We start from the raw sequence: 72,089 nt of genomic DNA, 5'->3' as shown, positions 1-72,089 counted from the left end.
TTTCCAGAAAGAAATATCATGTTTTCTCAGGTTTCTGAAGCTTTCTTCCTAGAAAACTCGAATGTGTGGAGGATTTGACTCCAGGTGGAACCAATTAGCGTTTGGCAGCTAAAAACAAAAACTTACATGCTAAAATGCATTGAAAACCTTAATGTCCATAGAGAATGTCCAGAAAACACAAACACACAGAGAGGCTGTAGCAAGATCTGGGATTGAGATAGCCACAACACACCAGATAGTTTTGTTTTCATCCAGGAGTATCTGGACAAATTGTTTTAGTTTTGAAGTAAAATTTAACCAAAAATCACCGTGAAAGTGGTTTTGGAGAAAAGCACAATCTTCCTGTTCGGCAAATGCATCCAATGTCATGTTTACAGAAAGAAATATCATGTTTTCTCAGGTTTCTGAATCTTCCTTCCTAGAAAATTCGAATGTGTGGAGGATTTGACTCCAGGTGGAACCAATTAGCGTTTGGCAGCTAAAAACAAAACCTTACATGCTAAAATGCATTCAAAACCGTAAAGTCCATAGAGAATGTCCAGAAAACAAACAAACACAGAGGCTGTCGCCAGATCTGTGATTGAGACAGCCACAACACAACAGATTGTTTTGTTTACATCCAGGAGTATCTGGACAAATTGTTGTGGATTTTGGGTGAAATTTAACCACAAATCACCGTGAAAGTGGTTTTGGAGAAAAGCACAATCTTCCTGTTCGGCAAATGCATCCAATGTCATGTTTCCAGAAAGAAATATCATGTTTTCTCAGGTTTCTGAAGCTTTCTTCCTAGAAAACTCGAATGTGTGGAGGATTTGACTCCAGGTGGAACCAATTAGCGTTTACGAGCAGAAAACAAAAACTTACATGCTAAAATGCATTCAAAACCGTAAAGTCCATAGAGAATGTCCAGAAAACACAAACACACAGAGAGGCTGTAGCAAGATCTGGGATTGAGATACCCACAATACACCAGATAGTTTTGTTTTCATCCAGGAGTATCTGGACAAATTGTTTTAGTTTTGAAGTAAAATTTAACCGAAAAATCACCATGAAAGTGGTTTTGGAGAAAAGCACAATCTTCCTGTTCGGCAAATGCATCCAATGTCATGTTTCCAGAAAGAAATATCATGTTTTCTCAGGTTTCTGAAGCTTTCTTCCTAGAAAACTCGAATGTGTGGAGGATTTGACTCCAGGTGGAACCAATTAGCGTTTGCCAGCTCAAAACAAAAAGGGTCCAGCTAAAATGCATTGAAAACCTTAATGTCCATAGATAATGTCCAGAAAACACAAACACACACAGAGGCTGTAGCTAGATCTGGGATTGAGATACCCACAACACACCAGATAGTTTTGTTTACATCCAGGAGTATCTGGACAAATTGTTGTGGATTTTGCGTGAAATTTAACCAAAAATCACCGTGAAAGTGGTTTTGGAGAAAAGCACAATCTTAATGTTCGGCAAATGCATCCAATGTCATGTTTCCAGAAAGAAATATCATGTTTTCTCAGGTTTCTGAAACTTTCTTCCTAGAAAACTCGAATGTGTGGAGTATTTGACTCCAGGTGGAACCAATTACCTTTGCCAGCTCAAAACAAAAAGGGTCCAGCTAAAATGCATTCAAAACCTTAATGTCCATAGAGAATGTCCAGAAAACACAAACAAACACAGAGGCTGTAGCAAGATCTGGGATTGAGATAGCCACAACACACCACATAGTTTTGTTTTCATCCAGGAGTATCTGGACAAATTCTTGTAGTTTTGAAGTAAAATTTAACCAAAAAATCACCTTGAAAGTGGTTTTGGAGAAAAGCACAATCTTCCTGTTTGGCAAATGCATCCAATGTCATGTTTCCAGAAAGAAATATCATGTTTTCTCAGGTTTCTGAAGCTTTCTTCCTAGAAAACTCGAATGTGTGGAGGATTTGACTCCAGGTGGAACCAATTAGCGTTTGGCAGCTAAAAACAAAAACTTACATGCTAAAATGCATTCAAAACCGTAAAGTCCATAGAGAATGTCCAGAAAACAAACAAACACAGAGGCTGTCGCCAGATCTGTGATTGAGACAGCCACAACACAACAGATTGTTTTGTTTACATCCAGGAGTATCTGGACAAATTGTTGTGGATTTTGGGTGAAATTTAACCACAAATCACCGTGAAAGTGGTTTTGGAGAAAAGCACAATCTTCCTGTTCGGCAAATGCATCCAATGTCATGTTTCCAGAAAGAAATATCATGTTTTCTCAGGTTTCTGAAGCTTTCTTCCTAGAAAACTCGAATGTGTGGAGGATTTGACTCCAGGTGGAACCAATTAGCGTTTACGAGCAGAAAACAAAAACTTACATGCTAAAATGCATTCAAAACCGTAAAGTCCATAGAGAATGTCCAGAAAACACAAACACACAGAGAGGCTGTAGCAAGATCTGGGATTGAGATACCCACAATACACCAGATAGTTTTGTTTTCATCCAGGAGTATCTGGACAAATTGTTTTAGTTTTGAAGTAAAATTTAACCGAAAAATCACCATGAAAGTGGTTTTGGAGAAAAGCACAATCTTCCTGTTCGGCAAATGCATCCAATGTCATGTTTCCAGAAAGAAATATCATGTTTTCTCAGGTTTCTGAAGCTTTCTTCCTAGAAAACTCGAATGTGTGGAGGATTTGACTCCAGGTGGAACCAATTAGCGTTTGCCAGCTCAAAACAAAAAGGGTCCAGCTAAAATGCATTGAAAACCTTAATGTCCATAGATAATGTCCAGAAAACACAAACACACACAGAGGCTGTAGCTAGATCTGGGATTGAGATACCCACAACACACCAGATAGTTTTGTTTACATCCAGGAGTATCTGGACAAATTGTTGTGGATTTTGCGTGAAATTTAACCAAAAATCACCGTGAAAGTGGTTTTGGAGAAAAGCACAATCTTAATGTTCGGCAAATGCATCCAATGTCATGTTTCCAGAAAGAAATATCATGTTTTCTCAGGTTTCTGAAACTTTCTTCCTAGAAAACTCGAATGTGTGGAGTATTTGACTCCAGGTGGAACCAATTACCTTTGCCAGCTCAAAACAAAAAGGGTCCAGCTAAAATGCATTCAAAACCTTAATGTCCATAGAGAATGTCCAGAAAACACAAACAAACACAGAGGCTGTAGCAAGATCTGGGATTGAGATAGCCACAACACACCACATAGTTTTGTTTTCATCCAGGAGTATCTGGACAAATTCTTGTAGTTTTGAAGTAAAATTTAACCAAAAAATCACCTTGAAAGTGGTTTTGGAGAAAAGCACAATCTTCCTGTTTGGCAAATGCATCCAATGTCATGTTTCCAGAAAGAAATATCATGTTTTCTCAGGTTTCTGAAGCTTTCTTCCTAGAAAACTCGAATGTGTGGAGGATTTGACTCCAGGTGGAACCAATTAGCGTTTGGCAGCTAAAAACAAAAACTTACATGCTAAAATGCATTCAAAACCGTAAAGTCCATAGAGAATGTCCAGAAAACAAACAAACACAGAGGCTGTCGCCAGATCTGTGATTGAGACAGCCACAACACAACAGATTGTTTTGTTTACATCCAGGAGTATCTGGACAAATTCTTGTGGATTTTGGGTGAAATTTAACCAAAAATCACCGTGAAAGTGGTTTTGGAGAAAAGCACAATCTTCCTGTTCGGCAAATGCATCCAATGTCATGTTTCCAGAAAGAAATATCATGTTTTCTCAGGTTTCTGAATCTTTCTTCCTAGAAAACTCGAATGTGTGGAGGATTTGACTCCAGGTGGAACCAATTAGCGTTTGCGAGCAGAAAACAAAAACTTACATGCTAAAATGCATTCAAAACCGTAAAGTCCATAGAGAATGTCCAGAAAACACAAACACACAGAGAGGCTGTAGCAAGATCTGGGATTGAGATACCCACATCACACCAGATAGTTTTGTTTTCATCCAGGAGTATCTGGACAAATTGTTTTAGTTTTGAAGTAAAATTTAACCAAAAAATCACCTTGAAAGTGGTTTTGGAGAAAAGCACAATCTTCCTGTTCGGCAAATGCATCCAATGTCATGTTTCCAGAAAGAAATATCATGTTTTCTCAGGTTTCTGAAGCTTTCTTCCTAGAAAACTCGAATGTGTGGAGGATTTGACTCCAGGTGGAACCAATTAGCGTTTGGCAGCTAAAAACAAAAACTTACATGCTAAAATGCATTGAAAACCTTAATGTCCATAGAGAATGTCCAGAAAACACAAACACACAGAGAGGCTGTAGCAAGATCTGGGATTGAGATAGCCACAACACACCAGATAGTTTTGTTTTCATCCAGGAGTATCTGGACAAATTGTTTTAGTTTTGAAGTAAAATTTAACCAAAAATCACCGTGAAAGTGGTTTTGGAGAAAAGCACAATCTTCCTGTTTGGCAAATGCATCCAATGTCATGTTTACAGAAAGAAATATCATGTTTTCTCAGGTTTCTGAATCTTCCTTCCTAGAAAATTCGAATGTGTGGAGGATTTGACTCCAGGTGGAACCAATTAGCGTTTGGCAGCTAAAAACAAAAACTTACATGCTAAAATGCATTCAAAACCGTAAAGTCCATAGGGAATGTCCAGAAAACAAACAAACACAGAGGCTGTCGCCAGATCTGTGATTGAGACAGCCACAACACAACAGATTGTTTTGTTTACATCCAGGAGTATCTGGACAAATTGTTGTGGATTTTGGGTGAAATTTAACCACAAATCACCGTGAATGTGGTTTTGGAGAAAAGCACAATCTTCCTGTTCGGCAAATGCATCCAATGTCATGTTTCCAGAAAGAAATATCATGTTTTCTCAGGTTTCTGAAGCTTTCTTCCTAGAAAACTCGAATGTGTGGAGGATTTGACTCCAGGTGGAACCAATTAGCGTTTACGAGCAGAAAACAAAAACTTACATGCTAAAATGCATTCAAAACCGTAAAGTCCATAGAGAATGTCCAGAAAACACAAACACACAGAGAGGCTGTAGCAAGATCTGGGATTGAGATACCCACAATACACCAGATAGTTTTGTTTTCATCCAGGAGTATCTGGACAAATTGTTTTAGTTTTGAAGTAAAATTTAACCGAAAAATCACCATGAAAGTGGTTTTGGAGAAAAGCACAATCTTCCTGTTCGGCAAATGCATCCAATGTCATGTTTCCAGAAAGAAATATCATGTTTTCTCAGGTTTCTGAATCTTTCTTCCTAGAAAACTCGAATGTGTGGAGGATTTGACTCCAGGTGGAACCAATTAGCGTTTGCGAGCAGAAAACAAAAACTTACATGCTAAAATGCATTCAAAACCGTAAAGTCCATAGAGAATGTCCAGAAAACACAATCACACACAGAGGCTGTAGCAAGATCTGGGATTGAGATACCCACATCACACCAGATAGTTTTGTTTTCATCCAGGAGTATCTGGACAAATTGTTTTAGTTTTGAAGTAAAATTTAACCAAAAAATCACCTTGAAAGTGGTTTTGGAGAAAAGCACAATCTTCCTGTTCGGCAAATGCATCCAATGTCATGTTTCCAGAAAGAAATATCATGTTTTCTCAGGTTTCTGAAGCTTTCTTCCTAGAAAACTCGAATGTGTGGAGGATTTGACTCCAGGTGGAACCAATTAGCGTTTGCCAGCTCAAAACAAAAAGGGTCCAGCTAAAATGCATTGAAAACCTTAATGTCCATAGATAATGTCCAGAAAACACAAACACACACAGAGGCTGTAGCTAGATCTGGGATTGAGATACCCACAACACACCAGATAGTTTTGTTTACATCCAGGAGTATCTGGACAAATTGTTGTGGATTTTGCGTGAAATTTAACCAAAAATCACCGTGAAAGTGGTTTTGGAGAAAAGCATAATCTTAATGTTCGGCAAATGCATCCAATGTCATGTTTCCAGAAAGAAATATCATGTTTTCTCAGGTTTCTGAAACTTTCTTCCTAGAAAACTCGAATGTGTGGAGTATTTGACTCCAGGTGGAACCAATTACCTTTGCCAGCTCAAAACAAAAAGGGTCCAGCTAAAATGCATTCAAAATCTTAATGTCCATAGAGAATGTCCAGAAAACACAAACAAACACAGAGGCTGTAGCAAGATCTGGGATTGAGATAGCCACAACACACCACATAGTTTTGTTTTCATCCAGGAGTATCTGGACAAATTCTTGTAGTTTTGAAGTAAAATTTAACCAAAAAATCACCTTGAAAGTGGTTTTGGAGAAAAGCACAATCTTCCTGTTTGGCAAATGCATCCAATGTCATGTTTCCAGAAAGAAATATCATGTTTTCTCAGGTTTCTGAAGCTTTCTTCCTAGAAAACTCGAATGTGTGGAGGATTTGACTCCAGGTGGAACCAATTAGCGTTTGGCAGCTAAAAACAAAAACTTACATGCTAAAATGCATTCAAAACCGTAAAGTCCATAGAGAATGTCCAGAAAACAAACAAACACAGAGGCTGTCGCCAGATCTGTGATTGAGACAGCCACAACACAACAGATTGTTTTGTTTACATCCAGGAGTATCTGGACAAATTGTTGTGGATTTTGGGTGAAATTTAACCACAAATCACCGTGAAAGTGGTTTTGGAGAAAAGCACAATCTTCCTGTTCGGCAAATGCATCCAATGTCATGTTTCCAGAAAGAAATATCATGTTTTCTCAGGTTTCTGAAGCTTTCTTCCTAGAAAACTCGAATGTGTGGAGGATTTGACTCCAGGTGGAACCAATTAGCGTTTACGAGCAGAAAACAAAAACTTACATGCTAAAATGCATTCAAAACCGTAAAGTCCATAGAGAATGTCCAGAAAACACAAACACACACAGAGGCTGTAGCAAGATCTGGGATTGAGATACCCACAATACACCAGATAGTTTTGTTTTCATCCAGGAGTATCTGGACAAATTGTTTTAGTTTTGAAGTAAAATTTAACCGAAAAATCACCATGAAAGTGGTTTTGGAGAAAAGCACAATCTTCCTGTTCGGCAAATGCATCCAATGTCATGTTTACAGAAAGAAATATCATGTTTTCTCAGGTTTCTGAAGCTTTCTTCCTAGAAAACTCGAATGTGTGGAGGATTTGACTCCAGGTGGAACCAATTAGCGTTTGCCAGCTCAAAACAAAAAGGGTCCAGCTAAAATGCATTGAAAACCTTAATGTCCATAGATAATGTCCAGAAAACACAAACACACACAGAGGCTGTAGCTAGATCTGGGATTGAGATACCCACAACACACCAGATAGTTTTGTTTTCATCCAGGAGTATCTGGACAAATTGTTGTGGATTTTGCGTGAAATTTAACCAAAAATCACCGTGAAAGTGGTTTTGGAGAAAAGCACAATCTTCCTGTTCGGCAAATGCATCCAATGTCATGTTTCCAGAAAGAAATATCATGTTTTCTCAGGTTTCTGAAACTTTCTTCCTAGAAAACTCGAATGTGTGGAGTATTTGACTCCAGGTGGAACCAATTACCTTTGCCAGCTCAAAACAAAAAGGGTCCAGCTAAAATGCATTCAAAACCTTAATGTCCATAGAGAATGTCCAGAAAACACAAACAAACACAGAGGCTGTAGCAAGATCTGGGATTGAGATAGCCACAACACACCACATAGTTTTGTTTTCATCCAGGAGTATCTGGACAAATTCTTGTAGTTTTGAAGTAAAATTTAATCAAAAAATCACCTTGAAAGTGGTTTTGGAGAAAAGCACAATCTTCCTGTTAGGCAAATGCATCCAATGTCATGTTTACAGAAAGAAATATCATGTTTTCTCAGGTTTCTGAAGCTTTCTTCCTAGAAAACTCGAATGTGTGGAGGATTTGACTCCAGGTGGAACCAATTAGCGTTTGGCAGCTAAAAACAAAAACTTACATGCTAAAATGCATTGAAAACCTTAATGTCCATAGAGAATGTCCAGAAAACACAAACACACAGAGAGGCTGTAGCAAGATCTGGGATTGAGATAGCCACAACACACCAGATAGTTTTGTTTTCATCCAGGAGTATCTGGACAAATTGTTTTAGTTTTGAAGTAAAATTTAACCAAAAATCACCGTGAAAGTGGTTTTGGAGAAAAGCACAATCTTCCTGTTCGGCAAATGCATCCAATGTCATGTTTACAGAAAGAAATATCATGTTTTCTCAGGTTTCTGAATCTTCCTTCCTAGAAAATTCGAATGTGTGGAGGATTTGACTCCAGGTGGAACCAATTAGCGTTTGGCAGCTAAAAACAAAAACTTACATGCTAAAATGCATTCAAAACCGTAAAGTCCATAGAGAATGTCCAGAAAACAAACAAACACAGAGGCTGTCGCCAGATCTGTGATTGAGACAGCCACAACACAACAGATTGTTTTGTTTACATCCAGGAGTATCTGGACAAATTGTTGTGGATTTTGGGTGAAATTTAACCACAAATCACCGTGAAAGTGGTTTTGGAGAAAAGCACAATCTTCCTGTTCGGCAAATGCATCCAATGTCATGTTTACAGAAAGAAATATCATGTTTTCTCAGGTTTCTGAATCTTTCTTCCTAGAAAACTCGAATGTGTGGAGGATTTGACTCCAGGTGGAACCAATTAGCGTTTACGAGCAGAAAACAAAAACTTACATGCTAAAATGCATTCAAAACCGTAAAGTCCATAGAGAATGTCCAGAAAACACAAACACACAGAGAGGCTGTAGCAAGATCTGGGATTGAGATAGCCACAACACACCACATAGTTTTGTTTTCATCCAGGAGTATCTGGACAAATTCTTGTAGTTTTGAAGTAAAATTTAACAAAAAATCACCTTGAAAGTGGTTTTGGAGAAAAGCACAATCTTCCTGTTTGGCAAATGCATCCAATGTCATGTTTACAGAAAGAAATATCATGTTTTCTCAGGTTTCTGAAGCTTTCTTCCTAGAAAACTCGAATGTGTGGAGGATTTGACTCCAGGTGGAACCAATTAGCGTTTGGCAGCTAAAAACAAAAACTTACATGCTAAAATGCATTCAAAACCGTAAAGTCCATAGAGAATGTCCAGAAAACAAACAAACACAGAGGCTGTCGCCAGATCTGTGATTGAGACAGCCACAACACAACAGATTGTTTTGTTTACATCCAGGAGTATCTGGACAAATTGTTGTGGATTTTGGGTGAAATTTAACCACAAATCACCGTGAAAGTGGTTTTGGAGAAAAGCACAATCTTCCTGTTCGGCAAATGCATCCAATGTCATGTTTCCAGAAAGAAATATCATGTTTTCTCAGGTTTCTGAATCTTTCTTCCTAGAAAACTCGAATGTGTGGAGGATTTGACTCCAGGTGGAACCAATTAGCGTTTACGAGCAGAAAACAAAAACTTACATGCTAAAATGCATTCAAAACCGTAAAGTCCATAGAGAATGTCCAGAAAACAAAAACAAACACAGAGGCTGTAGCAAGATCTGGGATTGAGATAGCCACAACACACCACATAGTTTTGTTTTCATCCAGGAGTATCTGGACAAATTCTTGTAGTTTTGAAGTAAAATTTAACCAAAAAATCACCGTGAAAGTGGTTTTGGAGAAAAGCACAATCTTCCTGTTTGGTAAATGCATCCAATGTCATGTTTACAGAAAGAAATATCATGTTTTCTCAGGTTTCTGAAGCTTTCTTCCTAGAAAACTCGAATGTGTGGAGGATTTGACTCCAGGTGGAACCAATTAGTGTTTGGCAGCTAAAAAAAAAACTTACATTCTACAATGCATTCAAAACCTTAATGTCCATAGAGAATGTCCAGAAAACACAAACAAACACAGAGGCTGTAGCAAGATCTGGGATTGAGATACCTACAAATCACCAGATAGTTTTGTTTACATCCAGGAGTATCTGGACAAATTGTTGTGGATTTTGGGTGAAATTTAACCAAAAATCACCGTGAAAGTGGTTTTGGAGAAAAGCACAATCTTCCTGTTCGGCAAATGCATCCAATGTCATGTTTCCAGAAAGAAATATCATGTTTTCTCAGGTTTCTGAATCTTTATTCCTAGAAAACTCGAATGTGTGGAGGATTTGACTCCAGGTGGAACCAATTAGCTTTTGCCAGCTCAAAACAAAAACTTACATGCTAAAATGCATTCAAAACCGTAAAGTCCATAGAGAATGTCCAGAAAACACAAACACACACAGAGGCTGTAGCTAGATCTGGGATTGAGATAGCCACAACACACCAGATAGTTTTGTTGTCATCCAGGAGTATCTGGACAAATTGTTGTGGATTTTGGGTGAAATTTAACCAAATATCACCGTGAAAGTGGTTTTGGAGAAAAGCACAATCTTCCTGTTCGTCAAATGCATCCAATGTCATGTTTACAGAAAGAAATATCGTGTTTTCTCAGGTTTTTGAAGCTTTCTTCCGAGAAAACTCGAATGTGTGGAGGATTTGACTCCAGGTGGAACCAATTAGCTTTTGCCAGCTCAAAACAAAAAGGGTACAGCTAAAATGCATTGAAAACCTTAATGTCCATAGAGAATGTCCAGAAAACACAACAAAAACAGGGGCTGTAGCAAGATTTGGGATTGAGATAGCCACAACACACCAGATAGTTTTGTTTTCATCCAGGAGTATCTGGACAAATTGTTGTAGTTTTGAGGTAAAATTTAACCAAAAAATCACCTTGAAAGTGGTTTTGCAGAAAAGCACAATCTTCCTGTTTGGCAAATGCATCCAATGTCATGTTTACAGAAAGAAATATCATGTTTTCTCAGGTTTCTGAAACTTTCTTCCTAGAAAACACGAATGAGTACAGGATTTGATTCCAGGTGGAACCAATTAGCGTTTGCTTGCAGAAAACAAAAAGGGTCCTACTAAAATGCATTCAAAACCGTAAAGTCCATAGAGAATGTCCAGAAAACACAAACACACAGAGAGGCTGTAGCAAGATCTGGGATTGAGATAGCCACAACACACCAGATAGTTTTGTTTACATCCAGGTGTATCTGGACAAATTGTTGTGGACTTTGGGTGAAATTTAACCAAAAATCACCGTGAAAGTATTTTTGGAGAAAAGCACAATCTTCCTGTTCGGCAAATGCATCCAATGTCATGTTTCCAGAAAGAAATATCATGTTTTCTCAGGTTTCTGAATCTTCCTTCCTAGAAAACTCGAATGTGTGGAGTATTTGACTCCAGGTGGAACCAATTAGCGTTTGGCAGCTAAAAACAAAACCTTACATGCTAAAATGCATTCAAAACCGTAAAGTCCATAGAGAATGTCCAGAAAACACAAACACACACAGAGGCTGTAACTAGATCTGGGATTGAGATACCCACAACACACCAGATAGTTTTGTTTACATCCAGGAGTATCTGGACAAATTGTTGTAGTTTTGAAGTGAAATTTAACCAAAAAATCACCGTGAAAGTGGTTTTGGAGAAAAGCACAATCTTCCTGTTCGGCAAATGCATCCAATGTCATGTTTCCAGAAAGAAATATCATGTTTTCTCAGGTTTCTGAAGCTTTCTTCCTAGAAAACTCGAATGTGTGGAGGATTTGACTCCAGGTGGAACCAATTAGTGTTTGGCAGCTAAAAAAAAAACTTACATTCTACAATGCATTCAAAACCTTAATGTCCATAGAGAATGTCCAGAAAACACAAACAAACACAGAGGCTGTAGCAAGATCTGGGATTGAGATACCTACAAATCACCAGATAGTTTTGCTTACATCCAGGAGTATCTGGACAAATTGTTGTGGATTTTGGGTGAAATTTAACCAAAAATCACCGTGAAAGTGGTTTTGGAGAAAAGCACAATCTTCCTGTTCGGCAAATGCATCCAATGTCATGTTTCCAGAAAGAAATATCATGTTTTCTCAGGTTTCTTAATCTTTCTTCCTAGAAAACTCGAATGTGTGGAGGATTTGACTCCAGGTGGAACCAATTAGCTTTTGCCAGCTCAAAATAAAAAACGTGCATGCTACAATGCATTCAAAACCGTAAAGTCCATAGAGAATGTCCAGAAAACACAAACACACACAGAGGCTGTAGCAAGATCTGGGATTGAGATACCCACAATACACCAGATAGTTTTGTTTTCATCCAGGAGTATCTGGACAAATTGTTGTGGATTTTGGGTGAAATTTAACCAAAAATCACCGTGAAAGTGGTTTTGGAGAAAAGCACAATCTTCCTGTTCGGCAAATGCATTAAATGTCATGTTTACAGAAAGAAATATCGTGTTTTCTCAGGTTTCTGAAGCTTTCTTCCGAGAAAACTCGAATGTGTGGAGGATTTGACTCCAGGTGGAACCAATTAGCCTTTGCCAGCTCAAAACAAAAAGGGTACAGCTAAAATGCATTGAAAACCTTAATGTCCATAGAGAATGTCCAGAAAACACAAACAAACACAGGGGCTGTAGCAAGATCTGGGATTGAGATAGACACAACACACCAGATAGTTTTGTTTTCATCCAGGAGTATCTGGACAAATTGTTGTAGTTTTGAAGTAAAATTTAACCAAAAAATCACCTTGAAAGTGGTTTTGCAGAAAAGCACAATCTTCCTGTTTGGCAAATGCATCCAATGTCATGTTTACAGAAAGAAATATCATGTTTTCTCAGGTTTCTGAAACTTTCTTCCTAGAAAACTCGAATGTGTGGAGGATTTGACTCCAGGTGGAACCGATTAGCGTTTGGCATCTAAAAACAAAAACTTACATGCTAAGATGCATTCAAAACCGTAAAGTCCATAGAGAATGTCCAGAAAACACAAACAAACACAGAGGCTGTCGCCAGATCTGGGATTGAGACAGCCACAACACAACAGATTTTTTTTTTTACATCCAGGAGTATCTGGACAAATTGTTGTGGATTTTGGGTGAAATTTAACCAAAAATCACCGTGAAAGTATTTTTGGAGAAAAGCACAATCTTCCTGTTCGGCAAATGCATCCAATGTCATGTTTCAGAAAGAAATATCATGTTTTCTCAGGTTTCTGAATCTTTCTTCCTAGAAAACTCGAATGTGTGGAGGATTTGACTCCAGGTGGAACCAATTAGCATTTGCGAGCAGAAAACAAAAACTTACATGCTAAAATGCATTCAAAACCGTAAAGTCCATATAGAATGTCCAGAAAACACAAACAAACACAGAGGCTGTAGCAAGATCTGGGATTGGGATAGCGACAACACACCAGATAGTTTTGTTTTCATCCAGGAGTATCTGAACAAATTGTAGTGGATTTTGGGTGAAATTTAACCAAAAATCACCGTGAAAGTGGTTTTGGAGAAAAGCACAATCTTCCTGTTCGGCAAATGCATCCAATGTCATGTTTCCAGAAAGAAATATCATGTTTTCTCAGGTTTCTGAAGCTTTCTTCCTAGAAAACTCGAATGTGTGGAGGATTTGACTCCAGGTGGAACCAATTAGCTTTTGCCAGCTAAAAAGAAAACTTACATACAAAAATGCATTCAAAACCATAAAATCCATAGAGAATGTCCAGAAAACACAAACACACACAGAGGCTGTAGCAAGATCTGGGATTGAAATACCCACAAACACCAGATAGTTTTGCTGTCATTCAGGAGTATCTGGACAAATTGTTGTGGATTTCTGGTGAAATTTAACCAAAAATCACCGTGAAAGTGGTTTTGGAGAAAAGCACAATCTTCCTGTTCGGCAAATGCATCCAATGTCATGTTTCCAGAAAGAAATATCATGTTTTCTCAGGTTTCTGAATCTTTCTTCCTAGAAAACTCGAATGTGTGGAGGATTTGACTCCAGGTGGAAACAATTAGCTTTTGCCAGCTCAAAACAAAAAACGTACATGCTACAATGCATTCAAAACCGTAAAGTCCATAGAGAATGTCCAGAAAACACAAACACACACAGAGGCTGTAGCAAGATCTGGGATTGAGATACCCACAATACACCAGATAGTTTTGTTTTCATCCAGGAGTATCTGGACAAATTGTTGTGGATTTTGGGTGAAATTTAACCAAAAATCACCGTGAAAGTGGTTTTGGAGAAAAGCACAATCTTCCTGTTCGGCAAATGCATCCAATGTCATGTTTACAGAAAGAAATATCGTGTTTTCTCAGGTTTCTGAAGCTTTCTTCCGAGAAAACTCGAATGTGTGGAGGATTTGACTCCAGGTGGAACCAATTAGCCTTTGCCAGCTCAAAACAAAAAGGGTACAGCTAAAATGCATTGAAAACCTTAATGTCCATAGAGAATGTCCAGAAAACACAAACAAACACAGGGGCTGTAGCAAGATCTGGGATTGAGATAGCCACAACACACCAGATAGTTTTGTTTTCATCCAGGAGTATCTGGACAAATTGTTGTAGTTTTGAAGTAAAATTTAACCAAAAAATCACCTTGAAAGTGGTTTTGCAGAAAAGCACAATCTTCCTGTTTGGCAAATGCATCCAATGTCATGTTTACAGAAAGAAATATCATGTTTTCTCAGGTTTCTGAAACTTTCTTCCTAGAAAACTCGAATGTGTGGAGGATTTGACTCCAGGTGGAACCGATTAGCGTTTGGCAGCTAAAAACAAAAACTTACATGCTAAGATGCATTCAAAACCGTAAAGTCCATAGAGAATGTCCAGAAAACACAAACAAACACAGAGGCTGTCGCCAGATCTGGGATTGAGACAGCCACAACACAACAGATTTTTTTTTTTACATCCAGGAGTATCTGGACAAATTGTTGTGGACTTTGGGTGAAATTTAACCAAAAATCACCGTGAAAGTATTTTTGGAGAAAAGCACAATCTTCCTGTTCGGCAAATGCATCCAATGTCATGTTTCCAGAAAGAAATATCATGTTTTCTCAGGTTTCTGAAGCTTTCTTCCTAGAAAACTCGAATGTGTGGAGGATTTGACTCCAGGTGGAACCAATTAGCATTTGCGAGCAGAAAACAAAAACTTACATGCTAAAATGCATTCAAAACCGTAAAGTCCATATAGAATGTCCAGAAAACACAAACAAACACAGAGGCTGTAGCAAGATCTGGGATTGGGATAGCGACAACACACCAGATAGTTTTGTTTTCATCCAGGAGTATCTGAACAAATTGTAGTGGATTTTGGGTGAAATTTAACCAAAAATCACCGTGAAAGTGGTTTTGGAGAAAAGCACAATCTTCCTGTTCAGCAAATGCATCCAATGTCATGTTTCCAGAAAGAAATATCATGTTTTCTCAGGTTTCTGAAGCTTTCTTCCTAGAAAACTCGAATGTGTGGAGGATTTGACTCCAGGTGGAACCAATTAGCTTTTGCCAGCTAAAAAGAAAACTCACATGCAAAAATGCATTCAAAACCATAAAATCCATAGAGAATGTCCAGAAAACACAAACACACAGAGAGGCTGTAGCAAGATCTGGGATTGAAATACCCACAAACACCAGATAGTTTTGTTGTCATTCAGGAGTATCTGGACAAATTGTTGTGGATTTCTGGTGAAATTTAACCAAAAATCACCGTGAAAGTGGTTTTGGAGAAAAGCACAATCTTCCTGTTCGGCAAATGCATCCAATGTCATGTTTCCAGAAAGAAATGTCATGTTTTCTCAGGTTTCTGAATCTTTCTTCCTAGAAAACTCGAATGTGTGCAGGAGTTGACTCCAGGTGGAACCAATTAGCGTTTGGAAGCTAAAAACAAAAACTTACATGATAAAATGCATTCAAAACCGTAAGGTCCATAGAGAATGTCCAGAAAACACAAACACACACAGAGGCTGTAGCAAGATCTGGGATTGAGAAGGCCACAACACACCAGATAGTTTTGTTGTCATCCAGGAGTATCTGGACAAATTGTTGTAGTTTTGAATTAAAATTTAACCAAAAAATCACCTTGAAAGTGGTTTTGGAGAAAAGCACAATCTTCCTGTTTGGCAAATGCATCCAATGTCAATATTACAGAAAGAAATATCATGTTTTCTCAGGTTTCTGAAGCTTTCTTCCTAGAAAACTGGAATGTGTTGAGGATTTGATTCCAGGTGGAACCAATTAGCGTTTGGCAGCTAAAAACAAAAACTTACATGCTAAAATGCATTCAAAACCGTAAAGTCCATAGAGAATGTCCAGAAAACACAAACAAACACAGAGGCTGTAGCAAGATCTGGGATTGAGACAGCCACAACACAACAGATTGTTTTGTTTACATCCAGGAATATCTGGACAAATTGTTGTGGATTTTGGGTGAAATTTAACCAAAAATCACCTTGAAAGTGGTTTTGGAGAAAAGCAGAATCTTCCTGTTCGGCAAATGCATCCAATGTCATCTTTACAGAAAGAAATATCATGTTTTCTCAGGTTTCTGAAGCTTTCTTCCTGGAAAACTCGAAGGTGTGGTGGATTTGACTCCAGGTGGAACCAATTAGCGTTTGGCAGCTAAAAACAAAAACTTATATGCTAAAATGCATTCAAAACTGTAAAGTCCATAGAGAATGTCCAGAAAACACAAACATACACAGAGGCTGTAGCAAGATCTGGGATTGAGATAACAACAAATCACCAGATAGTTTTGTTTTCATCCAGGAGTATCTGGACAAATTGCTGTGGGTTTTGGGTGAAATTTAACCAAAAATCACTGTGAAAGTGGTTTTGGAGAAAAGCACAATCTTCCTGTTCGGCAAATGCATCCAATGTCATGCTTACAAATACAAATATCATGTTTTCTCAGGTTTCTGAAGCTTTCCTCCAAGAAAACTCGAATGTGTGGAGGATTTGACTCCAGGTGGAACCAATTAGCGTTTGCCAGCTAAAAACAAAAACTTACATGCAGAAATGCATTCAAAACCTTAAAGTCCATAGAGAATGTCCAGAAAACACAAACACACACAGAGGCTGTAGCAAGATCTGGGATTGAGATAGCCACAACACACCAGATAATTTTGTTTTCATCCAGGAGTATCTGGACAAATTGCTGTGGATTTTGGGTGAAATTTAACCAAAAATCACTGTGAAAGTGGTTTTGGAGAAAAGCACAATCTTCCTGTTCGGCAAATGCATCCAATGTCATGTTTACAGAAAGAAATATCGTGTTTTCTCAGGTTTCTGAAGCTTTCCTCCTAGAAAACTCGAATGAGTGGAGGATTTGACTCCAGGTGGAACCAGTTAGCATTTGCCAGCTGAAAACAAAAAACTTACATGCTAAAATGCATTCAAAACCGTAAAGTCCGTAGAGAATGTCCAGAAAACACAAACACACACAGAAGCTGTAGCAAGATCTGGGATTGAGATAGCCACAACACACCAGATAGTTTTGTTTTCATCCAGGAGTATTTGGACAAACTGTTGTGGATTTCGGGTGAAATTTAACCAAAAATCACCGTGAAAGTTGTTTTGGAGAAAAGCACAATCTTCCTGTTCGGCAAATGCATCCAAAGTGATGTTTACAGAAAGAAATATCATGTATTCTCAGGTTTCTGAAGCTTTCTTCCTAGAAAACTCGAATGTGTGGAGGATTTGACACCAGGTGGAACCAATTAGCGTTTGCCAGCTGAAAACAAAAAACTTACATGCTACAATGCATTCAAAACCGTAAAGTCCATAGAGATTGTCCAGAAAACACAAACACACACAGAGGCTGTAGCAAGATCTGGGATTGAGATAACAACAAATCACCAGATAGTTTTGTTTTCATCCAGGAGTATCTGGACAAATTGCTGTGGATTTTGGGTGAAATTTAACCAAAAATCACCGTGAAAGTGGTTTTGGAGAAAAGCACAATCTTCCTGTTCGGCAAATGCATCCAATGTCATGCTTACAAATACAAATATCATGTTTTCTCAGGTTTCTGAAGCTTTCCTCCTAGAAAACTCGAATGTGTGGACTATTTGACTCCAGGTGGAACCAATTAGCGTTTGCCAGCTAAAAACAAAAACTTCCATGGTGAAATGCATTCAAAACCTTAAAGTCCATAGAGAATGTCCAGAAAACCCAAACACACACAGAGGCTGTAGCAAGATCTGGGATTGAGATAGCTAAAAATCACCAGATAGTTTTGTTTTCATCCTGGAGTATCTGGACAAATTGCTGTGGATTTTGGGTGAAATTTAACCAAAAATCACTGTGAAAGTGGTTTTGGAGAAAAGCACAATCTTCCTGTTCGGCAAATGCATCCAATGTCATGTGTACAGAAAGAAATATCCTGTTTTCTCAGGTTTCTGAAGCTTTCTTCCTAGAAAACTCGAATGTGTGGAGGATTTGACTCCAGATGGAACCAATTAGCGTTTGCCAGCAGAAAACAAAAAACGTACATGCTACAATGCATTCAAAACCGTAAAGTCCATAGAGAATGTCCAGAAAACACAAACACACACAGAGGCTGTGGCAAGATCTGGGATTGAGATACCCACAACACACCAGATAGTTTTGTTTTCATCCAGGAGTGTCTGGACAAATTGCAGTGGATTTTGGGTGAAATTTAACGAAAAATCACCGTGAAAGTGGTTTTGGAGAAAAGCACAATCTTCCTGTTCGGCAAATGCATCCAATGTCATGTTTACAGAAAGAAATATCATGTTTTCTCAGGTTTCTGAAGCTTTCTTCCTAGAAAACTCGAATTTGTCGAGGATTTGACTCCAGGTGGAACCAATTAGCGTTTGCCAGCTGAAAGCAAAAACTTACATGCTAAAATGCTCTCAAAACCATAACGTCCATAGAGAATGTCCAGAAAACAGAAACACACACAGAGGCTGTAGCAAGATCTGGGATTGAGATAACTGAAAATCACCAGATAGTTTTGTTTTCATCCAGGAGTATCTGGAGAAATTGTTGTAGTTTTGAAGTGAAATGTAACCAAAAATCACCGTGAAAGTGGTTTTGGAGAAAAGCTCAATCTTTGTGTTCTGCAAGTGAATCCAATGTCATGCTTACAAATACAAATATCATGTTTTCTCAGGTTTCTGGAGTTTCTTCCTAGAAAACTCGAATGTGTGGTGGATTTGACCCCAGTTGGAACCAATGAGCGTTTGGCAGCTAAAAACAAAAATCTTACATGCTACAATGCATTCAAAACCGTAAAGTCCATAGAGAATGTCCAGAAAACACAAACACACACAGCGGCTGTAGCAAGATCTGGGATTGAGATAGCCACAACACACCAGATAGCTTTGTTTTCATCCAGGAGTATCTGAACAAACTGTTGTGGATTTTGTGTGAAATTTAATCAAAAATCACCGTGAAAGTGGTTTTGGAGAAAAGCACAATCTTCCTGTTTGGCAAATGCATCCAATGTCATGTTTACAGAAAGAAATATCATGTTTTCTCAGGTATCTGAAACTTTCTTCCTAGAAAACTCGAATGTGTGGAGGATTTGACTCCAGGTGGAACCAATTAGCGTTTGCCAGCTGAAAACAAAAAACTTACATGCTACAATGCATTCAAAACCGTAAAGTCCATAGAGAATGTCCAGAAAACACAAACACACACAGAGGCTGTGGCAAGATCTGGGATTGAGATAACCACAACACACCAGATAGTTTTGTTTTCATCCAGGAGTATCTGGACAAATTGTTGTGGAATTTGGGTGAAATTTAACCAAAAATCACCATGAAAGTGGTTTTGGAGAATAACACAATCTTCCTGTTCGGCAAATGCATCCAATTTCATGTTTACAGAAAGAAATATCATGTTTTCTCAGGTTTCTGAAGCTTTCCTCCTAGAAAACTTGAATGTGTGGAGGATTTGACTCCAGGTGGAACCAATTAGCGTTTGCCAGCTGAAAGCAAACACTTACATGCTAAAATGCTCTCAAAACCATAACGTCCATAGAGAATGTCCAGAAAACACAAACACACACAGAGGCTGTAGCAAGATCTGGGATTGAGATAGCTACAAATCACCAGATAGTTTGGTTTTCATCCAGGAGTATCTGGACAAATTGTTGTAGTTTTGAAGTGAAATTGAACCAAAAAATCACCGTGAAAGTGGTTTTGGAGAAAAGCACAATGTTGATGTTCTGCAAATGAATCCAATGTCATGTTTACAGAAAGAAATATCATGTTTTCTCAGGTTTCTGAAGCTTTCTTCCTAGAAAACTCGAATGTGTGGAGGATTTGACACCAGGTGGAACCAATTAGCGTTTGCCAGATAAAAACAAAAATCTTACATGCTAAAATGCATTCAAAACCGTAAAGTCCATAGAGAATGTCCAGAAAACACAAACACACACAGACGCTGTAGCAAGATCTGGGATTGAGATAGCCACAACACACCAGATAGGATTGTTTTCATCCAGGAGTATCTGGACAAACTGTTGTGGATTTTGGGTGAAATTTAACCAAAAATCACCGTGAAGGTGGTTTTGGAGAAAAGAACAATCTTCCTGTTTGGCAAATGCATCCAATGTCATGTTTACAGAAAGAAATATCATGTTTTCTCAGGTTTCTGAATCTTTCTTCCTAGAAAACTCGAATGTGTGGAGGATTTGACTCCAGGTGGAAGCAATTAGCGTTTGCCAGCTGAAAACAAAAAACTTACATGCTACAATGCATTCCATACCGTAAAGTCCATAGAGAATGTCCAGAAAACACAAACACACACAGAGGCTGTGGCAAGATCTGGGATTGAGATACCCACAACACACCAGATAGTTTTGTTTTCATCCAGGAGTATCTGGAGAAATTGTTGTAGTTTTGAAGTGAAATGTAACCAAAAATCACCGTGAAAGTGGTTTTGGAGAATAACACAATCTTCCTGTTCGGCAAATGCATCCAATTTCATGTTTACAGAAAGAAATATCATGTTTTCTCAGGTTTCTGAAGCTTTCCTCCTAGAAAACTTGAATGTGTGGAGGATTTGACTCCAGGTGGAACCAATTAGCGTTTGCCAGCTGAAAGCAAACACTTACATGCTAAAATGCTCTCAAAACCATAACGTCCATAGAGAATGTCCAGAAAACACAAACACACACAGAGGCTGTAGCAAGATCTGGGATTGAGATAGCTACAAATCACCAGATAGTTTTGTTTTCATCCAGGAGTATCTGGACAAATTGTTGTAGTTTTGAAGTGAAATTGAACCAAAAAATCACCGTGAAAGTGGTTTTGGAGAAAAGCACAATGTTGATGTTCTGCAAATGAATCCAATGTCATGTTTACAGAAAGAAATATCATGTTTTCTCAGGTTTCTGAAGCTTTCTTCCTAGAAAACTCGAATGTGTGGAGGATTTGACACCAGGTGGAACCAATTAGCGTTTGCCAGATAAAAACAAAAATCTTACATGCTAAAATGCATTCAAAACCGTAAAGTCCATAGAGAATGTCCAGAAAACACAAACACACACAGACGCTGTAGCAAGATCTGGGATTGAGATAGCCACAACACACCAGATAGGATTGTTTTCATCCAGGAGTATCTGGACAAACTGTTGTGGATTTTGGGTGAAATTTAACCAAAAATCACCGTGAAGGTGGTTTTGGAGAAAAGAACAATCTTCCTGTTTGGCAAATGCATCCAATGTCATGTTTACAGAAAGAAATATCATGTTTTCTCAGGTTTCTGAATCTTTCTTCCTAGAAAACTCGAATGTGTGGAGGATTTGACTCCAGGTGGAAGCAATTAGCGTTTGCCAGCTGAAAACAAAAAACTTACATACTACAATGCATTCAAAACCGTAAAGTCCATAGAGAATGTCCAGAAAACACAAACACACACAGAGGCTGTGGCAAGATCTGGGATTGAGATAACCACACCACACCAGACAGTTTTGTTTTCATCCAGGAGTATCTGGAGAAATTGCTGTGGATTTTGGGTGAAATTTAACCAAAAATCACCGTGAAAGTGGTTTTGGAGAAAAGCACAATCTTCCTGTTCGGCAAATGCATCCAAAGTCATGTTTACAGAAAGAAATATCATGTTTTCTCAGGTTTCTGAAGCTTTCTTCCTAGAAAACTCGAATGTGTGGAGGATTTGACTCCAGGTGGAACCAATTAGCGTTTGCCAGCTAAAAACAAAAACTTACATGCAGAAATGCATTCAAAACCTTAAAGTCCATAGAGAATGTCCAGAAAACCCAAACACACACAGAGGCTGTAGCAAGATCTGGGATTGAGATAGCCACAACACACCAGATAATTTTGTTTTCATCCAGGAGTATCTGGACAAATTGCTGTGGATTTTGGGTGAAATTTAACCAAAAATCACTGTGAAAGTGGTTTTGGAGAAAAGCACAATCTTCCTGTTCGGCAAATGCATCCAATGTCATGCTTACAAATACAAATATCATGTATTCTCAGGTTTCTGAAGCTTTCCTCCTAGATACTCGAATGAGTGGAGGATTTGACTCCAGGTGGAACCAGTTAGCATTTGCCAGCTGAAAACAAAAAACTTACATGCTAAAATGCATTCAAAACCGTAAAGTCCGTAGAGAATGTCCAGAAAACACAAACACACACAGAAGCTGTAGCAAGATCTGGGATTGAGATAGCCACAACACACCAGATAGTTTTGTTTTCATCCAGGAGTATTTGGACAAACTGTTGTGGATTTCGGGTGAAATTTAACCAAAAATCACCGTGAAAGTGGTTTTGGAGAAAAGCACAATCTTCCTGTTCGGCAAATGCATCCAATGTCATGTGTACAGAAAGAAATATCCTGTTTTCTCAGGTTTCTGAAGCTTTCTTCCTAGAAAACTCGAATGTGTGGAGGATTTGACTCCAGATGGAACCAATTAGCGTTTGCCAGCAGAAAACAAAAAACGTACATGCTACAATGCATTCAAAACCGTAAAGTCCATAGAGAATGTCCAGAAAACACAAACACACACAGAGGCTGTGGCAAGATCTGGGATTGAGATACCCACAACACACCAGATAGTTTTGTTTTCATCCAGGAGTATCTGGAGAAATTGTTGTAGTTTTGAAGTGAAATGTAACCAAAAATCACCGTGAAAGTGGTTTTGGAGAAAAGCACAATCTTTGTTTTCTGCAAGTGAATCCAATGTCATGCTTACAAATACAAATATCATGTTTTCTCAGGTTTCTGGAGTTTCTTCCTAGAAAACTCGAATGTGTGGTGGATTTGACCCCAGTTGGAACCAATGAGCGTTTGGCAGCTAAAAACAAAAATCTTACATGCTACAATGCATTCAAAACCGTAAAGTCCATAGAGAATGTCCAGAAAACACAAACACACACAGCGGCTGTAGCAAGATCTGGGATTGAGATAGCCACAACACACCAGATAGCTTTGTTTTCATCCAGGAGTATCTGAACAAACTGTTGTGGATTTTGTGTGAAATTTAATCAAAAATCACCGTGAAAGTGGTTTTGGAGAAAAGCACAATCTTCCTGTTTGGCAAATGCATCCAATGTCATGTTTACAGAAAGAAATATCATGTTTTCTCAGGTATCTGAAACTTTCTTCCTAGAAAACTCGAATGTGTGGAGGATTTGACTCCAGGTGGAACCAATTAGCGTTTGCCAGCTGAAAACAAAAAACTTACATGCTACAATGCATTCAAAACCGTAAAGTCCATAGAGAATGTCCAGAAAACACAAACACACACAGAGGTTGTGGCAAGATCTGGGATTGAGATAACCACAACACACCAGATAGTTTTGTTTTCATCCAGGAGTATCTGGACAAATTGTTGTGGATTTTGGGTGAAATTTAACCAAAAATCACCATGAAAGTGGTTTTGGAGAATAACACAATCTTCCTGTTCGGCAAATGCATCCAATGTCATGTTTACAGAAAGAAATATCATGTTTTCTCAGGTTTCTGAATCTTTCTTCCTAGAAAACTCGAATGTGTGGAGGATTTGACTCCAGGTGGAACCAATTAGCGTTTGCCAGCTGAAAACAAAAAACTTACATGCTACAATGCATTCAAAACCGTAAAGTCCATAGAGAATGTCCAGAAAACACAAACACACACAGAGGCTGTGGCAAGATCTGGGATTGAGATAACCACACCACACCAGACAGTTTTGTTTTCATCCAGGAGTATCTGGAGAAATTGCTGTGGATTTTGGGTGAAATTTAACCAAAAATCACAGTGAAAGTGGTTTTGGAGAAAAGCACAATCTTCCTGTTCTGCAAATGCATCCAAAGTCATGTTTACAGAAAGAAATATCATGTTTTCTCAGGTTTCTGAAGCTTTCTTCCTAGAAAACTCGAATGTGTGGAGGATTTGACTCCAGGTGGAACCAATTAGTGTTTGGCTGCTAAAAACAAAAACTTACATGCAAAAATGCAAGCAAAACCGTAAAGTCCATAGAGAATGTCCAGAAAACAAAAAGAAACACAGAGGCTGTAGCAAGATCTGGGATTGAGATAGCCACAACACACCAGATAGGATTGTTTTCATCCGGGAGTATCTGGACAAACTGTTGTGGATTTCGGGTGAAATTTAACCAAAAATCACCGTGAAAGTGGTTTTGGAGAAAAGCACAATCTTCCTGTTCGGCAAATGCATCCAATTTCATGTTTACAGAAAGAAATATCATGTTTTCTCAGGTTTATGAAGCTTTCTTCCTAGAAAACTCGAATGTGTGGACTATTTGACTCCAGGTGGAACCAATTAGCGTTTGCCAGCTGAAAGCAAAAACTTACATGCTAAAATGCTCTCAAAACCATAACGTCCATAGAGAATGTCCAGAAAACACAAACACACACAGAGGCTGTAGCAAGATCTGGGATTGAGATAGCTACAAATCACCAGATAGTTTTGTTTTCATCCAGGAGTATCTGGACAAATTGTTGTAGTTTTGAAGTGAAATTGAACCAAGAAATCACCATGAAAGTGGTTTTGGAGAAAAGCACAATCTTTGTGTTCTGCAAATGAATCCAATGTCATGCTTACAAATACAAATATCATGTTTTCTCAGGTTTCTGGAGCTTTCTTCCTAGAAAACTCGAATGTGTGGAGGATTTGACTCCAGGTGGAACCAATTAGCGTTTGCCAGCTAAAAACAAAAATCTTACATGCTAAAATGCATTCAAAACCGTAAAGTCCATAGAGAATGTCCAGAAAACACAAACACACACAGAGGCTGTAGCAAGATCTGGGATTGAGATAGCCACAACACACCAGATAGGATTGTTTTCATCCAGGAGTATCTGGACAAACTGTTGTGGATTTTGGGTGAAATTTAACCAAAAATCACCGTGAAAGTTGTTTTGGAGAAAAGCACAATCTTCCTGTTCGGCAAATGCATCCAATGTCATGTTTACAGAAAGAAATATCATGTTTTCTCAGGTTTCTGAAGCTTTCTTCCTAGAAAACTCGAATGTGTGGAGGATTTGACTCCACGTGGAACCAATTAGCGTTTACCAGCTGAAAACAAAAAACTTACATGCTACAATGCATTCAAAACCGTAAAGTCCATAGAGAATGTCCAGAAAACACAAACACACACAGAGGCTGTGGCAAGATCTGGGATTGAGATAACCACACCACACCAGATATTTTTGTTTTCATCCAGGAGTATCTGGAGAAATTGCTGTGGATTTTGGGTGAAATTTAACCAAAAATCACCGTGAAAGTGGTTTTGGAGAAAAGCACAATGTTCCTGTTCGGCAAATGCATCCAAAGTCATGTTTACAGAAAGAAATATCATGTTTTCTCAGGTTTCTGAAGCTTTCTTCCTAGAAAACTCGAATGTGTGGAGGATTTGACTCCAGGTGGAACCAATTAGCGTTTGCCAGCTGAAAACAAAAAACTTACATGCTACAATGCATTCAAAACCGTAAAGTCCATAGAGAATGTCCAGAAAACACAAACACACACAGAAGCTGTGGCAAGATCTGGGATTGAGATACCCACAACACACCAGATTGTTTTGTTTTCATCCAGGAGTATCTCGACAAATTGCTGTGGATTTTGGGTGAAATTTAACCAAAAATCACCGTGAAAGTTGTTTTGGAGAAAAGCACAATCTTCCTGTTCGGCAAATGCATCCAATTTCATGTTTACAGAAAGAAATATCATGTTTTCTCAGGTTTATGAAGCTTTCTTCCTAGAAAACTCGAATGTGTGGACTATTTGACTCCAGGTGGAACCAATTAGCGTTTGCCAGCTGAAAGCAAAAACTTACATGCTAAAATGCTCTCAAAACCATAACGTCCATAGAGAATGTCCAGAAAACACAAACACACACAGAGGCTGTAGCAAGATCTGGGATTGAGATAGCTACAAATAACCAGATAGTTTTGTTTTCTTCCAGGAGTATCTGGACAAATTGTTGTAGTTTTGAAGTGAAATTGAACCAAGAAATCACTGTGAAAGTGGTTTTGGAGAAAAGCACAATCTTTGTGTTCTGCAAATGAATCCAATGTCATGCTTACAAATACAAATATCATGTTTTCTCAGGTTTCTGGAGCTTTCTTCCTAGAAAACTCGAATGTGTGGAGGATTTGACTCCAGGTGGAACCAATTAGCGTTTGCCAGCTAAAAACAAAAATCTTACATGCTAAAATGCATTCAAAACCGTAAAGTCCATAGAGAATGTCCAGAAAACACAAACACACACAGAGGCTGCAGCAAGATCTGGGATTGAGATAGCCACAACACACCAGATAGGATTGTTTTCATCCAGGAGTATCTGGACAAACTGTTGTGGATTTTGGGTGAAATTTAAACAAAAATCACCGTGAAAGTGGTTTTGGAGAAAAGCACAATCTTCCTGTTCGGCAAATGCATCCAATGTCATGTTTACAGAAAGAAAGATCATGTTTTCTCAGGTTTCTGAAGCTTTCTTCCTAGAAAACTCGAATGTGTGGAGTATTTGACTCCAGGTGGAACCAATTAGCGTCTGCCAGCTGAAAACAAAAAAATTTCATGCTAAAATGCATTCAAAACCGTAAAGTCCATAGAGAATGTCCAGAAAACACAAACACACACAGAGGCTGTGGCAAGATCTGGGATTGAGATAACCACAACACACCAGATATTTTTATTTTCATCCAGGAGTATCTGGAGAAATTGCTGTGGATTTTGGGTGAAATTTAACCAAAAATCACAGTGAAAGTGGTTTTGGAGAAAAGCACAATCTTCCTGTGCGGCAAATGCATCCAAAGTCATGTTTACAGAAAGAAATATCATGTTTTCTCAGGTTTCTGAAGCTTTCTTCCTAGAAAACTCGAATGTGTGGAGGATTTGACTCCAGGTGGAACCAATTAGCGTTTGCCAGCTGAAAACAAAAAACTTACATGCTACAATGCATTCAAAACTGTAAAGTCCATAGAGAATGTCCAGAAAACACAAACACACACAGAAGCTGTGGCAAGATCTGGGATTGAGATACCCACAACACACCAGATTGTTTTGTTTTCATCCAGGAGTACCTGGACAAATTCTTCTGGATTTCGGCTGAAATTTAACCAAAAATCACCGTGAAAGTGGTTTTGGAGAAAAGCACAATCTTCCTGTTTGGCAAATGCATCCAATGTCAATATTACAGAAAGAAATATCATGTTTTCTCAGGTTTCTGAAGCTTTCTTCCTAGAAAACTCGAATGTGTGGAGTATTTGACTCCAGGTGGAACCAATTTGCGTTTGGGAGCTAAAAACAAAAACTTACATGCTAAAATGCATTCAAAACCGTAAAGTCCATAGAGAATGTCCAGAAAACACAAACACACACAGAGGCTGTAGCAAGATCTGGGATTGAGATAGTTACAAATCACCAGGTAGTTTTGTTTTCATCCAGGAGTATCTGGACAAATTGTTGTAGTTTTGAAGTGAAATTGAACCAAGAAATCACCGTGAAAGTGGTTTTGGAGAAAAGCACAATCTTTGCATTCTGCAAATGAATCCAATGTCATGCTTACAAATACAGATATCATGTTTTCTCAGGTTTCTGGAGCTTTCTTCCTAGAAAACTCGAATGTGTGGAGGATTTGACTCCAGGTGGAACCAATTAGCGTTTGCCAGCTAAAAACAAAAATCTTACATGCTACAAAGCATTCAAAACCGTAAAGTCCATAGAGAATGTCCAGAAAACACAAACACACACAGAGGCTGTAGCAAGATCTGGGATTGAGATAGCCACAACACACCAGATAGGATTGTTTTCATCCGGGAGTATCTGGACAAACTGTTGTGGATTTCGGGTGAAATTTAACCAAAAATCACCGTGAAAGTGGTTTTGGAGAAAAGCACAATCTTCCTGTTCGGCAAATGCATCCAATGTCATGTTTACTGAAAGAAATATCATGTTTTCTCAGGTTTCTGAAGCTTTCCTCCTAGAAATCTCGAATGTGTGGAGGATTTGACTCCAGTTGGAACCAATTAGCGTTTGCCAGCTGAAAGCAAAAACTTACATGCTAAAATTCTCTCAAAATGTAACATCCATAGAGAATGTCCAGAAAACACAAACACACACAGAGGCTGTAGCAAGATCTGGGATTGAGATAGCTACAAATCACCAGATAGTTTTGTTTTCATCCAGGAGTATCTGGACAAATTGTTGTAGTTTTCAAGTGAAATTTAACCAAGAAATCACCGTGAAAGTGGTTTTGGAGAAAAGCACAATCTTCCTGTTCGGCAAATGCATCCAATGTCATGTTTACAGAAAGAAATATCATGTTTTCTCAGGTTTCTGAAGCTTTCTTCCTAGAAAACTCGAATGTGTGGAGGATTTGACTCCAGGTGGAACCAATTAGCGTTTGCCAGCTGAAAACAAAAAAACTTACACGCTACAATGCATTCAAAACCGTAAAGTCCATAGAGAATGTCCAGAAAACACAAACACACACAGAGACTGTAGCAAGATCTGGGATTGAGATAGCCACAACACACCAAATAGTTTTGTTTTCATCCAGGAGTATCTGGACCAATTGTTTTGGATTTCGGCTGAAATTTAACCAAAAATCACCGTGAAAGTGGTTTTGGAGAAAAGCACAATCTTCCTGTTCGGCAAATGCATCCAAAGTCATGTTTACAGAAAGAAATATCATGTTTTCTCAGGTTTCTGAAGCTTTCTTTCTAGAAAACTCGAATGTGTGGAGTATTTGACTCCGGGTGGAACCAATTAGCGTCTGCCAGCTGAAAACAAAAAGGGTCCTGCTAAAATGCATCAAAACCGTAAAGTCCATAGAGAATGTCCAGAAAACACAAACACACACAGAGGCTGTAGCAAGATGTGGGATTGAGATAGCCACAACACACCAGACAGTTTTGTTTTCATCCAGGAGTATCTGGACAAACTGTTGTGGATTTCGGGTGAAATTTAACCAAAAATCACCGTGAAAGTGGTTTTGGAGAAAAGCACAATCTTCCTGTTTGGCAAATGCATCCAAAGTCATGTTTACAGAAAGAAATATCATGTTTTCTCAGGTTTCTGAAGCTTTCTTCCTAGAAAACTCGAATGTGTGGAGGATTTGACTCCAGATGGAACCAATTAGCGTTTGCCAGCTGAAAACAAAAAACTTACATGCTACAATGCATTCAAAACCGTAAAGTCCATAGAGAATGTCCAGAAAACACAAACACACACAGAGGCTGTAGCAAGATCTGGGATTGAGATAGCCACAACACACCAGATAATTTTTTTTGCATCCAGGAGTACCTGGACAAATTCTTCTAGATTTCGGCTGAAATTTAAACAAAAATCATCGTGAAAGTGGTTTTGGAGAAAAGCACAATCTTCCTGTTCGGCAAATGCATCCAAAGTCATGTTTACAGAAAGAAATATCATGTTTTCTCAGGTTTCTGAAGCTTTCTTCCTAGAAAACTCGAATGTGTGGAGTATTTGACTCCGGGTGGAACCAATTAGCATCTGCCAGCTGAAAACAAAAAGGGTCCTGCTAAAATGCATCAAAACCGTAAAGTCCATAGAGAATGTCCAGAAAACACAAACACACAGAGAGGCTGTAGCAAGATCTGGGATTGAGATAGCCACAACACACCAGACAGTTTTGTTTTCATCCAGGAGTATCTGGACAAATTGCTGTGAATTTTGGGTGAAATTTAACCAAAAATCACCGTGAAAGTGGTTTTGGAGAAAAGCACAATCTTCCTGTTCGGCAAATGCATCCAATGTCATGTTTCCAGAAAGAAATATCATGTTTTCTCAGGTTTCTGAAGCTTTCCTCCTAGAAAACTCGAATGTGTGGAGGATTTGACTCCAGGTGGAACCAATTAGCGTTTGCCAGCTAAAAACAAAAACTTACATGCTGAAATGCATTCAAAACCTTAAAGTCCATAGAGAATGTCCAGAAAACCCAAACACACACAGAGGCTGTAGCAAGATCTGGGATTGAGATAGCTAAAAATCACCAGATAGTTTTGTTTTCATCCTGGAGTATCTGGACAAATTGCTGTGGATTTTGGGTGAAATTTAACCAAAAATCACTGTGAAAGTGGTTTTGGAGAAAAGCACAATCTTCCTGTTCGGCAAATGCATCCAATGTCATGTGTACAGAAAGAAATATCCTGTTTTCTCAGGTTTCTGAAGCTTTCTTCCTAGAAAACTCGAATGTGTGGAGGATTTGACTCCAGATGGAACCAATTAGCGTTTGCCAGCAGAAAACAAAAACGTACATGCTACAATGCATTCAAAACCGTAAAGTCCATAGAGAATGTCCAGAAAACACAAACACACACAGAGGCTGTGGCAAGATCTGGGATTGAGATACCCACAACACACCAGATAGTTTTGTTTTCATCCAGGAGTATCTGGAGAAATTGTTGTAGTTTTGAAGTGAAATGTAACCAAAAATCACCGTGAAAGTGGTTTTGGAGCAAAGCACAATCTTTGTTTTCTGCAAGTGAATCCAATGTCATGCTTACAAATACAAATATCATGTTTTCTCAGGTTTCTGGAGTTTCTTCCTAGAAAACTCGAATGTGTGGAGGATTTGACCCCAGTTGGAACCAATGAGCGTTTGGCAGCTAAAAACAAAAATCTTACATGCTACAATGCATTCAAAACCGTAAAGTCCATAGAGAATGTCCAGAAAACACAAACACACACAGCGGCTGTAGCAAGATCTGGGATTGAGATAGCCACAACACACCAGATAGCTTTGTTTTCATCCAGGAGTATCTGAACAAACTGTTGTGGATTTTGTGTGAAATTTAATCAAAAATCACCGTGAAAGTGGTTTTGGAGAAAAGCACAATCTTCCTGTTTGGCAAATGCATCCAATGTCATGTTTACAGAAAGAAATATCATGTTTTCTCAGGTATCTGAAACTTTCTTCCTAGAAAACTCGAATGTGTGGAGGATTTGACTCCAGGTGGAACCAATTAGCGTTTGCCAGCTGAAAACAAAAAACTTACATGCTACAATGCATTCAAAACCGTAAAGTCCATAGAGAATGTCCAGAAAACACAAACACACACAGAGGCTGTGGCAAGATCTGGGATTGAGATAACCACAACACACCAGATATTTTGTTTTCAGCCAGGAGTATCTGGACAAATTGTTGTGGATTTTGGGTGAAATTTAACCAAAAATCACCATGAAAGTGGTTTTGGAGAATAACACAATCTTCCTGTTCGGCAAATGCATCCAATTTCATGTTTACAGAAAGAAATATCATGTTTTCTCAGGTTTCTGAAGCTTTCCTCCTAGAAAACTTGAATGTGTGGAGGATTTGACTCCAGGTGGAACCAATTAGCGTTTGCCAGCTGAAAGCAAACACTTACATGCTAAAATGCTCTCAAAACCATAACGTCCATAGAGAATGTCCAGAAAACACAAACACACACAGAGGCTGTAGCAAGATCTGGGATTGAGATAGCTACAAATTACCAGATAGTTTTGTTTTCATCCAGGAGTATCTGGACAAATTGTTGTAGTTTTGAAGTGAAATTGAACCAAAAAATCACCGTGAAAGTGGTTTTGGAGAAAAGCACAATGTTGATGTTCTGCAAATGAATCCAATGTCATGTTTACAGAAAGAAATATCATGTTTTCTCAGGTTTCTGAAGCTTTCTTCCTAGAAAACTCGAATGTGTGGAGGATTTGACACCAGGTGGAACCAATTAGCGTTTGCCAGATAAAAACAAAAATCTTACATGCTAAAATGCATTCAAAACCGTAAAGTCCATAGAGAATGTCCAGAAAACAAAAAGAAACACAGAGGCTGTAGCAAGATCTGGGATTGAGATAGCCACAACACACCAGATAATTTTGTTTACATCCAGGAGTATCTGGACAAATTGTTGTGGATTTTGGGTGAAATTTAACCACAAATCACCGTGAAAGTGGTTTTGGAGAAAAGCACAATCTTCCTGTTCGGCAAATGCATCCAATGTCATGTTTACAGAAAGAAATATCATGTTTTCTCAGGTTTATGAAGCTTTCTTCCTAGAAAACTCGAATGTGTGGACTATTTGACTCCAGGTGGAACCAATTAGCGTTTGCCAGCTGAAAGCAAAAACTTACATGCTAAAATGCTCTCAAAACCATAACGTCCATAGAGAATGTCCAGAAAACACAAACACACACAGAGGCTGTAGCAAGATCTGGGATTGAGATAGCTACAAATCACCAGATAGTTTTGTTTTCATCCAGGAGTATCTGGACAAATTGTTGTAGTTTTGAAGTGAAATTGAACCAAGAAATCACCATGAAAGTGGTTTTGGAGAAAAGCACAATCTTTGTGTTCTGCAAATGAATCCAATGTCATGCTTACAAATACAAATATCATGTTTTCTCAGGTTTCTGGAGCTTTCTTCCTAGAAAACTCGAATGTGTGGAGGATTTGACTCCAGGTGGAACCAATTAGCGTTTGCCAGCTAAAAACAAAAATCTTACATGCTAAAATGCATTCAAAACCGTAAAGTCCATAGAGAATGTTCAGAAAACACAAACACACACAGAGGCTGTAGCAAGATCTGGGATTGAGATAGCCACAACACACCAGATAGGATTGTTTTCATCCAGGAGTATCTGGACAAACTGTTGTGGATTTTGGGTGAAATTTAACCAAAAATCACCGTGAAAGTGGTTTTGGAGAAAAGCACAATCTTCCTGTTCGGCAAATGCATCCAATGTCATGTTTACAGAAAGAAATATCATGTTTTCTCAGGTTTCTGAAGCTTTCTTCCTAGAAAACTCGAATGTGTGGAGGATTTGACTCCACGTGGAACCAATTAGCGTTTACCAGCTGAAAACAAAAAACTTACATGCTACAATGCATTCAAAACCGTAAAGTCCATAGAGAATGTCCAGAAAACACAAACACACACAGAGGCTGTGGCAAGATCTGGGATTGAGATAACCACACCACACCAGATATTTTTGTTTTCATCCAGGAGTATCTGGAGAAATTGCTGTGGATTTTGGGTGAAATTTAACCAAAAATCACCGTGAAAGTGGTTTTGGAGAAAAGCACAATCTTCCTGTTCGGCAAATGCATCCAAAGTCATGTTTACAGAAAGAAATATCATGTTTTCTCAGGTTTCTGAAGCTTTCTTCCTAGAAAACTCGAATGTGTGGAGGATTTGACTCCAGATGGAACCAATTAGCGTTTGCCAGCTGAAAACAAAAAACTTACATGCTACAATGCATTCAAAACCGTAAAGTCCATAGAGAATGTCCAGAAAACACAAACACACACAGAAGCTGTGGCAAGATCTGGGATTGAGATACCCACAACACACCAGATTGTTTTGTTTTCATCCAGGAGTATCTCGACAAATTGCTGTGGATTTTGGGTGAAATTTAACCAAAAATCACCGTGAAAGTTGTTTTGGAGAAAAGCACAATCTTCCTGTTCGGCAAATGCATCCAATTTCATGTTTACAGAAAGAAATATCATGTTTTCTCAGGTTTATGAAGCTTTCTTCCTAGAAAACTCGAATGTGTGGACTATTTGACTCCAGGTGGAACCAATTAGCGTTTGCCAGCTGAAAGCAAAAACTTACATGCTAAAATGCTCTCAAAACCATAACGTCCATAGAGAATGTCCAGAAAACACAAACACACACAGAGGCTGTAGCAAGATCTGGGATTGAGATAGCTACAAATCACCAGATAGTTTTGTTTTCATCCAGGAGTATCTGGACAAATTGTTGTAGTTTTGAAGTGAAATTGAACCAAGAAATCACTGTGAAAGTGGTTTTGGAGAAAAGCACAATCTTTGTGTTCTGCAAATGAATCCAATGTCATGCTTACAAATACAAATATCATGTTTTCTCAGGTTTCTGGAGCTTTCTTCCTAGAAAACTCGAATGTGTGGAGGATTTGACTCCAGGTGGAACCAATTAGCGTTTGCCAGCTAAAAACAAAAATCTTACATGCTAAAATGCATTCAAAACCGTAAAGTCCATAGAGAATGTCCAGAAAACACAAACACACAGAGAGGCTGTAGCAAGATCTGGGATTGAGATAGCCACAACACACCAGATAGGATTGTTTTCATCCAGGAGTATCTGGACAAACTGTTGTGGATTTTGGGTGAAATTTAAACAAAAATCACCGTGAAAGTGGTTTTGGAGAAAAGCACAATCTTCCTGTTCGGCAAATGCATCCAATGTCATGTTTACAGAAAGAAATATCACGTTTTCTCAGGTTTCTGAAGCTTTCTTCCTAGAAAACTCGAATGTGTGGAGTATTTGACTCCAGGTGGAACCAATTAGCGTCTGCCAGCTGAAAACAAAAAAATTTCATGCTAAAATGCATTCAAAACTGTAAAGTCCATAGAGAATGTCCAGAAAACACAAACACACACAGAAGCTGTGGCAAGATCTGGGATTGAGATACCCACAACACACCAGATTGTTTTGTTTTCATCCAGGAGTATCTGGACAAATTGCTGTGGATTTTGGGTGAAATTTAACCAAAAATCACCGTGAAAGTGGTTTTGGAGAAAAGCACAATCTTCCTGTTCGGCAAATGCATCCAATGTCATGTTTACAGAAAGAAATATCATGTTTTCTCAGGTTTCTGAAGCTTTCTTCCTAGAAAACTCGAATATGTGGAGGATTTGACTCCAGGTGGAACCAACTAGCGTTTGCCAGCTGAAAACAAAAAACTTACATGCTACAATGCATTCAAAACCGTAAAGTCCATAGAGAATGTCCAGAAAACACAAACACACACAGAGGCTGTGGCAAGATCTGGGATTTAGATAGCCACAACACACCAGATAGTTTTGTTTCCATCCAGGAGTACCTGGACAAATTCGTCTGGATTTCGGCTGAAATTTAACCAAAAATCACCGTGAAAGTGGTTTTGGAGAAAAGCACAATCTTCCTGTTTGGCAAATGCATCCAATGTCAATATTACAGAAAGAAATATCATGTTTTCTCAGGTTTCTGAAGCTTTCTTCCTAGAAAACTCGAATGTGTGGAGTATTTGACTCCAGGTGGAACCAATTTGCGTTTGGGAGCTAAAAACAAAAACTTACATGCTAAAATGCATTCAAAACCGTAAAGTCCATAGAGAATGTCCAGAAAACACAAACACACACAGAGGCTGTAGCAAGATCTGGGATTGAGATAGTTACAAATCACCAGGTAGTTTTGTTTTCATCCAGGAGTATCTGGACAAATTGTTGTAGTTTTGAAGTGAAATTGAACCAAGAAATCACCGTGAAAGTGGTTTTGGAGAAAAGCACAATCTTTGCATTCTGCAAATGAATCCAATGTCATGCTTACAAATACAGATATCATGTTTTCTCAGGTTTCTGGAGCTTTCTTCCTAGAAAACTCGAATGTGTGGAGGATTTGACTCCAGGTGGAACCAATTAGCGTTTGCCAGCTGAAAACAAAAAACTTACACGCTACAATGCATTCAAAACCGTAAAGTCCATAGAGAATGTCCAGTAAACAAAAACACACACAGAGGCTGTACTAAGATCTGGGAATGAGATAGCTAAACTTCACCAGATATTTTTTTTTCATCCAGGAGTATCTGGACAAACTGTTGTGGATTTCGGGTGAAATTTAACCAAAAATCAACGTGAAAGTGGTTTTGGAGAAAAGCAGAATCTTCCTGTTCGGCAAATGCATCCAATGTCATGTTTACGGAAAGATATATCATGTTTTCTCGGGTTTCTGAAGCTTTCTTCCTAGAAAACTCGAATGTGTGGAGGATTTGACTCCAGGTGTTAGCAATTAGCGTTTGCCAGCTGAAAACAAAAAACTTACATGCTAAAATGCATTCAAAACCGTAAAGTCCATAGAGAATGTCCAGAAAACACAAACACACACAGAGACTGTAGCAAGATCTGGGATTGAGATAGCCACAACACACCAGATAGTTTTGTTTTCATCCAGGAGTATCTGGACCAATTGTTGTGGATTTCGGCTGAAATTTAACCAAAAATCACCGTGAAAGTGGTTTTGGAGAAAAGCACAATCTTCCTGTTCGGCAAATGCATCCAAAGTCATGTTTACAGAAAGAAATATCATGTTTTCTCAGGTTTCTGAAGCTTTCTTTCTAGAAAACTCGAATGTGTGGAGTATTTGACTCCGGGTGGAACCAATTAGCGTCTGCCAGCTGAAAACAAAAAGGGTCCTGCTAAAATGCATCAAAACCGTAAAGTCCATAGAGAATGTCCAGAAAACACAAACACACACAGAGGCTGTAGCAAGATGTGGGATTGAGATAGCCACAACACACCAGACAGTTTTGTTTTCATCCAGGAGTATCTGGACAAACTGTTGTGGATTTCGGGTGAAATTTAACCAAAAATCACCGTGAAAGTGGTTTTGGAGAAAAGCACAATCTTCCTGTTTGGCAAATGCATCCAATGTCATGTTTACAGAAAGAAATATCATGTTTTCTCAGGTTACTGAAGCTTTCTTCCTAGAAAATTCGAATGTGTGGAGGATTTGACTCCAGATGGAACCAATTAGCGTTTGCCAGCTGAAAACAAAAAACTTACATGCTACAATGCATTCAAAACCGTAAAGTCCATAGAGAATGTCCAGAAAACACAAACACACACAGAGGCTGTAGCAAGATCTGGGATTGAGATAGCCACAACACACCAGACAGTTTTGTTTTCATCCAGGAGTATCTGAACAAACTGTTGTGGATTTCGGGTGAAATTTAACCAAAAATCACCGTGAAAGTGGTTTTGGAGAAAAGCACAATCTTCCTGTTCGGCAAATGCATCCAATGTCATGTTTACGGAAAGATATATCATGTTTTCTCAGGTTTCTGAAGCTTTCTTCCTAGAAAACTCGAATGTGTGGAGGATTTGACTCCAGGTGGAAGCAATTAGCGTTTGCCAGCTGAAAACAAAAAAACTTACATGCTAAAATGCATTCAAAACCGTAAAGTCCATAGAGAATGTCCAGAAAACACAAACACACACAGAGACTGTAGCAAGATCTGGGATTGAGATAGCCACAACACACCAGATAATTTTTTTTGCATCCAGGAGTACCTGGACAAATTCTTCTGGATTTCGGCTGAAATTTAAACAAAAATCACCGTGAAAGTGGTTTTGGAGAAAAGCACAATCTTCCTGTTCGGCAAATGCATCCAAAGTCATGTTTACAGAAAGAAATATCATGTTTTCTCAGGTTTCTGAAGCTTTCTTCCTAGAAAACTCGAATGTGTGGAGTATTTGACTCCGGGTGGAACCAATTAGCATCTGCCAGCTGAAAACAAAAAGGGTCCTGCTAAAATGCATCAAAACCGTAAAGTCCATAGAGAATGTCCAGAAAACACAAACACACAGAGAGGCTGTAGCAAGATCTGGGATTGAGATAGCCACAACACACCAGACAGTTTTGTTTTCATCCAGGAGTATCTGGACAAACTGTTGTGGATTTCGGGTGAAATTTAACCAAAAATCACTGTGAAAGTGGTTTTGGAGAAAAGCACAATCTTCCTGTTTGGCAAATGCATCCAAAGTCATGTTTACAGAAAGAAATATCATGTTTTCGCAGGTTTCTGAAGCTTTCTTCCTAGAAAACTCGAATGTGTGGAGCATTTGAATCCAGGTGGAACCAATTAGCGTTTGCCAGCTGAAAACAAAAAACTTACATGCTAAAATGCATTCAAAACCGTAAAGTCCATAGAGAATGTCCAGAAAACACAAACACACACAGAGGCTGTAGCAAGATGTGGGATTGAGATAGCCACAACACACCAGATAGTTTTGTTTTCATCCAGGAGTATCTGGACAAACTGTTGTGGATTTCGGGTGAAATTTAACCAAAAATCACCGTGAAAGTGTTTTGGAGAAAAGCACAATCTTCCTGTACGGCAAATGCATCCAATGTCATGTTTACAGAAAGAAATATCATGTTTTCTCAGGTTTCTGAAGCTTTCTTCCTAGAAAACTCGAATGTGTGGAGTATTTCACTCCAGGTGGAACCAATTAGCGTTTTCCAGCAGAAAACAAAAAGGGCCCTGCTAAAATGCATTCAAAACCGTAAAGTCCATAGAGAATGTCCAGAAAACACAAACACACACAGAGGCTGTAGCAAGATCTGGGATTGAGATAACAACAAATCACCAGATAGTTTTGTTTTCATCCAGGAGTATCTGGACAACTTGTTGTTGATTTTGGGTGAAATTTAACCAAAAATCACCGTGAAAGTGGTTTTGGAGAAAACCACAATCTTCCTTTTCGGCACATGCATCCAAGTCACGTTTACAGAAAGAAATATGTTTTCTCAGGTTTCTGAAGCTTTTTTCTTGGAAAACTCGAATGTGTGGAGGATTTGACTCCAGGTGGAACCAATTAGCGTTTGGCAGCTAAAAACAAAACCTTACATGCTAAAATGCATTCAAAACCGTAAAGTCCATAGAGAATGTCCAGAAAACACAAACACACACAGAGGCTGTAGCAAGATCTGGGATTGAGATAGCCACAACACACCAGATACTTTTGTTTTCATCCAGGAGTATCTGGACAAACTGTTGTGGATTTCGGGTGAAATTTAACCAAAAATCACCGTGAAAGTGGTTTTGGAGAAAAGCACAATCTTCCTGTACGGCAAATGCATCCAATGTCATGTTTACAGAAAGAAATATCATGTTTTCTCAGGTTTCTGAAGCTTTCTTCCTAGAAAACTCGAATGTGTGGAGGATTTGACTCCAGGTGGAACCAATTAGCGTTTGCCAGCTGAAAGCAAAAACTTACATGCTAAAATGCATTCAAAACCTTAAAGTCCATAGAGAATGTCCAGAAAACACAAACACACACAGAGACTGTAGCAAGACCTGGGATTGAGATAGCCACAACACACCAGATAGTTTTGTTTTCATCCAGGAGTACCTGGACAAATTCTTCTGGATTTCGGGTTAAATTTAACAAAAATCACCGTGAAAGTGGTTTTAGAGAAAAGCACAATGTTCCTGTTCGGCAAATGCATCCAAAGTCATGTTTACAGAAAGAAATATCATGTTTTCTCAGGTTTCTGAAGCTTTCTTCCTAGAAAACTCGAATGTGTGGAGTATTTGACTCCAGGTGGAACCAATTAGCGTCTGCCAGCTGAAAACAAAAAGAGTCCTGCTAAAATGCATCAAAACCGTAAAGTCCATAGAGAATGTCCAGAAAACACAAACACACACAGAAGCTGTAGCAAGATCTGGGATTGAGATAGCCACAACACACCAGACAGTTTTGTTTTCATCCAGGAGTATCTGGACAAACTGTTGTGGATTTCGGGTGAAATTTAACCAAAAATCACCGTGAAAGTGGTTTTGGAGAAAAGCACAATCTTCCTGTTTGGCAAATGCATCCAAAGTCATGTTTACAGAAAGAAATATCATGTTTTCTCAGGTTTCTGAAGCTTTCTTCCTAGAAAACTCGAATGTGTGGAGGATTTGACTCCAGGTGGAACCAATTAGCGTTTGCCAGCTGAAAGCAAAATCTTACATGCTAAAATGCTCTCAAAGCCATAACGTCCATAGAGAATGTCCAGAAAACACAAACACACACAGAGGCTGTAGCAAGATCTGGGATTGAGATAGCTACAAATCACCAAATAGTTTTGTTTTCATCCAGGAGTATCTGGACAAATTCTTGTAGTCTTGAAGTGAAATTGAACCAAGAAATCACCGTGAAAGTGGTTTTGGAGAAAAGCACAATCTTTGTGTTCTGCAAATGAATCCAATGTCATGCTTACAAATACAGATATCATGTTTTCTCGGGTTTCTGGAGCTTTCTTCCTAGAAAACTCGAATGTGTGGAGGATTTGACTCCAGGTGGAACCAATTAGCATTTGCCAGCTAAAAACAAAAATCTTACATGCTACAATGCATTTAAAACCGTAAAGTCCATAGAGAATGTCCAGAAAACACAAACACACACAGAGGCTGTAGCAAGATCTGGGATTGAGATAGCTACAAATCACCAGATAGTTTTGTTTTCATCCAGGAGTATCTGGACAAATTGTTGTAGTTTTGAAGTGAAATTGAACCAAAAAATCACCGTGAAAGTGGTTTTGGAGAAAAGCACAATGTTGATGTTCTGCAAATGAATCCAATGTCATGTTTACAGAAAGAAATATCATGTTTTCTCAGGTTTCTGAAGCTTTCTTCCTAGAAAACTCGAATGTGTGGAGGATTTGACACCAGGTGGAACCAATTAGCGTTTGCCAGATAAAAACAAAAATCTTACATGCTAAAATGCATTCAAAACCGTAAAGTCCATAGAGAATGTCCAGAAAACAAAAAGAAACACAGAGGCTGTAGCAAGATCTGGGATTGAGATAGCCACAACACACCAGATAATTTTGTTTACATCCAGGAGTATCTGGACAAATTGTTGTGGATTTTGGGTGAAATTTAACCACAAATCACCGTGAAAGTGGTTTTGGAGAAAAGCACAATCGTCCTGTTCGGCAAATGCATCCAATTTCATGTTTACAGAAAGAAATATCATGTTTTCTCAGGTTTATGAAGCTTTCTTCCTAGAAAACTCGAATGTGTGGAGTATTTGACTCCAGGTGGAACCAATTAGCGTTTGCCAGCTGAAAGCAAAAACTTACATGCTAAAATGCTCTCAAAACCATAACGTCCATAGAGAATGTCCAGAAAACACAAACACACACAGAGGCTGTAGCAAGATCTGGGATTGAGATAGCTACAAATCACCAGATAGTTTTGTTTTCATCCAGGAGTATCTGGACAAATTGTTGTAGTTTTGAAGTGAAATTGAACCAAGAAATCACCATGAAAGTGGTTTTGGAGAAAAGCACAATCTTTGTGTTCTGCAAATGAATCCAATGTCATGCTTACAAATACAAATATCATGTTTTCTCAGGTTTCTGGAGCTTTCTTCCTAGAAAACTCGAATGTGTGGAGGATTTGACTCCAGGTGGAACCAATTAGTGTTTGCCAGCTAAAAACAAAAATCTTACATGCTAAAATGCATTCAAAACCGTAAAGTCCATAGAGAATGTTCAGAAAACACAAACACACACAGAGGCTGTAGCAAGATCTGGGATTGAGATAACCACACCACACCAGATATTTTTGTTTTCATCCAGGAGTATCTGGACAAACTGTTGTGGATTTTGGGTGAAATTTAACCAAAAATCACCGTGAAAGTGGTTTTGGAGAAAAGCACAATCTTCCTGTTCGGCAAATGCATCCAAAGTCATGTTTACAGAAAGAAATATCATGTTTTCTCAGGTTTCTGAAGCTTTCTTCCTAGAAAACTCGAATGTGTGGAGGATTTGACTCCAGGTGGAACCAATTAGCGTTTGCCAGCTGAAAACAAAAAACTTACATGCTACAATGCATTCAAAACCGTAAAGTCCATAGAGAATGTCCAGAAAACACAAACACACACAGAAGCTGTGGCAAGATCTGGGATTGAGATACCCACAACACACCAGATTGTTTTGTTTTCATCCAGGAGTATCTCGACAAATTGCTGTGGATTTCGGCTGAAATTTAACCAAAAATCACCGTGAAAGTTGTTTTGGAGAAAAGCACAATCTTCCTGTTCGGCAAATGCATCCAATTTCATGTTTACAGAAAGAAATATCATGTTTTCTCAGGTTTATGAAGCTTTCTTCCTAGAAAACTCGAATGTGTGGACTATTTGACTCCAGGTGGAACCAATTAGCGTTTGCCAGCTGAAAGCAAAAACTTACATGCTAAAATGCTCTCAAAACCATAACGTCCATAGAGAATGTCCAGAAAACACAAACACACACAGAGGCTGCAGCAAGATCTGGGATTGAGATAGCTACAAATCACCAGATAGTTTTGTTTTCATCCAGGAGTATCTGGACAAATTGTTGTAGTTTTGAAGTGAAATTGAACCAAGAAATCACTGTGAAAGTGGTTTTGGAGAAAAGCACAATCTTTGTGTTCTGCAAATGAATCCAATGTCATGCTTACAAATACAAATATCATGTTTTCTCAGGTTTCTGGAGCTTTCTTCCTAGAAAACTCGAATGTGTGGAGGCTTTGACTCCAGGTGGAACCAATTAGCGTTTGCCAGCTAAAAACAAAAATCTTACATGCTAAAATGCATTCAAAACCGTAAAGTCCATAGAGAATGTCCAGAAAACACAAACACACACAGAGGCTGTAGCAAGATCTGGGATTGAGATAGCCACAACACACCAGATAGGATTGTTTTCATCCAGGAGTATCTGGACAAACTGTTGTGGATTTTGGGTGAAATTTAAACAAAAATCACCGTGAAAGTGGTTTTGGAGAAAAGCACAATCTTCCTGTTCGGCAAATGCATCCAATGTCATGTTTACAGAAAGAAATATCATGTTTTCTCAGGTTTCTGAAGCTTTCTTCCTAGAAAACTCGAATGTGTGGAGGATTTGACTCCAGGTGGAACCAATTAGCGTCTGCCAGCTGAAAACAAAAAAATTTCATGCTAAAATGCATTCAAAACTGTAAAGTCCATAGAGAATGTCCAGAAAACACAAACACACACAGAAGCTGTGGCAAGATCTGGGATTGAGATACCCACAACACACCAGATTGTTTTGTTTTCATCCAGGAGTATCTGGAAAATTGCTGTGGATTTTGGGTGAAATTTAACCAAAAATCACCGTGAAAGTGGTTTTGGAGAAAAGCACAATCTTCCTGTTCGGCAAATGCATCCAATGTCATGTTTACAGAAAGAAATATCATGTTTTCTCAGGTTTCTGAAGCTTTCTTCCTAGAAAACTCGAATATGTGGAGGATTTGACTCCAGGTGGAACCAACTAGCGTTTGCCAGCTGAAAACAAAAAACTTACATGCTACAATGCATTCAAAACCGTAAAGTCCATAGAGAATGTCCAGAAAACACAAACACACACAGAGGCTGTGGCAAGATCTGGGATTTAGATAGCCACAACACACCAGATAGTTTTGTTTCCATCCAGGAGTACCTGGACAAATTCGTCTGGATTTCGGCTGAAATTTAACCAAAAATCACCGTGAAAGTGGTTTTGGAGAAAAGCACAATCTTCCTGTTTGGCAAATGCATCCAATGTCAATATTACAGAAAGAAATATCATGTTTTCTCAGGTTTCTGAAGCTTTCTTCCTAGAAAACTCGAATGTGTGGAGGATTTGACTCCAGGTGGAACCAATTTGCGTTTGGGAGCTAAAAACAAAAACTTACATGCTAAAATGCATTCAAAACCGTAAAGTCCATAGAGAATGTCCAGAAAACACAAACACACACAGAGGCTGTAGCAAGATCTGGGATTGAGATGGTTACAAATCACCAGGTAGTTTTGTTTTCATCCAGGAGTATCTGGACAAATTGTTGTAGTTTTGAAGTGAAATTGAACCAAGAAATCACCGTGAAAGTGGTTTTGGAGAAAAGCACAATCTTTGCATTCTGCAAATGAATCCAATGTCATGCTTACAAATACAGATATCATGTTTTCTCAGGTTTCTGGAGCTTTCTTCCTAGAAAACTCGAATGTGTGGAGGATTTGACTCCAGGTGGAACCAATTAGCGTTTGCCAGCTGAAAACAAAAAACTTACACGCTACAATGCATTCAAAACCGTAAAGTCCATAGAGAATGTCCAGTAAACAAAAACACACACAGAGGCTGTACTAAGATCTGGGAATGAGATAGCTAAACTTCACCAGATATTTTTTTTTCATCCAGGAGTATCTGGACAAACTGTTGTGGATTTCGGGTGAAATTTAACCAAAAATCAACGTGAAAGTGGTTTTGGAGAAAAGCAGAATCTTCCTGTTCGGCAAATGCATCCAATGTCATGTTTACGGAAAGATATATCATGTTTTCTCGGGTTTCTGAAGCTTTCTTCCTAGAAAACTCGAATGTGTGGAGGATTTGACTCCAGGTGTTAGCAATTAGCGTTTGCCAGCTGAAAACAAAAAACTTACATGCTAAAATGCATTCAAAACCGTAAAGTCCATAGAGAATGTCCAGAAAACACAAACACACACAGAGACTGTAGCAAGATCTGGGATTGAGATAGCCACAACACACCAGATAGTTTTGTTTTCATCCAGGAGTATCTGGACCAATTGTTGTGGATTTCGGCTGAAATTTAACCAAAAATCACCGTGAAAGTGGTTTTGGAGAAAAGCACAATCTTCCTGTTCGGCAAATGCATCCAAAGTCATGTTTACAGAAAGAAATATCATGTTTTCTCAGGTTTCTGAAGCTTTCTTTCTAGAAAACTCGAATGTGTGGAGTATTTGACTCCGGGTGGAACCAATTAGCGTCTGCCAGCTGAAAACAAAAAGGGTCCTGCTAAAATGCATCAAAACCGTAAAGTCCATAGAGAATGTCCAGAAAACACAAACACACACAGAGGCTGTAGCAAGATGTGGGATTGAGATAGCCACAACACACCAGACAGTTTTGTTTTCATCCAGGAGTATCTGGACAAACTGTTGTGGATTTCGGGTGAAATTTAACCAAAAATCACCGTGAAAGTGGTTTTGGAGAAAAGCACAATCTTCCTGTTTGGCAAATGCATCCAATGTCATGTTTACAGAAAGAAATATCATGTTTTCTCAGGTTACTGAAGCTTTCTTCCTAGAAAACTCGAATGTGTGGAGGATTTGACTCCAGATGGAACCAATTAGCGTTTGCCAGCTGAAAACAAAAAACTTACATGCTACAATGCATTCAAAACCGTAAAGTCCATAGAGAATGTCCAGAAAACACAAACACACACAGAGGCTGTAGCAAGATCTGGGATTGAGATAGCCACAACACACCAGACAGTTTTGTTTTCATCCAGGAGTATCTGAACAAACTGTTGTGGATTTCGGGTGAAATTTAACCAAAAATCACCGTGAAAGTGGTTTTGGAGAAAAGCACAATCTTCCTGTTCGGCAAATGCATCCAATGTCATGTTTACGGAAAGATATATCATGTTTTCTCAGGTTTCTGAAGCTTTCTTCCTAGAAAACTCGAATGTGTGGAGGATTTGACTCCAGGTGGAAGCAATTAGCGTTTGCCAGCTGAAAACAAAAAAACTTACATGCTAAAATGCATTCAAAACCGTAAAGTCCATAGAGAATGTCCAGAAAACACAAACACACACAGAGACTGTAGCAAGATCTGGGATTGAGATAGCCACAACACACCAGATAATTTTTTTTGCATCCAGGAGTACCTGGACAAATTCTTCTGGATTTCGGCTGAAATTTAAACAAAAATCACCGTGAAAGTGGTTTTGGAGAAAAGCACAATCTTCCTGTTCGGCAAATGCATCCAAAGTCATGTTTACAGAAAGAAATATCATGTTTTCTCAGGTTTCTGAAGCTTTCTTCCTAGAAAACTCGAATGTGTGGAGTATTTGACTCCGGGTGGAACCAATTAGCATCTGCCAGCTGAAAACAAAAAGGGTCCTGCTAAAATGCATCAAAACCGTAAAGTCCATAGAGAATGTCCAGAAAACACAAACACACAGAGAGGCTGTAGCAAGATCTGGGATTGAGATAGCCACAACACACCAGACAGTTTTGTTTTCATCCAGGAGTATCTGGACAAACTGTTGTGGATTTCGGGTGAAATTTAACCAAAAATCACTGTGAAAGTGGTTTTGGAGAAAAGCACAATCTTCCTGTTTGGCAAATGCATCCAAAGTCATGTTTACAGAAAGAAATATCATGTTTTCGCAGGTTTCTGAAGCTTTCTTCCTAGAAAACTCGAATGTGTGGAGCATTTGAATCCAGGTGGAACCAATTAGCGTTTGCCAGCTGAAAACAAAAAACTTACATGCTAAAATGCATTCAAAACCGTAAAGTCCATAGAGAATGTCCAGAAAACACAAACACACACAGAGGCTGTAGCAAGATGTGGGATTGAGATAGCCACAACACACCAGATAGTTTTGTTTTCATCCAGGAGTATCTGGACAAACTGTTGTGGATTTCGGGTGAAATTTAACCAAAAATCACCGTGAAAGTGTTTTGGAGAAAAGCACAATCTTCCTGTACGGCAAATGCATCCAATGTCATGTTTACAGAAAGAAATATCATGTTTTCTCAGGTTTCTGAAGCTTTCTTCCTAGAAAACTCGAATGTGTGGAGTATTTCACTCCAGGTGGAACCAATTAGCGTTTTCCAGCAGAAAACAAAAAGGGCCCTGCTAAAATGCATTCAAAACCGTAAAGTCCATAGAGAATGTCCAGAAAACACAAACACACACAGAGGCTGTAGCAAGATCTGGGATTGAGATAACAACAAATCACCAGATAGTTTTGTTTTCATCCAGGAGTATCTGGACAACTTGTTGTTGATTTTGGGTGAAATTTAACCAAAAATCACCGTGAAAGTGGTTTTGGAGAAAACCACAATCTTCCTTTTCGGCACATGCATCCAAGTCACGTTTACAGAAAGAAATATGTTTTCTCAGGTTTCTGAAGCTTTTTTCTTGGAAAACTCGAATGTGTGGAGGATTTGACTCCAGGTGGAACCAATTAGCGTTTGGCAGCTAAAAACAAAACCTTACATGCTAAAATGCATTCAAAACCGTAAAGTCCATAGAGAATGTCCAGAAAACACAAACACACACAGAGGCTGTAGCAAGATCTGGGATTGAGATAGCCACAACACACCAGATACTTTTGTTTTCATCCAGGAGTATCTGGACAAACTGTTGTGGATTTTGGGTGAAATTTAACCAAAAATCACCGTGAAAGTGGTTTTGGAGAAAAGCACAATCTTCCTGTACGGCAAATGCATCCAATGTCATGTTTACAGAAAGAAATATCATGTTTTCTCAGGTTTCTGAAGCTTTCTTCCTAGAAAACTCGAATGTGTGGAGGATTTGACTCCAGGTGGAACCAATTAGCGTTTGCCAGCTGAAAGCAAAAACTTACATGCTAAAATGCATTCAAAACCTTAAAGTCCATAGAGAATGTCCAGAAAACACAAACACACACAGAGACTGTAGCAAGACCTGGGATTGAGATAGCCACAACACACCAGATAGTTTTGTTTTCATCCAGGAGTACCTGGACAAATTCTTCTGGATTTCGGGTTAAATTTAACAAAAATCACCGTGAAAGTGGTTTTGGAGAAAAGCACAATGTTCCTGTTCGGCAAATGCATCCAAAGTCATGTTTACAGAAAGAAATATCATGTTTTCTCAGGTTTCTGAAGCTTTCTTCCTAGAAAACTCGAATGTGTGGAGTATTTGACTCCAGGTGGAACCAATTAGCGTCTGCCAGCTGAAAACAAAAAGAGTCCTGCTAAAATGCATCAAAACCGTAAAGTCCATAGAGAATGTCCAGAAAACACAAACACACACAGAAGCTGTAGCAAGATCTGGGATTGAGATAGCCACAACACACCAGACAGTTTTGTTTTCATCCAGGAGTATCTGGACAAACTGTTGTGGATTTCGGGTGAAATTTAACCAAAAATCACCCTGAAAGTGGTTTTGGAGAAAAGCACAATCTTCCTGTTTGGCAAATGCATCCAAAGTCATGTTTACAGAAAGAAATATCATGTTTTCTCAGGTTTCTGAAGCTTTCTTCCTAGAAAACTCGAATGTTTGGAGGATTTGACTCCAGGTGGAACCAATTAGCGTTTGCCAGCTGAAAACAAAAAACTTACATGCTACAATGCATTCAAAACCGTAAAGTCCATAGAGAATGTCCAGAAAACACAAACACACACAGAGGCTGTAGCAAGATCTGGGATTGAGATAGCCACAACACACCAGATAGTTTTGTTTTCATCCAGGAGTATCTGGACAAACTGTTGTGGATTTCGGGTGAAATTTAACCAAAAATCACCGTGAAAGTGGTTTTGGAGAAAAGCACAATCTTCCTGTTCAGCAAAGGGCATACAATGTCATGTTTACAGAAAGAAATATCATGTTTTCTCAGGTTTCTGAAGCTTTCTTCCTAGAAAACTCGAATGTGTGGAGTATTTGACTCCAGGTGGAACCAAGTAGTGTTTTCCAGCAGAAAACAAAAAGGGCCCTGCTAAAATGCATTCAAAACCTTAAAGTCCATAGAGAATGTCCAGAAAACACAAACACACACAGAGGCTGTGGCAAGATCTGGGATTGAGATAGCCACAACACACCAGATAGTTTTGTTTTCATCCAGGAGTATCTGGACAAATTGCTGTGGATTTTGGCTGAAATTTAACCAAAAATCACCGTGAAAGTGTTTTGGAGAAAAGCACAATCTTCCTGTACGGCAAATGCATCCAATGTCATGTTTACAGAAAGAAATATCATGTTTTCTCAGGTTTCTGAAGCTTTCTTCCTAGAAAACTCGAATGTGTGGAGGATTTGACTCCAGGTGGAACCAATTAGCGTTTGCCAGCTGAAAGCAAAATCTTACATGCTAAAATGCTCTCAAAGCCATAACGTCCATAGAGAATGTCCAGAAAACACAAACACACACAGAGGCTGTAGCAAGATCTGGGATTGAGATAGCTACAAATCACCAGATAGTTTTGTTTTCATCCAGGAGTATCTGGACAAATTCTTGTAGTCTTGAAGTGAAATTGAACCAAGAAATCACCGTGAAAGTGGTTTTGGAGAAAAGCACAATCTTTGTGTTCTGCAAATGAATCCAATGTCATGCTTACAAATACAGATATCATGTTTTCTCGGGTTTCTGGAGCTTTCTTCCTAGAAAACTCGAATGTGTGGAGGATTTGACTCCAGGTGGAACCAATTAGCATTTGCCAGCTAAAAACAAAAATCTTACATGCTACAATGCATTTAAAACCGTAAAGTCCATAGAGAATGTCCAGAAAACACAAACACACACAGAGGCTGTAGCAAGATCTGGGATTGAGATAGCTACAAATCACCAGATAGTTTTGTTTTCATCCAGGAGAATCTGGACAAATTCTTGTAGTTTTGAAGTGAAATTTAACCAAAAATCACCGTGAAAGTGGTTTTGGAGAAAAGCACAATCTTTGTGTTCTGCAAATGAATCCAATGTCATGTTTACAGAAAGAAATATCATGTTTTCTCAGGTTTCTGAAGCTTTCTTCCTAGAAAACTCGAATGTGTGGAGGATTTGACTCCAGGTGGAACCAATTAGCGTTTGCCAGCTGAAAACAAAAAAACTTACATGCTACAATGCATTCAAAACCGTAAAGTCCATAGAGAATGTCCAGAAAACACAAACACACACAGAGGCTGTGGCAAGATCTGGGATTGAGATAGCCACAACACAGCAGATAGTTTTGTTTTCATCCAGGAGTATCTGGACAAATTGCTGTGGATTTTGGGTGAAATTTAACCAAAAATCACCGTGAAAGTGGTTTTGGAGAATAACACAATCTTCTTGTTCGGCAAATGCATCCAAAGTCATGTTTACAGAAAGAAATATCATGTTTTCTCAGGTTTCTGAAGCTTTCTTCCTAGAAAACTCGAATGTGTGGAGGATTTGACTCCAGGTGGAACCAATTAGCGTCTGCCAGCTGAAAACAAAAAGAGTCCTGCTAAAATGCATCAAAACCGTAAAGTCCATAGAGAATGTCCAGAAAACACAAACACACACAGAAGCTGTAGCAAGATCTGGGATTGAGATAGCCACAACACACCAGACAGTTTTGTTTTCATCCAGGAGTATCTGGACAAACTGTTGTGGATTTCGGGTGAAATTTAACCAAAAATCACCCTGAAAGTGGTTTTGGAGAAAAGCACAATCTTCCTGTTTGGCAAATGCATCCAAAGTCATGTTTACAGAAAGAAATATCATGTTTTCTCAGGTTTCTGAAGCTTTCTTCCTAGAAAACTCGAATGTGTGGAGTATTTGACTCCAGGTGGAACCAATTAGCGTTTGCCAGCTGAAAACAAAAAACTTACATGCTACAATGCATTCAAAACCGTAAAGTCCATAGAGAATGTCCAGAAAACACAAACACACACAGAGGCTGTAGCAAGATCTGGGATTGAGATAGCCACAACACACCAGATAGTTTTGTTTTCATCCAGGAGTATCTGGACAAACTGTTGTGGATTTCGGGTGAAATTTAACCAAAAATCACCGTGAAAGTGGTTTTGGAGAAAAGCACAATCTTCCTGTTCAGCAAAGGGCATACAATGTCATGTTTACAGAAAGAAATATCATGTTTTCGCAGGTTTCTGAAGCTTTCTTCCTAGAAAACTCGAATGTGTGGAGTATTTGACTCCAGGTGGAACCAAGTAGTGTTTTCCAGCAGAAAACAAAAAGGGCCCTGCTAAAATGCATTCAAAACCTTAAAGTCCATAGAGAATGTCCAGAAAACACAAACACACACAGAGGCTGTGGCAAGATCTGGGATTGAGATAGCCACAACACACCAGATAGTTTTGTTTTCATCCAGGAGTATCTGGACAAATTGTGGATTTCGGGTGAAATTTAACCAAAAATCACCGTGAAAGTGTTTTGGAGAAAAGCACAATCTTCCTGTTCGGCAAATGCATCCAATGTCATGTTTACAGAAAGAAATATCATGTTTTCTCAGGTTTCTGAAGCTTTCTTCCTAGAAAACTCGAATGTGTGGAGGATTTGACTCCAGGTGGAACCAATTAGCGTTTGCCAGCTGAAAGCAAAATCTTACATGCTAAAATGCTCTCAAAGCCATAACGTCCATAGAGAATGTCCAGAAAAGACAAACACACACAGAGGCTGTAGCAAGATCTGGGATTGAGATAGCTAGAAATCACCAGATAGTTTTGTTTACATCCAGGAGTATCTGGACAAATTCTTGTAGTCTTGAAGTGAAATTGAACCAAGAAATCACCGTGAAAGTGGTTTTGGAGAAAAGCACAATCTTTGTGTTCTGCAAATGAATCCAATGTCATGCTTACAAATACAGATATCATGTTTTCTCAGGTTTCTGGAGCTTTCTTCCTAGAAAACTCGAATGTGTGGAGGATTTGACTCCAGGTGGAACCAATTAGCATTTGCCAGCTAAAAACAAAAATCTTACATGCTACAATGCATTTAAAACCGTAAAGTCCATAGAGAATGTCCAGAAAACACAAACACACACAGAGGCTGTAGCAAGATCTGGGATTGAGATAGCTACAAATCACCAGATAGTTTTGTTTTCATCCAGGAGAATCTGGACAAATTCTTGTAGTTTTGAAGTGAAATTGAACCAAGAAATCACCGTGAAAGTGGTTTTGGAGAAAAGCACAATCTTTGTGTTCTGCAAATGAATCCAATGTCATGCTTACAAATACAAATATCATGTTTTCTCAGGTTTCTGTAGCTTTCTTCCTAGAAAACTCGAATGTGTGGAGGATTTGACTCCAGGTGGAACCAATTAGCGTTTGCCAGCTGAAAACAAAAAACTTACATGCTACAATGCATTCAAATCCGTAAAGTCCATAGAGAATGTCCAGAAAACACAAACACACACAGAGACTGTAGCAAGACCTGGGATTGAGATAGCCACAACACACCAGATAGTTTTGTTTTCATCCAGGAGTACCTGGACAAATTCTTCTGGATTTCGGGTTAAATTTAACAAAAATCACCGTGAAAGTGGTTTTGGAGAAAAGCACAATGTTCCTGTTCGGCAAATGCATCCAAAGTCATGTTTACAGAAAGAAATATCATGTTTTCTCAGGTTTCTGAAGCTTTCTTCCTAGAAAACTCGAATGTGTGGAGTATTTGACTCCAGGTGGAACCAATTAGCGTCTGCCAGCTGAAAACAAAAAGAGTCCTGCTAAAATGCATCAAAACCGTAAAGTCCATAGAGAATGTCCAGAAAACACAAACACACACAGAAGCTGTAGCAAGATCTGGGATTGAGATAGCCACAACACACCAGACAGTTTTGTTTTCATCCAGGAGTATCTGGACAAACTGTTGTGGATTTCGGGTGAAATTTAACCAAAAATCACCCTGAAAGTGGTTTTGGAGAAAAGCACAATCTTCCTGTTTGGCAAATGCATCCAAAGTCATGTTTACAGAAAGAAATATCATGTTTTCTCAGGTTTCTGAAGCTTTCTTCCTAGAAAACTCGAATGTGTGGAGGATTTGACTCCAGGTGGAACCAATTAGCGTTTGCCAGCTGAAAACAAAAAACTTACATGCTACAATGCATTCAAAACCGTAAAGTCCATAGAGAATGTCCAGAAAACACAAACACACACAGAGGCTGTAGCAAGATCTGGGATTGAGATAGCCACAACACACCAGATAGCTTTGTTTTCATCCAGGAGTATCTGGACAAACTGTTGTGGATTTCGGGTGAAATTTAACCAAAAATCACCGTGAAAGTGGTTTTGGAGAAAAGCACAATCTTCCTGTTCAGCAAAGGGCATACAATGTCATGTTTACAGAAAGAAATATCATGTTTTCTCAGGTTTCTGAAGCTTTCTTCCTAGAAAACTCGAATGTGTGGAGTATTTGACTCCAGGTGGAACCAAGTAGAGTTTTCCAGCAGAAAACAAAAAGGGCCCTGCTAAAATGCATTCAAAACCTTAAAGTCCATAGAGAATGTCCAGAAAACACAAACACACACAGAGGCTGTGGCAAGATCTGGGATTGAGATAGCCACAACACACCAGATAGTTTTGTTTTCATCCAGGAGTATCTGGACAAATTGCTGTGGATTTTGGCTGAAATTTAACCAAAAATCACCGTGAAAGTGTTTTGGAGAAAAGCACAATCTTCCTGTACGGCAAATGCATCCAATGTCATGTTTACAGAAAGAAATATCATGTTTTCTCAGGTTTCTGAAGCTTTCTTCCTAGAAAACTCGAATGTGTGGAGGATTTGACTCCAGGTGGAACCAATTAGCGTTTGCCAGCTGAAAGCAAAATCTTACATGCTAAAATGCTCTCAAAGCCATAACGTCCATAGAGAATGTCCAGAAAACACAAACACACACAGAGGCTGTAGCAAGATCTGGGATTGAGATAGCTACAAATCACCAGATAGTTTTGTTTTCATCCAGGAGTATCTGGACAAATTCTTGTAGTCTTGAAGTGAAATTGAACCAAGAAATCACCGTGAAATTGGTTTTGGAGAAAAGCACAATCTTTGTGTTCTGCAAATGAATCCAATGTCATGCTTACAAATACAGATATCATGTTTTCTCAGGTTTCTGGAGCTTTCTTCCTAGAAAACTCGAATGTGTGGAGGATTTGACTCCAGGTGGAACCAATTAGCATTTGCCAGCTAAAAACAAAAATCTTACATGCTACAATGCATTTAAAACCGTAAAGTCCATAGAGAATGTCCAGAAAACACAAACACACACAGAGGCTGTAGCAAGATCTGGGATGGAGATAGCTACAAATCACCAGATAGTTTTGTTTTCATCCAGGAGAATCTGGACAAATTCTTGTAGTTTTGAAGTGAAATTGAACCAAGAAATCACCGTGAAAGTGGTTTTGGAGAAAAGCACAATCTTTGTGTTCTGCAAATGAATCCAATGTCATGCTTACAAACACAAATATCATGTTTTCTCAGGTTTCTGTAGCTTTCTTCCTAGAAAACTCGAATGTGTGGAGGATTTGACTCCAGGTGGAACCAATTAGCGTTTGCCAGCTGAAAACAAAAAAACTTACATGCTACAATGCATTCAAAACCGTAAAGTCCATAGAGAATGTCCAGAAAACACAAACACACACAGAGGCTGTGGCAAGATCTGGGATTGAGATAGCCACAACACAGCAGATAGTTTTGTTTTCATCCAGGAGTATCTGGAGAAATTGCTGTGGATTTTGGGTGAAATTTAACCAAAAATCACCGTGAAAGTGGTTTTGGAGAATAACACAATCTTCCTGTTCGGCAAATGCATCCAAAGTCATGTTTACAGAAAGAAATATCATGTTTTCTCAGGTTTCTGAAGCTTTCTTCCTAGAAAACTCCAATGTGTGGACTGTTTGACTCCAGGTGGAACCAATTAGCATCTGCCAGCTGAAAACAAAAAGAGTCCTGCTAAAATGCATCAAAACCGTAAAGTCCATAGAGAATGTCCAGAAAACACAAACACACACAGAAGCTGTAGCAAGATCTGGGATTGAGATAGCCACAACACACCAGACAGTTTTGTTTTCATCCAGGAGTATCTGGACAAACTGTTATGGATTTCGGGTGAAATTTAATCAAAAATCACCCTGAAAGTGGTTTTGGAGAAAAGCACAATCTTTGTGTTCTGCAAATGAATCCAATGTCATGCTTACAAATACAAATATCATGTTTTCTCAGGTTTCTGTAGCTTTCTTCCTAGAAAACTCGAATGTGTGGAGGATTTGACTCCAGGTGGAACCAATTAGCGTTTGCCAGCTGAAAACAAAAAACTTACATGCTACAATGCATTCAAAACCGTAAAGTCCATAGAGAATGTCCAGAAAACACAAACACACACAGAGGCTGTGGCAAGATCTGGGATTGAGATAGCCACAACACACCAGATAGTTTTGTTTTCATCCAGGAGTATCTGGACAAATTGTTGTGGATTTTGGGTGAAATTTAACCAAAAATCACCGTGAAAGTGGTTTTGGAGAAAAGCACAATCTTCCTGTTCGGCAAATGCATCCAAAGTCATGTTTACAGAAAGAAATATCATGTTTTCTCAGGTTTCTGAAGCTTTCTTCCTAGAAAACTCGAATGTGTGGAGGATTTGACTCCAGGTGGAACCAATTAGCGTTTGCCAGCTGAAAACAAAAAACTTACATGCTACAATGCATTCAAAACCGTAAAGTCCATAGAGAATGTCCAGAAAACACAAACACACACAGAGGCTGTGGCAAGATCTGGGATTGAGATAGCCACAACACACCAGATAGGATTTTTTTCATCCAGGAGTATCTGGACAAACTGTTGTGGATTTCGGGTGAAATTTAATCAAAAATCACCGTGAAAGTGGTTTTGGAGAAAAGCACAATCTTCCTGTTCGGAAAATGCATCCAAAGTCATGTTTACAGAAAGAAATATCATGTTTTCTCCGGTTTCTGAAGCTTTCTTCCTAGAAAACTCGAATGTGTGGAGGATTTGACTCCAGGTGGAACCAAGTAGTGTTTTCCAGCAGAAAACAAAAAGGGCCCTGCTAAAATGCATTCAAAACCTTAAAGTCCATAGAGAATGTCCAGAAAACACAAACACACACAGAGGCTGTGGCAAGATCTGGGATTGAGATAGCCACAACACACCAGATAGTTTTGTTTTCATCCAGGAGTATCTGGACAAATTGTGGATTTCGGGTGAAATTTAACCAAAAATCACCGTGAAAGTGTTTTGGAGAAAAGCACAATCTTCCTGTTCGGCAAATGCATCCAATGTCATGTTTACAGAAAGAAATATCATGTTTTCTCAGGTTTCTGAAGCTTTCTTCCTAGAAAACTCGAATGTGTGGAGGATTTGACTCCAGGTGGAACCAATTAGCGTTTGCCAGCTGAAAGCAAAATCTTACATGCTAAAATGCTCTCAAAGCCATAACGTCCATAGAGAATGTCCAGAAAAGACAAACACACACAGAGGCTGTAGCAAGATCTGGGATTGAGATAGCTAGAAATCACCAGATAGTTTTGTTTTCATCCAGGAGTATCTGGACAAATTCTTGTAGTCTTGAAGTGAAATTGAACCAAGAAATCACCGTGAAAGTGGTTTTGGAGAAAAGCACAATCTTTGTGTTCTGCAAATGAATCCAATGTCATGCTTACAAATACAGATATCATGTTTTCTCAGGTTTCTGGAGCTTTCTTCCTAGAAAACTCGAATGTGTGGAGGATTTGACTCCAGGTGGAACCAATTAGCATTTGCCAGCTAAAAACAAAAATCTTACATGCTACAATGCATTTAAAACCGTAAAGTCCATAGAGAATGTCCAGAAAACACAAACACACACAGAGGCTGTAGCAAGATCTGGGATTGAGATAGCTACAAATCACCAGATAGTTTTGTTTTCATCCAGGAGAATCTGGACAAATTCTTGTAGTTTTGAAGTGAAATTGAACCAAGAAATCACCGTGAAAGTGGTTTTGGAGAAAAGCACAATCTTTGTGTTCTGCAAATGAATCCAATGTCATGCTTACAAATACAAATATCATGTTTTCTCAGGTTTCTGTAGCTTTCTTCCTAGAAAACTCGAATGTGTGGAGGATTTGACTCCAGGTGGAACCAATTAGCGTTTGCCAGCTGAAAACAAAAAACTTACATGCTACAATGCATTCAAATCCGTAAAGTCCATAGAGAATGTCCAGAAAACACAAACACACACAGAGACTGTAGCAAGACCTGGGATTGAGATAGCCACAACACACCAGATAGTTTTGTTTTCATCCAGGAGTACCTGGACAAATTCTTCTGGATTTCGGGTTAAATTTAACAAAAATCACCGTGAAAGTGGTTTTGGAGAAAAGCACAATGTTCCTGTTCGGCAAATGCATCCAAAGTCATGTTTACAGAAAGAAATATCATGTTTTCTCAGGTTTCTGAAGCTTTCTTCCTAGAAAACTCGAATGTGTGGAGTATTTGACTCCAGGTGGAACCAATTAGCGTCTGCCAGCTGAAAACAAAAAGAGTCCTGCTAAAATGCATCAAAACCGTAAAGTCCATAGAGAATGTCCAGAAAACACAAACACACACAGAAGCTGTAGCAAGATCTGGGATTGAGATAGCCACAACACACCAGACAGTTTTGTTTTCATCCAGGAGTATCTGGACAAACTGTTGTGGATTTCGGGTGAAATTTAACCAAAAATCACCCTGAAAATGGTTTTGGAGAAAAGCACAATCTTCCTGTTTGGCAAATGCATCCAAAGTCATGTTTACAGAAAGAAATATCATGTTTTCTCAGGTTTCTGAAGCTTTCTTCCTAGAAAACTCGAATGTGTGGAGGATTTGACTCCAGGTGGAACCAATTAGCGTTTGCCAGCTGAAAACAAAAAACTTACATGCTACAATGCATTCAAAACCGTAAAGTCCATAGAGAATGTCCAGAAAACACAAACACACACAGAGGCTGTAGCAAGATCTGGGATTGAGATAGCCACAACACACCAGATAGTTTTGTTTTCATCCAGGAGTATCTGGACAAACTGTTGTGGATTTCGGGTGAAATTTAACCAAAAATCACCGTGAAAGTGGTTTTGGAGAAAAGCACAATCTTCCTGTTCAGCAAAGGGCATACAATGTCATGTTTACAGAAAGAAATATCATGTTTTCTCAGGTTTCTGAAGCTTTCTTCCTAGAAAACTCGAATGTGTGGAGTATTTGACTCCAGGTGGAACCAAGTAGTGTTTTCCAGCAGAAAACAAAAAGGGCCCTGCTAAAATGCATTCAAAACCTTAAAGTCCATAGAGAATGTCCAGAAAACACAAACACACACAGAGGCTGTGGCAAGATCTGGGATTGAGATAGCCACAACACACCAGATAGTTTTGTTTTCATCCAGGAGTATCTGGACAAATTGCTGTGGATTTTGGGTGAAATTTAACCAAAAATCACCGTGAAAGTGGTTTTGGAGAATAACACAATCTTCTTGTTCGGCAAATGCATCCAAAGTCATGTTTACAGAAAGAAATATCATGTTTTCTCAGGTTTCTGAAGCTTTCTTCCTAGAAAACTCGAATGTGTGGAGGATTTGACTCCAGGTGGAACCAATTAGCGTCTGCCAGCTGAAAACAAAAAGAGTCCTGCTAAAATGCATCAAAACCGTAAAGTCCATAGAGAATGTCCAGAAAACACAAACACACACAGAAGCTGTAGCAAGATCTGGGATTGAGATAGCCACAACACACCAGACAGTTTTGTTTTCATCCAGGAGTATCTGGACAAACTGTTGTGGATTTCGGGTGAAATTTAACCAAAAATCACCCTGAAAGTGGTTTTGGAGAAAAGCACAATCTTCCTGTTTGGCAAATGCATCCAAAGTCATGTTTACAGAAAGAAATATCATGTTTTCTCAGGTTTCTGAAGCTTTCTTCCTAGAAAACTCGAATGTGTGGAGTATTTGACTCCAGGTGGAACCAATTAGCGTTTGCCAGCTGAAAACAAAAAACTTACATGCTACAATGCATTCAAAACCGTAAAGTCCATAGAGAATGTCCAGAAAACACAAACACACACAGAGGCTGTAGCAAGATCTGGGATTGAGATAGCCACAACACACCAGATAGTTTTGTTTTCATCCAGGAGTATCTGGACAAACTGTTGTGGATTTCGGGTGAAATTTAACCAAAAATCACCGTGAAAGTGGTTTTGGAGAAAAGCACAATCTTCCTGTTCAGCAAAGGGCATACAATGTCATGTTTACAGAAAGAAATATCATGTTTTCGCAGGTTTCTGAAGCTTTCTTCCTAGAAAACTCGAATGTGTGGAGTATTTGACTCCAGGTGGAACCAAGTAGTGTTTTCCAGCAGAAAACAAAAAGGGCCCTGCTAAAATGCATTCAAAACCTTAAAGTCCATAGAGAATGTCCAGAAAACACAAACACACACAGAGGCTGTGGCAAGATCTGGGATTGAGATAGCCACAACACACCAGATAGTTTTGTTTTCATCCAGGAGTATCTGGACAAATTGTGGATTTCGGGTGAAATTTAACCAAAAATCACCGTGAAAGTGTTTTGGAGAAAAGCACAATCTTCCTGTTCGGCAAATGCATCCAATGTCATGTTTACAGAAAGAAATATCATGTTTTCTCAGGTTTCTGAAGCTTTCTTCCTAGAAAACTCGAATGTGTGGAGGATTTGACTCCAGGTGGAACCAATTAGCGTTTGCCAGCTGAAAGCAAAATCTTACATGCTAAAATGCTCTCAAAGCCATAACGTCCATAGAGAATGTCCAGAAAAGACAAACACACACAGAGGCTGTAGCAAGATCTGGGATTGAGATAGCTAGAAATCACCAGATAGTTTTGTTTACATCCAGGAGTATCTGGACAAATTCTTGTAGTCTTGAAGTGAAATTGAACCAAGAAATCACCGTGAAAGTGGTTTTGGAGAAAAGCACAATCTTTGTGTTCTGCAAATGAATCCAATGTCATGCTTACAAATACAGATATCATGTTTTCTCAGGTTTCTGGAGCTTTCTTCCTAGAAAACTCGAATGTGTGGAGGATTTGACTCCAGGTGGAACCAATTAGCATTTGCCAGCTAAAAACAAAAATCTTACATGCTACAATGCATTTAAAACCGTAAAGTCCATAGAGAATGTCCAGAAAACACAAACACACACAGAGGCTGTAGCAAGATCTGGGATTGAGATAGCTACAAATCACCAGATAGTTTTGTTTTCATCCAGGAGAATCTGGACAAATTCTTGTAGTTTTGAAGTGAAATTGAACCAAGAAATCACCGTGAAAGTGGTTTTGGAGAAAAGCACAATCTTTGTGTTCTGCAAATGAATCCAATGTCATGCTTACAAATACAAATATCATGTTTTCTCAGGTTTCTGTAGCTTTCTTCCTAGAAAACTCGAATGTGTGGAGGATTTGACTCCAGGTGGAACCAATTAGCGTTTGCCAGCTGAAAACAAAAAACTTACATGCTACAATGCATTCAAATCCGTAAAGTCCATAGAGAATGTCCAGAAAACACAAACACACACAGAGACTGTAGCAAGACCTGGGATTGAGATAGCCACAACACACCAGATAGTTTTGTTTTCATCCAGGAGTACCTGGACAAATTCTTCTGGATTTCGGGTTAAATTTAACAAAAATCACCGTGAAAGTGGTTTTGGAGAAAAGCACAATGTTCCTGTTCGGCAAATGCATCCAAAGTCATGTTTACAGAAAGAAATATCATGTTTTCTCAGGTTTCTGAAGCTTTCTTCCTAGAAAACTCGAATGTGTGGAGTATTTGACTCCAGGTGGAACCAATTAGCGTCTGCCAGCTGAAAACAAAAAGAGTCCTGCTAAAATGCATCAAAACCGTAAAGTCCATAGAGAATGTCCAGAAAACACAAACACACACAGAAGCTGTAGCAAGATCTGGGATTGAGATAGCCACAACACACCAGACAGTTTTGTTTTCATCCAGGAGTATCTGGACAAACTGTTGTGGATTTCGGGTGAAATTTAACCAAAAATCACCCTGAAAGTGGTTTTGGAGAAAAGCACAATCTTCCTGTTTGGCAAATGCATCCAAAGTCATGTTTACAGAAAGAAATATCATGTTTTCTCAGGTTTCTGAAGCTTTCTTCCTAGAAAACTCGAATGTGTGGAGGATTTGACTCCAGGTGGAACCAATTAGCGTTTGCCAGCTGAAAACAAAAAACTTACATGCTACAATGCATTCAAAACCGTAAAGTCCATAGAGAATGTCCAGAAAACACAAACACACACAGAGGCTGTAGCAAGATCTGGGATTGAGATAGCCACAACACACCAGATAGCTTTGTTTTCATCCAGGAGTATCTGGACAAACTGTTGTGGATTTCGGGTGAAATTTAACCAAAAATCACCGTGAAAGTGGTTTTGGAGAAAAGCACAATCTTCCTGTTCAGCAAAGGGCATACAATGTCATGTTTACAGAAAGAAATATCATGTTTTCTCAGGTTTCTGAAGCTTTCTTCCTAGAAAACTCGAATGTGTGGAGTATTTGACTCCAGGTGGAACCAAGTAGAGTTTTCCAGCAGAAAACAAAAAGGGCCCTGCTAAAATGCATTCAAAACCTTAAAGTCCATAGAGAATGTCCAGAAAACACAAACACACACAGAGGCTGTGGCAAGATCTGGGATTGAGATAGCCACAACACACCAGATAGTTTTGTTTTCATCCAGGAGTATCTGGACAAATTGCTGTGGATTTTGGCTGAAATTTAACCAAAAATCACCGTGAAAGTGTTTTGGAGAAAAGCACAATCTTCCTGTACGGCAAATGCATCCAATGTCATGTTTACAGAAAGAAATATCATGTTTTCTCAGGTTTCTGAAGCTTTCTTCCTAGAAAACTCGAATGTGTGGAGGATTTGACTCCAGGTGGAACCAATTAGCGTTTGCCAGCTGAAAGCAAAATCTTACATGCTAAAATGCTCTCAAAGCCATAACGTCCATAGAGAATGTCCAGAAAACACAAACACACACAGAGGCTGTAGCAAGATCTGGGATTGAGATAGCTACAAATCACCAGATAGTTTTGTTTTCATCCAGGAGTATCTGGACAAATTCTTGTAGTCTTGAAGTGAAATTGAACCAAGAAATCACCGTGAAATTGGTTTTGGAGAAAAGCACAATCTTTGTGTTCTGCAAATGAATCCAATGTCATGCTTACAAATACAGATATCATGTTTTCTCAGGTTTCTGGAGCTTTCTTCCTAGAAAACTCGAATGTGTGGAGGATTTGACTCCAGGTGGAACCAATTAGCATTTGCCAGCTAAAAACAAAAATCTTACATGCTACAATGCATTTAAAACCGTAAAGTCCATAGAGAATGTCCAGAAAACACAAACACACACAGAGGCTGTAGCAAGATCTGGGATGGAGATAGCTACAAATCACCAGATAGTTTTGTTTTCATCCAGGAGAATCTGGACAAATTCTTGTAGTTTTGAAGTGAAATTGAACCAAGAAATCACCGTGAAAGTGGTTTTGGAGAAAAGCACAATCTTTGTGTTCTGCAAATGAATCCAATGTCATGCTTACAAACACAAATATCATGTTTTCTCAGGTTTCTGTAGCTTTCTTCCTAGAAAACTCGAATGTGTGGAGGATTTGACTCCAGGTGGAACCAATTAGCGTTTGCCAGCTGAAAACAAAAAAACTTACATGCTACAATGCATTCAAAACCGTAAAGTCCATAGAGAATGTCCAGAAAACACAAACACACACAGAGGCTGTGGCAAGATCTGGGATTGAGATAGCCACAACACAGCAGATAGTTTTGTTTTCATCCAGGAGTATCTGGAGAAATTGCTGTGGATTTTGGGTGAAATTTAACCAAAAATCACCGTGAAAGTGGTTTTGGAGAATAACACAATCTTCCTGTTCGGCAAATGCATCCAAAGTCATGTTTACAGAAAGAAATATCATGTTTTCTCAGGTTTCTGAAGCTTTCTTCCTAGAAAACTCCAATGTGTGGACTGTTTGACTCCAGGTGGAACCAATTAGCATCTGCCAGCTGAAAACAAAAAGAGTCCTGCTAAAATGCATCAAAACCGTAAAGTCCATAGAGAATGTCCAGAAAACACAAACACACACAGAAGCTGTAGCAAGATCTGGGATTGAGATAGCCACAACACACCAGACAGTTTTGTTTTCATCCAGGAGTATCTGGACAAACTGTTATGGATTTCGGGTGAAATTTAATCAAAAATCACCCTGAAAGTGGTTTTGGAGAAAAGCACAATCTTTGTGTTCTGCAAATGAATCCAATGTCATGCTTACAAATACAAATATCATGTTTTCTCAGGTTTCTGTAGCTTTCTTCCTAGAAAACTCGAATGTGTGGAGGATTTGACTCCAGGTGGAACCAATTAGCGTTTGCCAGCTGAAAACAAAAAACTTACATGCTACAATGCATTCAAAACCGTAAAGTCCATAGAGAATGTCCAGAAAACACAAACACACACAGAGGCTGTGGCAAGATCTGGGATTGAGATAGCCACAACACACCAGATAGTTTTGTTTTCATCCAGGAGTATCTGGACAAATTGTTGTGGATTTTGGGTGAAATTTAACCAAAAATCACCGTGAAAGTGGTTTTGGAGAAAAGCACAATCTTCCTGTTCGGCAAATGCATCCAAAGTCATGTTTACAGAAAGAAATATCATGTTTTCTCAGGTTTCTGAAGCTTTCTTCCTAGAAAACTCGAATGTGTGGAGGATTTGACTCCAGGTGGAACCAATTAGCGTTTGCCAGCTGAAAACAAAAAACTTACATGCTACAATGCATTCAAAACCGTAAAGTCCATAGAGAATGTCCAGAAAACACAAACACACACAGAGGCTGTGGCAAGATCTGGGATTGAGATAGCCACAACACACCAGATAGGATTTTTTTCATCCAGGAGTATCTGGACAAACTGTTGTGGATTTCGGGTGAAATTTAATCAAAAATCACCGTGAAAGTGGTTTTGGAGAAAAGCACAATCTTCCTGTTCGGAAAATGCATCCAAAGTCATGTTTACAGAAAGAAATATCATGTTTTCTCCGGTTTCTGAAGCTTTCTTCCTAGAAAACTCGAATGTGTGGAGGATTTGACTCCAGGTGGAACCAAGTAGTGTTTTCCAGCAGAAAACAAAAAGGGCCCTGCTAAAATGCATTCAAAACCTTAAAGTCCATAGAGAATGTCCAGAAAACACAAACACACACAGAGGCTGTGGCAAGATCTGGGATTGAGATAGCCACAACACACCAGATAGTTTTGTTTTCATCCAGGAGTATCTGGACAAATTGTGGATTTCGGGTGAAATTTAACCAAAAATCACCGTGAAAGTGTTTTGGAGAAAAGCACAATCTTCCTGTTCGGCAAATGCATCCAATGTCATGTTTACAGAAAGAAATATCATGTTTTCTCAGGTTTCTGAAGCTTTCTTCCTAGAAAACTCGAATGTGTGGAGGATTTGACTCCAGGTGGAACCAATTAGCGTTTGCCAGCTGAAAGCAAAATCTTACATGCTAAAATGCTCTCAAAGCCATAACGTCCATAGAGAATGTCCAGAAAAGACAAACACACACAGAGGCTGTAGCAAGATCTGGGATTGAGATAGCTAGAAATCACCAGATAGTTTTGTTTTCATCCAGGAGTATCTGGACAAATTCTTGTAGTCTTGAAGTGAAATTGAACCAAGAAATCACCGTGAAAGTGGTTTTGGAGAAAAGCACAATCTTTGTGTTCTGCAAATGAATCCAATGTCATGCTTACAAATACAGATATCATGTTTTCTCAGGTTTCTGGAGCTTTCTTCCTAGAAAACTCGAATGTGTGGAGGATTTGACTCCAGGTGGAACCAATTAGCATTTGCCAGCTAAAAACAAAAATCTTACATGCTACAATGCATTTAAAACCGTAAAGTCCATAGAGAATGTCCAGAAAACACAAACACACACAGAGGCTGTAGCAAGATCTGGGATTGAGATAGCTACAAATCACCAGATAGTTTTGTTTTCATCCAGGAGAATCTGGACAAATTCTTGTAGTTTTGAAGTGAAATTGAACCAAGAAATCACCGTGAAAGTGGTTTTGGAGAAAAGCACAATCTTTGTGTTCTGCAAATGAATCCAATGTCATGCTTACAAATACAAATATCATGTTTTCTCAGGTTTCTGTAGCTTTCTTCCTAGAAAACTCGAATGTGTGGAGGATTTGACTCCAGGTGGAACCAATTAGCGTTTGCCAGCTGAAAACAAAAAACTTACATGCTACAATGCATTCAAATCCGTAAAGTCCATAGAGAATGTCCAGAAAACACAAACACACACAGAGACTGTAGCAAGACCTGGGATTGAGATAGCCACAACACACCAGATAGTTTTGTTTTCATCCAGGAGTACCTGGACAAATTCTTCTGGATTTCGGGTTAAATTTAACAAAAATCACCGTGAAAGTGGTTTTGGAGAAAAGCACAATGTTCCTGTTCGGCAAATGCATCCAAAGTCATGTTTACAGAAAGAAATATCATGTTTTCTCAGGTTTCTGAAGCTTTCTTCCTAGAAAACTCGAATGTGTGGAGTATTTGACTCCAGGTGGAACCAATTAGCGTCTGCCAGCTGAAAACAAAAAGAGTCCTGCTAAAATGCATCAAAACCGTAAAGTCCATAGAGAATGTCCAGAAAACACAAACACACACAGAAGCTGTAGCAAGATCTGGGATTGAGATAGCCACAACACACCAGACAGTTTTGTTTTCATCCAGGAGTATCTGGACAAACTGTTGTGGATTTCGGGTGAAATTTAACCAAAAATCACCCTGAAAATGGTTTTGGAGAAAAGCACAATCTTCCTGTTTGGCAAATGCATCCAAAGTCATGTTTACAGAAAGAAATATCATGTTTTCTCAGGTTTCTGAAGCTTTCTTCCTAGAAAACTCGAATGTGTGGAGGATTTGACTCCAGGTGGAACCAATTAGCGTTTGCCAGCTGAAAACAAAAAACTTACATGCTACAATGCATTCAAAACCGTAAAGTCCATAGAGAATGTCCAGAAAACACAAACACACACAGAGGCTGTAGCAAGATCTGGGATTGAGATAGCCACAACACACCAGATAGTTTTGTTTTCATCCAGGAGTATCTGGACAAACTGTTGTGGATTTCGGGTGAAATTTAACCAAAAATCACCGTGAAAGTGGTTTTGGAGAAAAGCACAATCTTCCTGTTCAGCAAAGGGCATACAATGTCATGTTTACAGAAAGAAATATCATGTTTTCTCAGGTTTCTGAAGCTTTCTTCCTAGAAAACTCGAATGTGTGGAGTATTTGACTCCAGGTGGAACCAAGTAGTGTTTTCCAGCAGAAAACAAAAAGGGCCCTGCTAAAATGCATTCAAAACCTTAAAGTCCATAGAGAATGTCCAGAAAACACAAACACACACAGAGGCTGTGGCAAGATCTGGGATTGAGATAGCCACAACACACCAGATAGTTTTGTTTTCATCCAGGAGTATCTGGACAAATTGCTGTGGATTTTGGCTGAAATTTAACCAAAAATCACCGTGAAAGTGTTTTGGAGAAAAGCACAATCTTCCTGTACGGCAAATGCATCCAATGTCATGTTTACAGAAAGAAATATCATGTTTTCTCAGGTTTCTGAAGCTTTCTTCCTAGAAAACTCGAATGTGTGGAGGATTTGACTCCAGGTGGAACCAATTAGCGTTTGCCAGCTGAAAGCAAAATCTTACATGCTAAAATGCTCTCAAAGCCATAACGTCCATAGAGAATGTCCAGAAAACACAAACACACACAGAGGCTGTAGCAAGATCTGGGATTGAGATAGCTACAAATCACCAGATAGTTTTGTATTCATCCAGGAGTATCTGGACAAATTCTTGTAGTCTTGAAGTGAAATTGAACCAAGAAATCACCGTGAAAGTGGTTTTGGAGAAAAGCACAATCTTTGTGTTCTGCAAATGAATCCAATGTCATGCTTACAAATACAGATATCATGTTTTCTCAGGTTTCTGGAGCTTTCTTCCTAGAAAACTCGAATGTGTGGAGGATTTGACTCCAGGTGGAACCAATTAGCATTTGCCAGCTAAAAACAAAAATCTTACATGCTACAATGCATTTAAAACCGTAAAGTCCATAGAGAATGTCCAGAAAACACAAACACACACAGAGGCTGTAGCAAGATCTGGGATGGAGATAGCTACAAATCACCAGATAGTTTTGTTTTCATCCAGGAGAATCTGGACAAATTCTTGTAGTTTTGAAGTGAAATTGAACCAAGAAATCACCGTGAAAGTGGTTTTGGAGAAAAGCACAATCTTTGTGTTCTGCAAATGAATCCAATGTCATGCTTACAATCACAAATATCATGTTTTCTCAGGTTTCTGTAGCTTTCTTCCTAGAAAACTCGAATGTGTGGAGGATTTGACTCCAGGTGGAACCAATTAGCGTTTGCCAGCTGAAAACAAAAAAACTTACATGCTACAATGCATTCAAAACCGTAAAGTCCATAGAGAATGTCCAGAAAACACAAACACACACAGAGGCTGTGGCAAGATCTGGGATTGAGATAGCCACAACACAGCAGATAGTTTTGTTTTCATCCAGGAGTATCTGGAGAAATTGCTGTGGATTTTGGGTGAAATTTAACCAAAAATCACCGTGAAAGTGGTTTTGGAGAATAACACAATCTTCCTGTTCGGCAAATGCATCCAAAGTCATGTTTACAGAAAGAAATATCATGTTTTCTCAGGTTTCTGAAGCTTTCTTCCTAGAAAACTCCAATGTGTGGACTGTTTGACTCCAGGTGGAACCAATTAGCATCTGCCAGCTGAAAACAAAAAGAGTCCTGCTAAAATGCATCAAAACCGTAAAGTCCATAGAGAATGTCCAGAAAACACAAACACACACAGAAGCTGTAGCAAGATCTGGGATTGAGATAGCCACAACACACCAGACAGTTTTGTTTTCATCCAGGAGTATCTGGACAAACTGTTATGGATTTCGGGTGAAATTTAATCAAAAATCACCCTGAAAGTGGTTTTGGAGAAAAGCACAATCTTTGTGTTCTGCAAATGAATCCAATGTCATGCTTACAAATACAAATATCATGTTTTCTCAGGTTTCTGTAGCTTTCTTCCTAGAAAACTCGAATGTGTGGAGGATTTGACTCCAGGTGGAACCAATTAGCGTTTGCCAGCTGAAAACAAAAAACTTACATGCTACAATGCATTCAAAACCGTAAAGTCCATAGAGAATGTCCAGAAAACACAAACACACACAGAGGCTGTGGCAAGATCTGGGATTGAGATAGCCACAACACACCAGATAGTTTTGTTTTCATCCAGGAGTATCTGGACAAATTGTTGTGGATTTTGGGTGAAATTTAACCAAAAATCACCGTGAAAGTGGTTTTGGAGAAAAGCACAATCTTCCTGTTCGGCAAATGCATCCAAAGTCTTGTTTACAGAAAGAAATATCATGTTTTCTCAGGTTTCTGAAGCTTTCTTCCTAGAAAACTCGAATGTGTGGAGGATTTGACTCCAGGTGGAACCAATTAGCGTTTGCCAGCTGAAAACAAAAAACTTACATGCTACAATGCATTCAAAACCGTAAAGTCCATAGAGAATGTCCAGAAAACACAAACACACACAGAGGCTGTGGCAAGATCTGGGATTGAGATAGCCACAACACACCAGATAGGATTTTTTTCATCCAGGAGTATCTGGACAAACTGTTGTGGATTTCGGGTGAAATTTAATCAAAAATCACCGTGAAAGTGGTTTTGGAGAAAAGCACAATCTTCCTGTTCGGAAAATGCATCCAAAGTCATGTTTACAGAAAGAAATATCATGTTTTCTCCGGTTTCTGAAGCTTTCTTCCTAGAAAACTCGAATGTGTGGAGGATTTGACTCCAGGTGGAACCAATTCGCGTTTGCCAGCTGAAAACAAAAAACTTACATGCTACAATGCATTCAAAACCGTAAAGTCCATAGAGAATCTCCAGAAAACACAAACACACACAGAGGCTGTGGCAAGATCTGGGATTGAGATAGCCACAACACACCAGATAGGATTTTTTTCATCCAGGAGTATCTGGACAAACTGTTATGGATTTCGGGTGAAATTTAACCAAAAATCACCGTGAAAGTGGTTTTGGAGAAAAGCACAATCTTCCTGTTCAGCAAAGGGCATCCAATGTCATGTTTACAGAAAGAAATATCATGTTTTCTCAGGTTTCTGAAGCTTTCTTCCTAGAAAACTCGAATGTGTGGAGTATTTGACTCCAGGTGGAACCAAGTAGCGTTTTCCAGCAGAAAACAAAAAGGGCCCTGCTAAAATGCATTCAAAACCTTAAAGTCCATAGAGAATGTCCAGAAAACACAAACACACACAGAGGCTGTGGCAAGATCTGGGATTGAGATAACAACAAATCACCAGATAGTTTTGTTTTCATGCAGAAGTATCTGGACAAATTGCTGTGGATTTTGGGTGAAATTTAACCAAAAATCACCGTGAAAGTGGTTTTGGAGAAAAGCGCAATCTTCCTGTTCGGCAAATGCATCCAATGTCATGTGTACAGAAAGAAATATCATGTTTTCTCAGGTTTCTGGAGCTTTCTTCCTAGAAAACTCGAATGTGTGGAGGATTTGACTCCAGGTGGAACCAATTAGCGATTGCCAGCAGAAAACAAAAAGGGTCCTGATAAAATGCATTCAAAACCGTAAAGTCCATAGAGAATGTCCAGAAAACACAAACACACACAGAGGCTGTAGCAAGATCTGGGATTGAGATAGCCACAACACACCACATAGTTTTCTTTTCATCCAGGAGTATCTGGACAAATTGCTGTGGATTTTGGGTGAAATTTAACCAAAAATCACCGTGAAAGTGTTTTGGAGAAAAGCACAATCTTCCTGTATGGCAAATGCATCCAATGTCATGTTTACAGAAAGAAATATCATGTTTTCTCAGGTTTCTGAAGCTTTCTTCCTAGAAAACTCGAATGTGTGGAGGATTTGACTCCAGGTGGAACCAATTAGCGTTTGCCAGCTGAAAGCAAAAACTTACATGCTAAAATGCTCTCAAAGCCATAACGTCCATAGATAATGTCCAGAAAACACAAACACACACAGAGGCTGTAGCAAGATCTGGGATTGAGATAGCTACAAATCACCAGATAGTTTTGTTTTCATCCAGGAGTATCTGGACAAATTCTTGTAGTCTTGAAGTGAAATTGAACCAAGAAATCACCGTGAAAGTGGTTTTGGAGAAAAGCACAATCTTTGTGTTCTGCAAACGAATCCAATGTCATGCTTACAAATACAGATATCATGTTTTCTCAGGTTTCTGGAGCTTTCTTCCTAGAAAACTCGAATGTGTGGAGGATTTGACTCCAGGTGGAACCAATTAGCATTTGCCAGCTAAAAACAAAAATCTTACATGCTACAATGCATTTAAAACCGTAAAGTCCATAGAGAATGTCCAGAAAACACAAACACACACAGAGGCTGTAGCAAGATCTGGGATTGAGATAGCTACAAATCACCAGATAGTTTTGTTTTCATCCAGGAGAATCTGGACAAATTCTTGTAGTTTTGAAGTGAAATTGAACCAAGAAATCACCGTGAAAGTGGTTTTGGAGAAAAGCACAATCTTTGTGTTCTGCAAATGAATCCAATGTCATGCTTACAAATACAAATATCATGTTTTCTCAGGTTTCTGTAGCTTTCTTCCTAGAAAACTCGAATGTGTGGAGGATTTGACTCCAGGTGGAACCAATTAGCGTTTGCCAGCTGAAAACAAAAAACTTACATGCTACAATGCATTCAAATCCGTAAAGTCCATAGAGAATGTCCAGAAAACACAAACACACACAGAGGCTGTGGCAAGATCTGGGATTGAGATAGCCACAACACACCAGATAGTTTTGTTTTCATCCAGGAGTATCTGGACAAATTGCTGTGGATTTTGGGTGAAATTTAACCAAAAATCACCGTGAAAGTGGTTTTGGAGAATAACACAATCTTCCTGTTCGGCAAATGCATCCAATGTCATGTTTACAGAAAGAAATATCATGTTTTCTCAGGTTTCTGAAGCTTTCTTCCTAGAAAACTCGAATGTGTGGAGGATTTCACTCCAGGTAGAACAATTAGCGTTTGGCAGCTAAAAAGAAAAACTTACACGCTAAAATGCATTCAAAACCGTAAAGTCCATAGAGAATGTCCAGAAACACAAACACACACAGAGGCTGTAGCAAGATCTGGGATTGAGATAGCCACAACACACCAGATAGTTTTGTTTTCATCCAGGAGTATCTGGACAAATTGTTGTAGTTTTGTAGAGAAATTTAACCAAAAAATCGCCGTGAAAGTCGTTTTGGAGAAAAGCACAATCTTTCTGTTCATCAAATGAATCCAATGTCATGTTTACAAATGCAAATATCATGTTTTCTCCGGTTTCGGATGCTTTCTTCCTAGAAAACTCGAATGCGTGGAGGATTTCACTCCAGGTAGAACAATTAGCGTTTGGCAGCTAAAAAGAAAAACTTACACGCTAAAATGCATTCAAAACCTTAATGTCCATAGAGAATGTCCAGAAACACAAACACACACAGAGGCTGTAGCAAGATCTGGGATTGAGATAGCAACAAATCACCAGATAGTTTTGTTTTCATCCAGGAGTATCTGGACAAATTGCTGTGGATTTTGGGTGAAATTTAACCAAAAATCACCATGAAAGTGGTTTTGGAGAAAAGCACAATCTTCCTGTTCGGCAAATGCATCCAATGTCATGTTTACAGAAAAAATATCATGTTTTCTCAGGTTTCTGAAACTTTCCTCCTAGAAAACTTGAATGTGTGGAGGTTTTGACTCCAGGTGGAACCAATTAGCGATTGCCAGCAGAAAACAAAAAGGGTCCTGATAAAATCGTAAAGTCCATAGAGAATGTCCAGAAAACACAAACAAACACAGAGGCTGTTAAGATATGGGATTGAGATAGCCAGAACCCACCAGGTATTTCTGCATTCATGCAGGAGTATCTGGACAAATTGTTTTGGTTTTTGGGTGAAATTTATCCAAAAAATCGCCGTCAAAGTGGTGTTTGAGAAAATCACATTCTTTATGTTCAGCAAATGCATCCAATTTCATGTTTACAAAAACAAATGTCGTGTTTTCTCAGGTTTCTGAAGCTTTCTTCCTAGAAAACTCGAATGTGTGGAGGATTTGACTCCAGGTGGAACCAATTAGCGTTTGCCAGGAGAAAACAAAATGTGTCATGCTAAAATGCATTCAAAACCGTAAAGTACGTAGAGAATTCCAGAAAACACATACACAGAGGCTGTAGCAAGAAATCGGATTGAGATAGCCATAACCCACCAGATATTTCTGCGTTCGTGCAGGAGTATCTGCACAAATTGTTGTGGTTTTTGGGTGAAATTTAACCAAAAAATCACCGTCAAAGTGGTTTTTGGAGAAAATAGAATCTTTCTCTCAGCAAATGCATCCAATGTTATGCTTACAAAAAGAAATATCATGTTTTCTCGGGTTTCTGAATCTTTCAGAATGGAAAACTCGAATGTGTGGAGGATTGACTCCAGGTAGAATCAATTAGCGTTTGCCAGCAGAAAACAAAATGTGTCATGCTAAAATGCATTCAAAACCGTAAAGTCCGTAGAGAATGTCCAGAAAACACAAACAAACACAGAGGCTGTAGCAAGATATCGTATTGAGATAGCCGTATCCCACCAGATATTTCTGCGTTCATGCAGGAGTATCTGGAAAAATTGT

The sequence above is a fragment of the Oryctolagus cuniculus genome, chromosome 16 (assembly GCF_964237555.1).
Source record: "Oryctolagus cuniculus chromosome 16, mOryCun1.1, whole genome shotgun sequence".
Taxonomy (NCBI): Eukaryota; Metazoa; Chordata; class Mammalia; order Lagomorpha; family Leporidae; genus Oryctolagus; species Oryctolagus cuniculus.
The sequence above is the reverse complement of the archived record's forward strand: the minus strand, read 5'-3'. Positions refer to the sequence as shown.